Below are 72,089 nucleotides of genomic sequence, written 5' to 3'. Positions count from 1 at the left end.
GGGCAAGATGACTAAAACACCGTTCTCCAGCACTATGGAGAGAGCAACAGATTTGTTGGAAATCATACATACAGATGTATGTGGTCTGATGAATACTGAGGCTCGTGACGGATATTGTTATTTTCTCACCTTCACAGATGACTTAAGTAGATATGGGTATATCTACTTAATGAAACATAAGTCTGAAACATTTGAAAAGTTCAAAGAATTTCAGAGTGAAGTTGAAAATCATCGTAACAAGAAAATAAAGTTTCTACGATCTGATCGTGGAGGAGAATATTTGAGTTACGAGTTTGGTGTACATTTGAAACAATGCGGAATAGTTTCGCAACTCACGCCACCCGGAACACCACAGCGTAATGGTGTGTCCGAACGTTGTAATCGTACTTTACTAGATATGGTGCGATCCATGATGTCTCTTACTGATTTACCGCTATCGTTTTGGGGTTATTCTTTAGAGACGGCCGCATTCACGTTAAATAGGGCACCATCAAAATCCGTTGAGACGACGCCTTATGAACTATGGTTTGGCAAGAAACCAAAGTTGTCATTTCTTAAAGTTTGGGGCTGCGATGCTTATGTGAAAAAACTTCAACTGATAAGCTTGAACCCAAATCGGAGAAATGGGTCTTCATAGGATACCCAAAGGAGACTGTTGGGTACACCTTCTATCACAGATCCGAAGGCAAGATATTCGTTGCCAAGAATGGATCCTTTCTAGAGAAGGAGTTTCTCTCGAAAGAAGTGAGTGGGAGGAAAGTAGAACTTGATGAGGTAACTGTACCTGCTCCCTTATTGGAAAGTAGAACATCACAGAAACCTGTTTCTGCGACACCTACACCAATTAGTGAGGAAGCTAATGATAATGTTCACGAAACTTCAGAACAAGATACTACTGAACCTCGTAGATCAACCAGAGTAAGATCCGTGCCAGAGTGGTACGTAATCCTGTTCTGGAAATCATGCTACTAGATCATGATGAACCTACGAACTATGAAGAAGCGATGGTGAGCCCAGATTCTGCAAAATGGCTTGAAGCCATGAAATCTGAGATGGGATCCATGTATGAGAACAAAGTATGGACTTTGGTTGACTTGCCCGATGATCGGCAAGCAATTGAGAATAAATGGATCTTCAAGAAGAAGACTGACGCTGACGGTAATATTACTGTCTACAAAGCTCGACTTGTCGCAAAAGGTTTTCGACAAGTTCAAGGGGTTGACTACGATGAGACCTTCTCACCCATAGCAATGCTTAAGTCTGTCTGAATCATGTTAGCAATTGCCGCATTTTATGATTATGAAATTTGGCAGATGGATGTCAAAACTGCATTCCTGAATGGATTTCTGGAAGAAGAGTTGTATATGATGCAACCGGAAGGTTTTGTCGATCCAAAGGGAGCTAACAAAGTGTGCAAGCTCCAGCGATCCATTTATGGACTGGTGCAAGCCTCTCGGAGTTGGAATAAACGCTTTGATAGTGTGATCAAAGCATTTGGTTTTATACAGACTTTTGGAGAAGCCTGTATTTACAAGAAAGTGAGTGGGAGCTCTGTAGCATTTCTATTATATGTGGATGACATATTACTGATTGGAAATAATAAAGAATTTCTGGATAGCATAAAGGGATACTTGAATAAGAGTTTTTCAATGAAAGACCTCGGTGAAGCTGCTTACATATTAGGCATAAAGATCTATAGAGATAGATCAAGACGCTTAATTGGACTTTCACAAAGCACACACCTTGACAAGATTTTGAAGAAGTTCAAAATGGATCAAGCAAAGAAAGGGTTCTTGCCTGTGTTACAAGGTGTGAAGTTGAGTCAAACTCAATGCCCGACCACTGCAGAAGATAGAGAGAAAATGAAAGATGTTCCCTATGCTTCAGCCATAGGCTCTATAATGTATGCAATGCTGTGTACCAGACCTGATGTGTGCCTTGCTATAAGTTTAGCAGGGAGGTACCAAAGTAATCCAGGAGTGGATCACTGGACAGCGGTCAAGAACATCCTGAAATACCTGAAAAGGACTAAGGATATGTTTCTCGTATATGGAGGTGACAAAGAGCTCATCGTAAACGGTTACGTTGATGCAAGCTTTGACACTGATCCGGACGATTCTAAATCGCAAACCGGACACGTGTTTACATTAAACGGTGGAGCTGTCAGTTGGTGCAGTTCTAAACAAAGCGTCGTGGCGGGATCTACATGTGAAGCGGAGTACATAGCTGCTTCGGAAGCAGCAAATGAAGGAGTCTGGATGAAGGAGTTCATATCCGATCTAGGTGTCATACCTAGTGCATCGGGTCCAATGAAAATCTTTTGTGACAATACTGGTGCAATTGCCTTGGCAAAGGAATCCAGATTTCACAAGAGAACCAAACACATCAAGAGACGCTTCAATTCCATCCGGGATCTAGTCCAGGTGGGAGACATAGAGATTTGCAAGATACATACGGAGCTGAATGTAGCAGACCTGTTGACTAAGCCTCTTCCACGAGCAAAACATGATCAACACCAAAGCTCCATGGGTGTTAGAATCATTACTGTGTAATCAAGATTATTGACTCTAGTGCAAGTGGGAGACTGAAGGAAATATGCCCTAGAGGCAATAATAAAGTTATTATTTATTTCCTTATATCATGATAAAAGTTTATTATTCATGCTAGAATTGTATTAACCGGAAACATAATACATGTGTGAATACATAGACAAACTAAGTGTCACTAGTATGCCTCTACTTAACTAGCTCGTTAATCAAAGATGGTTATGTTTCCTAACCATGGACAAAGAATTGTCATTTGATTAAACGGGATCACATCATTAGTTGAATGATCTGATTGACATGACCCATTCCATTAGCTTAGCACCCGATCGTTTAGTATGTTGCTATTGCTTTTCTTCATGACTTATAAATGTTCCTATGACTATGAGATTATGTAACTCCCGTGTGCCAGAAGAACACTTTGTGTGCTACCAAACGTCACAACGTAACTGGGTGATTATAAAGGTGCTCTACAGGTGTCTCCAAAGGTACATGTTGGGTTGACGTATTTCGAGATTAGGATTTGTCACTCCGATCGTCAGAGAGGTATCTCTGGGCCCTCTCGGTAATGCACATCACTTAAGCCTTGCAAGCAATGTAACTAACGATTTAGTTGCGAGATGATGTATTACGGAACGAGTAAAGAGACTTGCCGGTAACGAGATTGAACTAGGTATTGGATACCGACGATCGAATCTCGGGCAAGTAACATACCGATGACAAAGGGAACAACGTATGTTGTTATGCAGTCTGACCGATAAAGATCTTCGTAGAATATGTAGGAGCCAATATGGGCATCCAGGTCCCGCTATTGGTTATTGACCAGAGACATGTCTCGGTCATGTCTACATTGTTCTCGAACCAGTACGGTCCGCACGCTTAAGGTTTCGATGACAGTTATATTATGAGTTTATACGTTTTGATGTACCAAAGTTTGTTCGGAGTCCCAGATGTGATCACGGACATGAAGAGGAGTCTCGAAATGGTCGAGACATAAATATTGATATATTGGAAGCCTATGTTTGGATATCGGAAGTGTTCCGGGTGAAATCGGGATTTTACCGGAGTACCGGGAGGTTACCGGAACCCCCCGGGAGCTATATGGGCCTTAGTGGGCCTTAGTGGAAAAGAGAAGAGGTGGCCTGAGATGGGCCGCGCGCCCCTCCCCTCCCTTGGTCCGAATAGGACAAGGAGAGGGGGCCGGCCCCCCTTTTCCTTTTCCCCCTTCCGCGAATCCTATTCCAACTAGGATTGGGGGGGGGGGATCCTACTCCCAGAGGGAGTAGGACTCCTCCTGGCGCGCCTCTCCTAGGCCGGCCACACCCCCCCCCCTTTGAGCCTTTATATACGGAGGCAGGGGCACCCCAGAGGAACACAAGTTGATCCACATGATCATATTCTTAGCCGTGTGCGGCGCCCCCTTCCACCATAGTCCTCGATAATATTGTAGCGGTGCTTAGGCGAAGCCCTGCGACAGTAGTACATCAAGATCGTCACCATGCCGTCGTGCTGACGGAACTCTTCCCCGACACTTTGCTGGATCGGAGTCCGGGGGTCGTCATCGAGCTAGACGTGTGCTAAAACTCGGAGGTGCCGTAGTTTCGGTGCTTGATCGGTCGGGCCGTGGAGACGTACAACTACATCAACCAAACGCTTCCGTTGTCGATCTACAAGGGTACGTAGATCACACTCTCCCCTCTCGTTGCTATGCATCACCATGATCTTGCGTGTGCGTAGGAAATTTTTTGAAATTACTACGTTCCCCAACACCAGCCTTCTTATCTACCATGCATTTGGGGTAATTCCTCTACCAGTGACCGTTCCCCTTACAATTGAAGCACTTAGTCTCGGGTTTGGGTTCAACTTTGGGTTCCTTCACTGGAGCAGCAACTGGTTTGCCATCCATGAAGTTTCCCTTCTAGCCCTTGCCCTTCTTGAAACCAGTGGTCTTGTTAAACCATCAACACTTGATGCTCCTTCTTGATTTCTACCTTTTGCGGTCTTAAGCACCGCGAACAGCTCCGGGATCAACTCCATCCCTTGCATGTCATAGTTCATCACGAAGATCTAGTAGCTTAGTGATAGTGTCTAGAGAACTCTATCAATCACTATCTTATCTGGAAGTTTAACTCCCACTTGATTTAAGTGATTGTAGCACCCAGACATTCTGAGCACATGCTCATTAGCTGAGCTATTCTCCTCCATCTTGTTGGCAAAAGAACTTGTCAGAGGTCTCACACCTCTCAACACGGGCATGAGCCTGAAATCCCAATTTCAGCTCTTGGAACATATGTTCTATGGCGTTCAAAACGTCATTGGAATCCCGATTCTAAGCCGTAAAGTATGGTGCACTAAACTATCATGTAGTCATCAGGATGTGTCTGTCAGGTGTTCACAACATCCACAGACGACGTTGTAGGGGTTTGCACATCGAGCGGTGCATCAAAGACGTAAGCCTTCTGTGTGGCAGTGAGGACACTCCTCGGACTACGGACCTAGTCCGCATCATTGCTTACAATATCTTTCAACTTAATCTTTCTCTAGGAACATATTGAAACAGGGAGCTACAACGTGAGCTATTTATCTACAACATATTTGCAAAGACAATTTAGACTATGTTCATGATAATTGAGTTCATCTAATCAAATTATTTAATGAACTCCCACTCAGATAGACATCCCTCTAGTCATCTAAGTGAAACATGATCCGAATCGACTAGGCCGTGTCTGATCATCACGTGAGACGGACTAGTCATCAACGGTGAACATCTCATGTTGATCGTATCTTCTATACGACTCATGTTCGACCTTTCGGTCTTCTGTGTTCCGAGGCCATGTCTGTACATGCTAGGCTCGTCAAGCCAACCTAAGTGTTTCGCATGTGTAAATCTGGCTTACACCCGTTGTATTCGAACATTAGAATCTATCACACCCGATCATCACGTGGTGCTTCGAAACAACGAACCTTCGCAATGGTGCACAGTTAGGGGGAACACTTTTCTTGAAATTTTAGTGAGGGATCATCTTATTTAAGCTACCGTCGTTCTAAGCAAATAAGATGTAAAACATGATAAACATCACATGCAATCAAATAGTGACATGATATGGCCAATATCATTTTGCTCCTTTTGATCTCCATCTTCGGGGCTCCATGATCATCGTTGTCATCGGCATGACATCATGATCTCCATCATCATGATCTCCATCATCGTGTCTTTTTGAAGTTGTCTCGTCATCTATTACTTCTACTACTATGGCTAATGCTTTAGCAATAAAGTAAAGTAATTACATGACGTTTAAGTTGACACGCAGGTCATAAATAAATTAAGACAACTCCTATGGCTCCTGCCGGTTGTCATACTCATCGACATGCAAGTCATGATTCCTATTACAAGAACATGATCAATCTCATACATCACATATATCATTCATCACATCCTTTTGGCCATATCACATCACAAGGCATATGCTGCAAAAACAAGTTAGACGTCCTCTAATTGTTGTTGCAAGTTTTTACGTGGCTGCTATAGGTTTCTAGCAAGAACGTTTCTTACCTACGCCAAAACCACAACGTGATATGCCAATTTCTATTTACCCTTCATAAGGACCCTTTTCATCGAATCCGATCCGACTAAAGTGGGAGAGATAGACACCCGCTAGCCACCTTATGCAACTAGTGCATTTCAGTCGGTGGAACCAGTCTCACGTAAGAGTACGTGTAAGGTCGGTTCGGGCCGCTTCATCCCACGATGCCGCTGAATCAAGATAAGACTAGTAACGGCAAGCAAATTGAAAAAATCGACGCCCACAACAACTTGTGTTCTACTCGTGCATAGAAACTATGCATAGATCTAGCTCATGATGCCACTGTTGGGGATCATAGCAGAAATTTAAAATTTTCTACGCATCACCAAGATCAATCTATGGAGTAATCTAGCAACGATGGGAAGGAGAGTGCATCTACATACCCTTGTAGATCGCTAAGCGGAAGCATTGCAAGAACGCGGATGAAGGAGTCGTACTCGTAGCGATTCAGATCGCGGTTGATTCCGATCTAAGCGTCGAACCATGGCGCCTCCGCGTTCAACACACGTGCAGCCCGGTGACGTCTCCTACGCCTTGATCCAGCAAGGGGAGAAGGAGAGGTTGGGGAAGATTCCATCCAGCAGCAGCACGACGGCATGGTGGTGAAGGAGGAGCGTGGCAATCCTGCAGGGCTTCGCCAAGCACCGCGGGAGAAGAGGAGGACTTGGGAGAGGGGGAGGGCTGCGCCAAAACTTGGGTGCGGCTGCCCTCCCACCCCCCACATATATATAGGGGCAAGGGAGAGGGGGCCGGCCCCCTCAGATCCAATCTGAGGAGGGGCGGCGGCCAGGGGGGTTGCCTTGCCCCCCAAGGCAAGGGGGGAGGCGCCCAGCCCACTAAGGGGCTGGTCCCTCTCCACATACAGCCCATAGGGCCCTCCGGGCAGGTGGACCCTCCCGGTGGACCCCTGGAACCCCTCTAGTGGTCCCGGTACAATACCGGTAACCCCCCGAATTATTCCGATGACCGTATGATGACTTCCCATATATAAATATTTACCTCCGGACCATTCCGGAACTCCTCGTGACGTCCGGGCTCTCATCCGGGACTCCGAACAACATTCGGTAACCGCGTACATGCTTTCCCTATAACCCTAGCGTCATCGAACCTTAAGTGTGTAGACCCTACGGGTTCGGGAGTCATGCAGACATGGCCGGGACATCTCTCCGGTCAATAACCAACAGCGGGATCTGGATACCCATGTTGGCTCCCACATGTTCCACGATGATCTCATCGGATGGACCACGATGTCAAGGATTCAATCAATCCCGTATACAATTCCCTTTGTCTAGTGGTACGATACTTGCCCGAGATTCGATCGCCGGTATCCCGATACCTTGTTCAATCTCGTTACCGGCAAGTCTCTTTACTCGTTCCGTAACACATCAACCTGTGATCAACTCCTTGGTCACATTGTGCACATTATGATGATGTCCTACCGAGTGGGCCCAGAGATACCTCTCCGTTTACACGGAGTGACAAATCCCAGTCTCGATTCGTGCCAACCCAACAGACACTTTCGGAGATACCTGTAGTGAACCTTTATAGCCACCCAGTTACGTTGTGATGTTTGGTACACCCAAAGCACTCCTACGGTATCCGGGAGTTGCACAATCGCATGGTCTAAGGAAATGATACTTGACATTAGAAAAGCTTTAGTATACGAACTACACGATCTTTGTGCTAGGCTTAGGATTGGGTCTTGTCCATCACATCATTCTCCTAATGATGTGATCCCGTTATCAACGACATCCAATGTCCATGGTCAGGAAAACGTAACCATCTATTGATCAACGAGCTAGTCAACTAGAGGTTTACTAGGGACATGGTGTTGTCTATGTATCCAGACATGTATCTGAGTTTCCTATCAATACAATTCTAGCATGGATAATAAACGCTTATCATGAACAATGAAATATAACAATAACCAATTTATTATTGCCTCTAGGGCATATTTCCAACAGCACGCCTCCTCAGTGAGATCAAGGTAGAAGTAGTGAGATCAGTGGTGCTCAATATGGACAACAAATCGGCAATGTCACTTTGCAAGAACCCTATTTTCCACGAGCGAAGCAAACACATTGATATCAAGTATCATTATATTAGGGAGTGTGTGGAAAATGGGAAGATACAGATCGAGTTCGTGAGAACTGAAGAGCAGATGGCTGACTTGCTTACCAAAGCACTTGGTCGTGGCAAACTCCAGAAGCAGCGAGCAAAGATCGGTATGGTGGAGATTACAAAGGTGCACAAGTCTTAGGGAGTGAATGTTGAATAATCCTTGTGCATTTTTTTCTTCTGTTTTTAGTCTTTTATCTCTGTTCTTTTCGCACTGTAGCTCATCATGCTGTTGTCGTTGACAGCTGCAGGTTAGTTCAGATTATTCAGTAGACAATTTTTTTTCCTTTTGATAAGAGTAGTTGTCCTGGTCATCGCCCAACGATCCAGGACCGATTCCTGTGGACACATGATGCCGCTCGTGGGATGGCGCGAGACTTACGGATCGTGGGGTTTCACCCTTTGCTTGTAATTCTGAATAAGAGAAGAGAAGAACAACGAAAAGTTGCAGACTGAACGCAACGCAAAAAACACTATGTGTCATTGTCTCTGTGAGTTCATCCATTATTCGCGTGTGTGATTCAGATCTTGTGATAACACTTTCGAATATATATATAAACATATTTTAGAATGTAGATTCACTCATTTTACTTCTTAGACTATGGGTGAATATGAAAATATTTTAGAAGGAGCAGAAAGCCAAGAGAAGGAGAACAATATAGAAAAGAATAAAACAAGATAGAATTTGTTAAAAAATGATCAAAATAAATGAACAATAAAACTATGCAAAAACATATAAAACTGAACAAAACACACACAGAGAAAAACATGAAAATGTACCCAACACATGGAAAATATTGAACTAAACAAAGGAACCGAACAGAAACAAAGAAAACGATCGAGCCTGAGAAAGTAGGCCGGACTAGAGAAGGCAAGTGGGGCTACATGTTGAGTCACTATTCGGTGGCCTACGCATAGAATTGAGATTTACATTACAGGAAGGGGCCGCAAAACCTATATCACGCTTACTGTGAGTGCTCCGTGCATCTCGCATGATGCTTTGTCCCCGCGCTGTAGCTACTGCGCCGAAGCATTTTCTTCTCTTTTTTTCGTTCGCTGGGTTCCTTCGTGGTTTTCTTCTGTTTTTTGTGTGTGAGAGTTTGTTCTTCGATTTCACTGTTGGGGTATGATTTTCTTTGTTTTTATGTTTTGCATTGTATTTGCTTTGTTTTTTCTTTCTTCATCGGTTTTCTTGTTTCCGTTCTCTTTCTTTTTTATTTTCTTTTCTTTCTTCCTTGATTTTTTGCACTACTTATTCCCTACACACTATACATTTTTATTATATATCAGGAATATTTTTAATACATGTTTAGATTTTTTGAAATATATGATAAAACATTTTGTTATATATGATCAACATTTTTAAGATTTATCTTTTGTGTTCAGTTTTTTAATGCACATTCTACACTTTTCGTATACACGGGGAACATTTTTTGTACATGTTTCACATTTTTTAAATAGATTTAACATTTCTTCAAATATTTGTGTTTGATGAGAACTTTTCACACACACACACACACACACACACACACACACACACACACACACATTGTACATTTGCAGTATATATCAGGAACTTTCAACTCAAAAAGTATATATCAGGGACATTTTGTATACATGGTAAAAATGTATGAATAACATTATTTTGATAGACAATCAACATTTTTTCGAAATTTATGTTTTTATGTTGAAACTTTCTAGTACACGTTCAATATTTTCGGTATACATCAGGAACATTTTTAATACATGTTTAACATTTTTTAAATAGATGATTAATATTGTTTTTCAAATGTTTGATTAGAGCATCTACAACCATACCTTGCAAATTCGGACCCCAAAAGCCAACGAAAAACACACTAAAAATCATTTCCACCTACGGCGTATATCTTGGCTCCTCGACGGTGTATTTCCAGGGGATCGCCGACCCGACAATTTTGGAAACATATGCGTGCAGAGAAGCTCTAGCCTTGGCGGAAGATTTGGCAGTTCAGAACGTCATGGTGGCCTCTGATTGTCAAGGAGTAGTTAATGACATCAACCATGGGATAGGTGGTCCGAATGCAGCAATCACACATGAAATCATAGCTCGTAGTTCTAGTTTTTTCCTCTTGTGTGTTCTTGCATGAGCGCAGGAACCATAATTCTAAGGCTCATAACCTCGCCAATTTTGCTTGTAATTTAGGTACCGGTAGACATGTTTGGTTGGGTAATCCTCATGATCCAAACCTTGTAGCTATGAACATTATTTTGAATCAATAAAATCAGTGAGGTTAATAAAAAAGCATACCACAATTACGAATTCTCAAATCAATATAATTACATGCATTTTGAACCTAATCTAAAAAGGAGCCCGTCTGACTCCGCCGTATCCATGTTCGATGGTTGGCTGCGCCTGACCAAATATTGGTCCGGTCGTCAGCAAGGTAGAGTATGGCATGGGCCCCACTCCGGCTCACGGGACTCGAGGCGCCGCTGTCTCCCATACCCTACTCTTTATCGTCGGAGCCCGTACCCTAAACGTCGCCGGTGGATGTGAGGTCGATGATGGATCCATCGTTGTCGGAGCCGGTCACGTCCACCACGACACGATTGTGGCGGCAGGAGTTGCCGGACACCATATGCTATACTGGAGGGTGTGCCTCCACCTCGCCAATGTCTGCCGCGGCCTCCCGCGCAAACCTTACACGGCGGACATGCTGCGTAGTTTTTGTGTCCAACGTGTAGTGGTCGGATTCGGCGCGCCAATGGAGGGGCTGCGGATCGACCATTGCGCTCGGATGCCAAATGAACCATACCGCCTCCTGTGAGGCAGCCAAACCAATGCCCTATGGCCATATCCATGCGCCATTTGGACGGATGCAATGGATTCTCGTTGGATCAAGTCTGAGCGCTGATGTCGGGCGAACTCCTCCTCGGAGCCACGTGGAACGAGCTTCAATTCAATAGATCGGGAGGTGCTGCTTCCCGCCATGCTGGAGAAGGCGGGAGATGGCCGAACAGAAACTTATGGGCGGAGGGGAGTGGACTGGAGCGAACTTGAGTGGAGTGGAATACGGTTAGGGTTTCGTTCGGAGTGTGGATAGGGTCCAATTTATGTGGGATCGGGTGGGCCAGAGTAGGTTGGATCTGACGTGGTGAGCGTGCCCGGGCGCGTCTGTGCATCCTATATCCACCACATATGGGCTGAATGGGAGTGTCGTTCAGTCCGGGTGTTTGGGCTGGATATGCTTTCTCCGGTAGGGTGACATTTTTTTTTGTCTGGACACTAATCGGGTAGCCCGCCCATGCGTTTGGGGGAAGGGTCCGGTTGTAAATGTTCTTTACATGTTTTGTATACATGATCAAATTTTTTTCATACTCATTCTACTTGTTTTGGAAACATTTTACTTTACACATTTAATATTTTACAAATTCTAGATTAACATTTTTGAAATGTTTTATGTAGAGTGCTTTTTAATATATATATATATATATATATATATATATTTATAATTTGAAAGTATAAACAAATGTGAAAATAGAAAGCAAAAGACAGAAAGCAAAAACGAGGCTGTGGCCACTCGTGATCTAGCCCGGGCCAGTCTCGCACTCCGTTGCACTAAGTCTCACGTCAAGCAAGACACTGAAGCACCGGCTATCTGCCACCCGCAGCGATCCCTACCATTGCTTATTCTTTATTTCATTTTTATGCACTTTTATTAATTTTTTCAATCATATTTTACATAAACTTTTGAAATATGTTAATCTTACATTCGAACTTTTTAATGTGTAAGAAAAGTGTTTTTTTACTTATACAAAAAGTACAATTTGAATAAATCAACGTAGAAAAATATTAATTACATGTAAGTAAAAATGTTAATCATGTATAACAAAAATGTTTATACATTGTAAAAAAATAATTTGGATAAAAATGTATGTTACATTGACAATTTTTTCCCAATTTTTAAAAAATGTGGCATGAACATTTTCCAAAAATGTTTGTACAATGTCAAAAAGGTTTACTCAGTTCAAAACAGTCAATTGTATTTGGGAAATGTTTAACATGTAGTATTTGATAAAAATCATGCATGTTTAAAAAAATTTAAATAATGTATTTCCAAATTGAAAAATTTATAATTTTTTTTGTTAGTATAAGAAACATGCACAACATGTATGAATAATAGGAGACATCAAAATATAAATTAATAGTGTCATTGAGAAAAGCGAAACTTGTGTAATAAATGTTCTAAACAGATACCACAACATTTACAGTACATATGGAAAATTTAGACATGTGTGCAAAAAAAGAAAACAAAAACCCAACAAGAAAACAAACAAAAAACGACAAAGAAACAAAAGAAATGCTAAAACTCGAAGAAGAAAAAATAAAAATAAGAATGAAAGAAAAGAGAGCAAAGTATAACAAATAAATAAAGAAACACCAAAACAATCAACAAGAAAAGAGAGAAAACGAAAGTAACAAGAATAAAGAAAAGCAAAAAAGTGTGAAAAACAAATAAAATAAAGGAAAAAACAAGATAAAACCAAACTACGCGCGTAAAAATGGATCAGCCTGCTATTGTCACCCATAGGCGATTCTTATTCGGACTCAGTTCAAGCGACATATTATTCTGGCGGACATAGGCCTGCTCCAGTGGGTGGACATGTTCTCCATTGGGCCACCCTATGTAATAACCCACTCTAATGAGCTAGCGCCAACTTTTATTTCTCCGTTTATTATTATTTGCGTCTGGATTATTTGGTTTTTATATTGTGGTTTTCCAAACAACAAACTTATTTATTTTCAAAAATTATAAATTTAATACTTTCTAAGAAAACGATTTTTATATTTTTTTTGAACATTTCTTATACTTGGATATTGTCTTTCAAAACCTCAGGAATATTTTCTGAAAATCTGAATACTTTTTCGAATTATGAATATTTTTAAGCGTGCAAACCTTATAAAATTTGAGACATTTTTCTTAATTTCAAACATTTTATACAGTTAAAATTGAAAACAAAAGGTAAAGACCTTCTACAATGTTCCCTAAATGGGCTGGCCCAGTCATAGGTTCGGTCGGCTATGTGCAACACATTGATAATTTACCGCAGCTAGCGGCAAGTAGGGAACTGCCATCATGAGACATTCTACTGTTAATAATGAAGCAAAATCAACCAGGTGTAAAGGGTGGATGGGTATCGCCCTAAGATTTTGGCCTAACATATATACCTCAATGGTAAACTAAACTTATATACATAGCACGAACCTCAAATTTTATATTTCGCTTACTGCAAGATAGAGCACCACAACGCCTCAAGAGTTTCTCGCTACCGCGTCCTACCCGACCGGCCCAATAAAGAATTTCCAGCGGTGCTATAACTAGCGGTTTTAGGAAGGATACAGTCTGGTTTTTTCCCTTCTTTTATGTTTTTTCTTTGAGGATTTCTATTTTCTTTATTTTTCAATATTCATTTTTTATTTTTTTTCTCCTTTTCATTTTCTACTTTTTTTAGTACACGTTGAGCATTTTTCTATGCAGGTTCAACTATTTTAGATAAACGTTGAAAATTTTGTGAAAACATGTTAAACATCTACAGTAATACATGTTGGATATTTAACAGATGCAGATTTAATCTTTTTTAAATATGGTGTGAACATTTTTGAAACACATGTTGAACATTTTCTGAAAATTTGATGATCATGTTTTAATATGGGCAAACATTTTTTAAAATTGCGAATATATTTTTAAATGTCACCAACATATTTTTTGAATGGTATGACACTTATTTTTCAAAATTACACAAATAAACTTTTACATTGCATGAACATATCTTTAAACAGGTGAACAATTTTCTAATTGCCATGATTGTTTTGCTTTGTATGAACTTTTTTGTATAAATTATGTGGACTAATTTTACATTTAGTGAACATTTATTTAAAACTTGTGTATTTTACACTAGGGAATAGAGATAATGTAATAGAAAAAAAAGTTGAGAAAAGAGAAGAAAAAATGAGCACTTGTTTTTGCATGTTGCTAGCTTTCTTTTTTTTTCTTATCGAAGTTAATCGCTATCTTTTCTAACCGAAGCATATCACTACCTTTTTTAGCATGTGACTACCTCAGAGGGGAGACGAGTGGACTTAGGTTGTGTTGCTTGCCTGGCCCAGTACATTCGCGATACAGGCGATGTGTCGTTAGAAATCGCTAGGAGCGAGAATTAGACACTCCCCACATGAACTTGGTTTGCTCCAAATAACAATTGGGGGAAATAACCCCAGCTACAGTCAAATAGTCATTCAGATTCTTTTTAGTCCACATATAAGTTTTGTCTAAAGTCAAATGCAGTAAAGTTTGACTAAGATTATATGAAAAAATATAGACATTCACAATATAAATTTGATATCATTAAATGCATCATTGAATTAACTTTCATATTGTATATCTCTAGTATTGTAGATTTTGATTGTTTTGTATGTAAATTTGCTACAAGTTTATGATGTGCATCATTGGCTTAAGACAAATCTGATATGCGATGTAAAATGAAAATGGAGGGAGATAGTTATGCTTGATTCCTAAGACCCTTATTAATCGCAGGACGGGATGACTCCTCGTTGGCGCGATGTGCATCGAAGCATGCACCTTCACCTTCACCTTCATTAGATACTCCGTCCGTCTATGTGCATAGGGCATTTAATGTGCTGCATCACGACCAACACGCGCTATGAAAGGCCAGCGCTATGCTCGAGGCTGTGGAAACAAGCCTATCACGTGACCTCAAAAAACACAATAAAAGCATTTAATTGTGCATGCCTGGGAATGAGAGGATTGACACGTGAATGCAGGGAAAAGTCCAAAACAAACCTTGAACTTGTTGACGAAAATTAAATTGAACCATAAACTTCCAATCCCTGAAATCAGCACACCAAACTCTCATATCATGGTATATTTTAAACCTTGAGAGCGTTCCCAAACAGGGCTTGTCGACGCGGTAGGTTGAATTCCGGGATTGTTGACTAAGGACGCGAATTGGCCAGCCCAACAGGCGTGAAGTGAGCTTTTTTTTCTTTTCCATTTTTAATCTATTTTTTCTGTCGGTTGTAGACATGACTGGGCCAGCCCATCACGTGCGAAATGAGTTTTGTTTTTCCCTTTTCATAACGTGCAACATAAAAATACACAGAAAATATAAAGTCCAGAGGAGTCAAACTTGTAACCTGCTGCTGCTGAACTCCTCACGCAAGCCGCTAGAACAACTAGATGTTACTGATTTAATGAGAGGCCTGAAACATTTAGCCACACACCACAAAATCGAATTAGAAAAAAAACATGTTTAAGGGCAAACAAATAAGAAAAATATAATTTTTTGTGAAATCTTTGAAAAAGAATTAATGTGTGGATGCTTTTTATAAAATGAACAACTTTTTAAAATAGATTAAAATTTGAAAAGTGAACACTTTTTGAAAGATAATCATTTTTGCAAAAATGGGAACAAATTTTGAAAGCAGACCAAAATTTCAAAGTTCAAACACTTTTTGAAAATTTTAAAAATGGGAGCATCTGTTGTAAAATGCTTCTAAACCTGAACATTTTAAATGAACAACTATTTGAAAACTTATTTTTGAAAAAGTGAGTACTTTTTGAAACATAAATGTTTTTTCAAACATTTTAAACCTGAACAAAATTTTCAAGTCCGAAACTTTCTGAATTGTTTTTAAAATGGCAGCAACATATTAAACAGTGTAAAAAATGATTGTATAGTTTTGTAAAGGAGTTATTGTCATTTTTTAGCATCCATGTTTATTGTAATTTAGAAAATGGTAAACATGTATTTGGCAAAACGTTACCGTGCATTAAAAAAATGTTGAAACATGTAGTTTGAAAAAAGTGCATAATGTATTTGAAAAGGTCAAAAATGTATCAAAAAATGTTCCATGTGTGTGTTAAAAATGTACTTTGTGTACTGAGAGAAATTAGACATGTGTAAAAAACAAAATTGGTTAAAACGGACGATGAAACAAAAAAACAATACGAAAAATGAAGAAAGAAACAAAAGAAAACTGAAAGTATAACTGAGATGGAAAAACCAAAGATAACTAGTGAGAAAATAATTATAATGAAGAAAAAAAAAAGGAAACCTATTGAAAGATAAAGAAAATCCAATGAAAAAAAAACCATAGCAGAGGGCGCGAGAGCGACTGCTCTAATTTGCCAAACCCGGTTTGATTTGCCACGCCAGCAAAATACTCTCAAGGTTCAAAATAGACCAGAATTAGAGAGTTTGGTGTACTGATTTCAGAGATTGAAAGCTCAGAGTTCGATTTAGCTTTCGTCTACGAGTCTAAGGTTTGTTTTGGGTTTTTTCCCGCGAATGCATGGAGAAGGGAGCACGAGGGATATTAGTTAGAATTACGACTTCGTCTTAAACAGTTTATCCATGCACACTGTACATGACTCGCGCGCATGCATCTTGATCTTCCTGTGTACGCCACATAGAACAAGAATTTAACTGTGAGCAGCACACTGGTCACCGTTGAGTCCGCGGAGATCGCCATTAAATCCGGTGTGCAGAGATTGCACATACATGCTCCGGAAGACACTGTATAAGTAGAGATGTTCCAAACTGACAAACCACAATCCACAGCCCCACCTGATCGACCTTGTAATCTCTGGCAGTTGGCGCAGGGAAGATGGCACTAGTAGCCCTCCTCGTCCTGGCAGCCTCGCTGGCCTGGCCGGCGTCGAGCCAGCCTCTGCCGGTGCTTGTTCCGGTGACCAAGGACCCCGCCACCTCCCTCTACACGCTCCCATTCCACAGCGGCGCCAACCTCGTCGTCGACATCGCCGGCCCGCTCGTCTGGTCCACGTGCCAGCCCGGCCATCTGCCGGCCAAGTTCCCCTGCACGTTCCCCACCTGCCGCCTCGCCAACGCCTACCCCGTCCCGGGCTGCCACGAGCCAGGCTGCGAGCAGGACAGGCGCAAGGACGGCACGTGCACGGCGTACACGAACAACCCGGTCACCGGCGTGTGCGCCTCCGGGAGCCTCGACCGTACCAGGTTCGTGGCCAACACCACCAACGGGAGTAACCCGGTGAGCCAGGTGAGCGTGAGGGCAGTGGCGGCGTGCGCGCCGGAGACGCTGCTGGCGTCCCTGCCGCGGGGCTCCACGGGCGTGGCCGGGCTCGCGGGCTCCGGCCTGGCGCTGCCGGCGCTCGTGGCGTCCGCGCAGAAGGTCGCCAATAAGTTCCTTCTCTGCCTCCCCCGCCTCGGCGAAGGCAACGGCGTGGCCATCTTCGGCGGCGGCCCGCTCCAGCTCACCGCGCAGCCGGGGGTGGACTACACACAGGAGCTGGTCTACACGCCGCTGGTCGCCAAGCAGGGCAACCCCGCGCACTACGTCTCGGTGGAGTCCATAGCCGTGGAGGGCGCCCGCGTGCCCGTCCCTGCGCGCGCGCTCGCCACCGGCGGCGTGGTACTCAGCACTAAGGTGCACTTCACCTTGCTCCGACGCGACGTGTACCGCCCGTTCGTGGACGCGTTCGCCAAGGCCCTGGTGCAGCAGGGTGCGCAGGGCGGCCCCGTGGCGCGCGCGGTGAATCCCGTGGCGCCGTTCGAGCTGTGCTACGACACGCGGTCGCTCGCCAACACGCGGACCGGGTACTGGGTGCCGCGCATCAGTCTGGCGCTCGAGGGCGGGGTGAACTACTCGATGAACGGCTTGCTCTCGATGGTGAATGTGCAGGGGGGCGCGGCGTGCCTTGCGTTCACGGAGATGAAGGGGGTGAAGGCCGGGGACGGCAGCGCGCCGGCGGTGATCATCGGAGGGTTCCAGATGGAGAACGTGGTGCTGGAGTTCGACATGGAGAAGAAGCGGCTCGGGTTCTTCAGGCTGCCGTTCTTCACGCGGTGTGGCCACTTCAACTTCACCCGGACCGGCTAGACTTTCTCTTCTAATGTGACTGATAAAATAAAATCTGTATCTCTAGCTAGTTCTCTACTGCTGAACTAGTAACTACGGGATATATGCTACATTTGTCGTGAGGTTCTATCTTGTCAAGACCCCCTTTTTCGTGCAAGTCCATTTGTCACGGTTAATTTCCTCGAACTTGTTTGTGTGTTGTTCAGACAAGTAACAGGTAGGAGAACTATTACTCTGCCGTGCCCTGTGTGCCATTGGGCACTTGACAAGTGGGCCAGGTTCTCAACGGACCCACATGTCAGTGAAAAAACGGTAGGGTGCCGAACGTTAGAGGATCCTCCTCCACTGCACGGTGTGTCACTGCAGAGGGTTCACATGTTTCAGCTCTTGTTCCATCTTGTACACCCGAGTTGCAAAAATGAAGTCTGCTTTGGTGACTTCTCTACGTGCTCGCATGTGCTGCGAAGTCTGTAGGGCACCAACATGATCTTGCGGCGACGCTCACCTGACAGTCGTGAGCGCCTCTCAGTTGCAAGGTGTTTTCATGGTTGGGGCTGAAGAATTGGTGATGGACCATCCGATCAATCGGCTCGTCGAGGACGCCCTCATCAGGTCACTTGTCCACTTTGCGATCAGGTTCCGGAAATGGTGGATCACCTATTAGTGGCATGCGCTAGTGGCATTCACCCTCCCAACCAGCGGATCAACTATTGACATAGTGCACCTCTTGCGAACCCGGGCCGCGTAAAAGAAAACATCTACCAACCATCACATGCCTCATAATTTGGGAACTGTGGAAGCACCGAAACACCATAATTTTCGACAACGCAAATCCCGCAGAACGGCTAGCTAGTCTTATATACTAGGATCTTGGAGGAAGGCAAGGCTTGCGGTTCATTAGGGCTTTTAAAGGGGACATGGAACCTTTCTTCCACATTTGTATATGTTATGTAGGCAGGATATGAATGTGTAGGCACCACATTTAATTGTGGAAGGCCTATTTGGTCGAGTTGTAACTCGGTGGATGGGTATCTTTAGCCTTTCTTCTATAAAGTTATAAAAAGTGCAGCTTCACTTTGTGTCAACAATAGGAAAATTGATCGATTGAAGGAAATGGGGGAGATATTGCAATTCCAAAACATGCACTCCCTCCATATTCTTATACAAGACCGCTGTGAAAAATATATTGTGCATCTATATAAGACCACCAACAGTAATCGAGGCAAAAGTTAATGATATTTCCTCGTTCTACCAACCTGTTTAATACCTGCATGCATGAGGTCATAATGACACTCAACTATTTCCTCACGCTCAACGTACACTCAGGTTACTATTTCTTTCTTACATGCATGCATCGCATTTATGATCCCATTAATGAAAATCAAAGCTAGCCTGCAAAGCTGACACTAAATTTTACCTATCTGAGTTTCTGGCCTTGTATATAAAAATGGAGGGAGTACTAGCAACTTATTATCTACTCCCTCTGTTTCTTTTAATTTCCATGTAATGTTTTGTCCTAAGTTAAACTTTATAAGGTTTAACAATTTTATATTTAAAAATGTGAACATCTACTCCCTCCGTTCCATATTAAGTGTCAGTTGTGTCACTGATTATATTTCCATATTAAGTTTTGTACCAAATCAACGATACTTAATATTGAACCGGGGAGTACAATACTTACTAAATACAATATGAAATTAAATTCCAGGATGAATTTAATGATACTAATTATATTTAGAGCTACCTATGCGTGCTTCCATGGTATATTAGTGAAGACGGGAAATCCCTTTTCCATATATTTAACCTTGTAAAAGCATTGACTAGACAATTATGTATGTCTAATTGCTGAAAGATCACTCACAAATAAAAAGTAATCGAGTCTTCTGTCATTACCGAAGAAGCAGACATTGCTATGAGAAACTTTAAGCAATCATTAGAAAAAATTGTAAAAACGAGTCAAAGATGGTGGAAACACTACTCGATGGGTGGTGCCAACAACATGTGGAGGCTGGAGAAACAGAACTGCAAAATGTATGAGCAATCAAGGAAGTAGTACACTTTCCATTTCTTCTTTAGTATTTGGTTAGGTTTTTTGGTGCCTGCAGACTAAGGCCAATATTTTTTTAAAAAGTGAAGCGCATAACGATATGTTTATTTTATTCAATGATTCTAAGCATAAGGATAAATATCAACTCAAGGAAATATCATATCTTTTATTATACTTATCAATCAAAATTAAAGTTATAGAATAAGCTAATGTGTGTTAAATAAGTAAACTTCAAGATATTATTGATCTGTTTTTATATTGATCATCCATGCAATGTTCTTCACACAACAAGTGTATCTGGTGGCTGTAGACAACAAATGTTCATTAAAAGTTTTCAACTACCATTTGAAAAACTATCCTGTGCAGATGCATGGGTTGATGACTAGTTTATCAAACACAAATTGACCCTAATCGAACACAACAATGCTTCAAATTCTTTCCATGCATTTTATGAGATAATAATAAAGTGTTGAAGGAATATTATCTATGTTTCCCATATGTGATGAGACCTATTACATGATATTAAGAATTTACGCTTAATTTTTCTATCAATATTTCACGTTGCCAAAAATGAAAATACAATCAATGTTTTTCATGAACTACTAAGTATAACTATGTATAATACTAGCCCGTGCAGATGCACAGGTTGATGACTAGTATAATAGAATAGCAAATTAATTGATCCGAAGAAAAATCAATTGCTTGAGGAATGAAAAATACATGTCTTGGTCTCAAAGCTCCGCAACACATTGGCAAGAAATTTATTGATCCGAGGAATAATCAATTGCTTGAGGAATAGCAAACCTGTTAAAAAGGTAAATTACAATAAAAACTTTAGGGAATTTTTTTAGAGTACGCCAATGGCGTACCATATTTTTATAGAAGGCAGAAATATGTACAAGAAGTTGAGTGTGATGCGAACATCACGCAAAGAAAGGGAAAAACCACCCACACCCACTCCAATTACAAAGCCTACTCTCTCACAAATCTATTTAACGCCCCAGCACCTAATCCGACATCTTTCCATTCTTTGATCTCAGATATGATATGGTTATGGAGCTCGTCCACCGTTTTCTGTTGGTTTACCCAGTTGAACACCCTAGCGTTTCTTTGCTTCCAGAGTGACCAAGCCACTGCAGTCACAACCGTGTCGAAGGCTCTCTTGTCAGCCCGAGTAAAACTTCGTCTTGCGAGTAGCCACCAGTCCATCAGGTTATCTTGTCCTTGGTGGTGAGCCACCTCCAAGTTGAGGCCAATGATGCATTTGTGCCACACTTGTCTAGCGTATGAGCATTGGATGTGAATGTGCTCCGCATTGTCTTCCTCTTGAAGGCACGTGTAGCAAGCCGACGGATGATCTTGCAGCCCATGTCTCGCTCGGCGATCTGATGTCCATATCCGGTGTTGGACGGTCAGCCAAGGATGAATCTTGCATTTCAAAAGCGCCCAACTCTTCCATATACAAGAATCATAAGGCACCCTCTCCAATCCTTGGCATAGCCTGTTATACACAGAGCGAGCCGTGTATTGCCCCGACGCATCCGCTGGCCATGTGAACTTATCCGGAGAGTTAGCATCCCGCGGGAAATCAGCGAGGGCATGGCAAAGGTGAAGAAACTGTATATGGCCAGTAAATGTGAGTTCACCCTCCACATCTTGAACCCAACTGTTGTCTTGCAAAGCATGCTGAACCGTTCGACGATTCCGTTTCCTCAAGTCCACCATGTCAAGAATGTGTGGTGCGATATCAACAATGGTCGCACCATTCAGCCATCTATCTCTCCAAAAAAGGGTTTTGGCACCGTCTCCCACCTCAATGTTGACCAAACTGTCAAAAACTTGTCTTTCCTCCTTATCCACTATCATATGCAAATTCTGCCATGGCCTGCCGGGGTCGGTTCTCCGAAGCCACTCCCATCTAACACGGAGTGCCAAAGCTTGTAACTGAAGGTTTTTGACACCAAACCCTCCGAAGAAAACCGGCCTGCAAATAGTATCCCAAGCCACTGGACACTTCCCTCCATTTACTTTCTCTTCCGCTGTCCAAAAAAAAGCTCTCATCCATTTATCCAATTCCTCAAACACCCACTTCGGGGCATCCATGACCATGAAGTGATGCACCTGAAGGAAATATGCCCTAGAGGCAATAATAAAGTTATTATTTATTTCCTTATATCATGATAAAAGTTTATTATTCATGCTAGAATTGTATTAACCGGAAACATAATACATGTGTGAATACATAGACAAACAGAGTGTCACTAGTATGCCTCTACTTGACTAGCTCGTTAATCAAAGATGGTTATGTTTCCTAACCATGGACAAAGAGTTGTCATTTGATTAACGGGATCACATCATTAGTTGAATGATCTGAATGACATGACCCATTCCATTAGCTTAGCACCCGATCATTTAGTATGTTGCTATTGCTTTCTTCATGACTTATACATGTTCCTATGACTATGAGATTATGTAACTCCCGTGTGCCGGAGGAACACTTTGTGTGCTACCAAACGTCACAACATAACTGGGTGATTATAAAGGTGCTCTACAGGTGTCTCCAAAGATACATGTTGGGTTGACGCATTTCGAGATTAGGATTTGTCACTCCGATCGTCGGAGAGGTATCTCTGGGCCCTCTCGGTAATGCACATCACTTAAGCCTTGCAAGAATTGCAACTAATGAGTTAGTTGCGGGATGATGTATTACGGAACGAGTAAAGAGACTTGCCGGTAACGAGATTGAACTAGGTATTGGATACCGACGATCGAATCTCGGGCAAGTAACATACCGATGACAAAGGGAACAACGTATGTTGTTATGCAGTCTGACCAATAAAAGATCTTCGTAGAATATGTAGGAACCAATATGAGCATCCAGGTTCCGCTATTGGTTATTGACCGGAGACGTGTCTCGGTCATGTCTACATTGTTCTCGAACCCGTAGGGTCCGCACGCTTAAGGTTATGATGACAGTTATATTATGAGTTTATGCATTTTGATGTTCCGAAGGTTGTTCGGAGTCCCGGATGAGATCACGGACATAACGAGGAGTCTCGAAATGGTCGAGACATAAAGATTGATATATTGGAAGCCTATATTTGGATATCGGAAGTGTTCCGGGTGAAATCGGGATTTTACCGGAGTACCGGGAGGTTACCGAAACCCCCCGGGAGCTATATGGGCCTTAGTGGGCCATAGTGGAAGAAGAGGAGAGGCAGCCAGGGCTGGGCCGCGCTCCCCTCCCCCCTAGTCCGAATAGGACAAGGAGAGAGGGGGTCGGCGCCCCCCTCCTTCTCTCTCCCTCTTTTCCCACCTCGCGAATCCTATTCCAACTAGGATTGGGGGAGAAGTCCTACTCCCGGAGGGAGTAGGACTCTTCCTGTCGCGCCCTATGATGGCCGGCCGGCCTCCCCCTCTTGAACCTTTATATACGGAGGCAGGGGCACCCCTAGAGACACAAGTTGATCCACGTGATCATATTCTTAGTCGTGTGCGGTGCCCCCTTCCACCATAGTCCTCGATAATATTGTAGCGGTGCTTAGGCGAAGCCCTGCGACAGTAGTACATCAAGATCGTCACCAAGCCATCGTGCTGATGGAACTCTTCCCCGACACTTTGCTGGATCGGAGTCCGGGGATCGTCATCGAGCTGAACGTGTGCTAGAACTCGGAGGTGCCATAGTTTCGGTGCTTGATCGGTCGGGCCGTGGAGACGTACGACTACATCAACCAAACGCTTCCGTTGTCGATCTACAAGGGTACATAGATCACACTCTCCCCTCTCGTTGCTATGCATCACCATGATCTTGCGTGTGCGTAGGATTTTTTTTGAAATTACTACGTTCCCCAACAGCACCGGCCTCGCCGACATGACCGACTGGACAAGGATCAGCCGACCCGGTTGCTGTATGAGGCCTCTCTGCCAGGTCGGCACGAGCTTTTTGGCCTGGTCCATGATCGGTTGCCATTCCCCTTTCGTTAACTACCGGATCACAAGCTTAGACCCAGGTACTTGCAAGGGAACTCACCAATATTATAATGCAGCATCGCCTCAACTCAGGCTTGATCAAGTTCACTACCACGGATGAGGATGGCCGACGACTTCTGATAGTTGACAGAGAGTCCGGATGCACCTCCAAAAACCTGCAGCGCGCTTCTGACAAAGCTGAGATCGCCTTTCGAGGGTCTAACTAAGATAGCCACATCATCCGCATAGAAAGATACTCTTTGCATGACCGTGATTCCACGAAAAGAGCTCAGCACTCCCTCCTCAACAGCAAAGGGGACACCGGGTCACCTTGTCTAAGCCCACACGCATGCACAATACTTCTCCCTGGTGTACCATTGACCACCACCTTTGTCGAGGCCGTTCTGAGAAGGATCGAGATCCAACCAATCCACTTCGTCCCAAACCCCTTTCTCCTCAAGACCTCAAAGAGGAAAGGCCAAGATAAAGAGTCAAATGCTCGTGAAATTTCTAGCTTGAGGAACACGCCTGGTTCTTTCCTGTCATGTATCTTCCTAGCCACTTGCCTCACAAGTAGAAAATTGTCATGCAAGTTCCTTCCCTATATAAGTGTCGATTGGTTCGCAGCAACCACTTCCTTCATCCTTTTTCTTGCCCTGAGCGCCAGCATCTTGGCGAACAGCTTGGCTGCGCTATGAGTTAAGATGATAGGTCGGAAATCGCCCACAACTTCCGCGTCCGGCCTCTTGGGAATGAGCACAATGTGCGCCCGGTTTAGCTTGCTGAATCCTTGACCATCACCCACATACAACTTCATCATAACAGCCATCACGTCGTGCTTGATGATGAGGCAGGCCCGCTGGTAGAAAGCGCCAATGAAACCATCCGGACCCGGAGCCCAGTCCGAGGGCAGCTCTTCTATTGTGTTCCAGACTTCATCCTCCGAGAAAATGCTCTCCAGCTCGTGCAAGTCGCAACCTTCCATGTCGAAAGTCTAGGTCGATACTTTCATCCCTAGCGCTCGCCATTCCCAGCAGTTCCTCATAGGCTTCCGTGGAAATTTCTGAAGGAAATATGCCCTAGAGGCAATAATAAAGTTATTATTTATTTCCTTATATCATGATAAATGTTTATTATTCATGCTAGAATTGTATTAACCGGAAACATAATACATGTGTGAATACATAGACAAACAGAGTGTCACTAGTATGCCTCTACTTGACTAGCTCGTTAATCAAAGATGGTTATGTTTCCTAACCATAGACAAAGAAGTTGTCATTTGATTAACGAGATCACATCATTAGTTGAATGATCTGATTGACATAACCCATTCCATTAGCTTAGCACCCGATCGTTTAGTATGTTGCTATTGCTTTCTTCATGACTTATACATGTTCCTATGACTATGAGATTATGCAACTCCCGTTTGCCGGAGGAACACTTTGTGTGCTACCAAACGTCACAACGTAACTGGGTGATTATAAAGGAGCTCTACAGGTGTCTCCAAAGGTACATGTTGGGTTGGCGTATTTCGAGATTAGGATTTGTCACTCCGATTGTCGGAGAGGTATCTCTGGGCCCTCTCGGCAATGCACATCACATAAGCCTTGCAAGCATTACAACTAATATGTTAGTTGTGAGATGATGTATTACGGAACGAGTAAAGAGACCTGCCGGTAACGAGATTGAACTAGGTATTGGATACCGACGATCGAATCTCGGGCAAGTAACATACCGATGACAAAGGGAACAACGTATGTTGTTATGCGGTCTGACCGATAAAGATCTTCGTAGAATATGTAGGAGCCAATATGGGCATCCAGGTCCCGCTATTGGTTATTGACCGGAGACGTGTCTCGGTCATGTCTACATTGTTCTCGAACCGTAGGGTCCGCACGCTTAAAGTTACAATGACAGTTATTATGAGTTTATGCATTTTTTATGTATGACGAGGAGTCTCGAAATGGTCGAGACATAAATATTGATATATTTGACGGCTATATTCGGACACCAAAATTGTTCCGGGTGATTTCGGAGAAAACCGGAGTGCCGGAGGGGTTACCGGACCCCCCCCCCCCGGGGAAGTATTGGGCCTTAGTGGGCCTAAGGGGAGAGAGAGGGCTGCAGCCTAGGAGGTGGCGCCTGTCGTGGTTCTAAGCCTGACAGTAGAGTGGGGGGTAGGTATGGAGAGGCAAGGTCCTAGCTATGGAGAGGTTGTAAACACAAGGGATGTACGAGTTCAGGCCCTTCTCGGAAGAAGTAAAAGCCCTACGTCTCGGAGCCCAGAGGCGGTCGAGTGGATTATGTGTATATGAGTTACAAGGTGCCGAACCCTTCTGCCTGTGGAGGGGGGTGGCTTATATAGAGTGCGCCAGGACCCCAGCCAGCCCACGTAGGAGAGGGTTTAAGGTGAGTTAAGTCCGGGGCGTTACTGGTAACGCCCCACATAAAGTATCTTTACTATCATAAAGTCTACTTAATTACAGGCCGTTGCAGTGCAGAGTGCCTCTTGACCTTCTGGTGGTCGAGTGAGTCTTCGTGGTCGAGTCCTTCAAGGCAGTCGAGTGTGTCTCTCGTTGGTCGACTGGAAGGTGACCTCTTCTAAGGGTGTCCTTGGGCAGGGTACTTAGATCAGGTCTGTGACCCTACCCTAGGTACATGACCCCATCATTAGCCCCCGAATGGATTGAGGCTTCGAGTGAGGAAGGAGTTGATGTTATTTCCGATTAACTTTTGCACACTGGTCGTGCGTTGTTCTGGACCAAAGAATCTCTTCGTTGATAGTGACCAACTTGTCTTCAGTCGACTCGATCCATTCTCTTCTTTCGTCGAGTGATCTTTTGGGCTTTGATGATTTCCGAGCGACGGATCGCAGGAAATCCCGCGTCTGACAGACCGGTCTGCCGTTCGCGGATTCCGCGGGATGCGAAATTTGGGGAAGCGCGCGAAACGGAGTGGACCGCGGCGTTCGGATGGGACGGGATATAGACGCCTCGATCCCCGCGCCGCTTTCTTCGCCACGTATCCCGCCTGCATAACTGTTCCTGGATATGATTAGATCGACCGGGCCCACCTGTCATCCACTCGGAAGGGACCTTATAAATGCGCCCGGCGAGGGTTTTTTGTACAGTGCCTCAACATTCTCTTTCTCTGCTCCCTTCGTCTCCGCCCGACGCGCTCGCTCTCGCCTCCGCCCAACCTCTCCTCGCGCGTCTCGCCGGCAACCATGGCCAAGGAGAAGACGGCGGCGCTGGAATGCGCGAAGAAGGCGTCGGCGACGGAGAAGGCGAAGGGGAGATCCACCAGCCGCGGAGGGTCTTCGTCTAGATCCCGCCTGCCGAAGGGCTGGGTCCAAGGAGATTGGATCCAGTCGACCATCATGGAGAAAGATCTCCTCGACATGGCCAACAAGGGCCTGATCCCCCATGGAGCTGCGAGACTTCCGGGGAAGGAGTGGCAGCCCCAGCCAGAAGAGGGTGAGTGCGTGCTCCTGGCCACCCATGTCGATCGTGGATTTTCTTTGCCGCCGAGTATTTTCTTCCGTGGTTTCTTGAACTTCTTTGGAGCGCAGCTCCACCACTTTACCCCAAATTCTATCGCCTATCTTGCCGCGTTCGTGTCCATGTGTGAGGGTTTTCTGGGCTGTCGACCGCACTGGGGCTTGTTCAAGCATATATTCACGTGTCGCTCTCAGACCGTGAAGAATGCGAGCCCAGGCGACGAAAGAACCCGAGTCGTCCAAATGTGTGGGGGCCTGGGGATCCAGGTGAGGAATAAGAGCACCTTCCCAGCCATGACTTTTCCCGAGTCAGTCAGAGGCTGGCAGTCGACCTGGTTCTACTGCCAGGATCAGTCGACGCCGGGGCAGTCGAGTGGACTCCCTCAGTTTACCATGGACCGAGTGAACAAGCCCTCCTCTCTGAAGTTGATTCCGGAGGAGAAAGCTGACGTGAAGATGTTGATGGAGCGCGTGGTACAGTTGGTTCGGGAGGGAGTGACGGGCATGGATCTCCTGGAGGTTTTCCTTAGGCGTCGTATCCAGCCCCTTCAGTTCCGGAGCCACTGCATGTGGTTGTACTGTGGGACTGAAGACGAGACTCGAGTCCATCCAGAAGCAGTCGACGATGTCACTCTGGAAAGATGGATGGCCGCCGTTACCGGAAACAAGGATAACCCACACGGAGCCAGAAGGATTCCTCCACTCGACCACAACAGTGATCCAAACAAGGTATGCGTGCTCTGCTCTCCACTGTGTTCTTGTCATATTCATTTCTGTTTATTCTGCCAATTGGTCGATTGATCCTTGTCTTGATGTCTATCAGGCCCTCACCGAGCTGTACTCGATGCCCAATGGAGCACAGGCTCCGACTGAGGAGGGTGAGGCGAGTGGGGGCGAGAGCCAGGAGGAGGAGGAATGGGACTCGGACGTTGCTGAGGATGAGGATGATGATGACGACGATGACGGTGATGAAGATGACGCTGAAGACAAGGAAGAAGAGGAGGAGGTCGTACCACCGCGCTCAGAAAGGCGGTCGAAGCTTGTCCACGACCCTTTGACTGAACGTGGCAAGGGGGTTGCGACCGTTGCACAGTCGACCAAGCGCCCTCGGCCCACCTCTCCGGCGCCGACTGAAAAGGCACCGAAGCAGCCCCGGGCGGCTCCGTCGAAGCCGACCAAGCTCCTGCCGAAGATGAAGGTGTCCATCCCCACCATATCAGGGTAATCATGCTGCTTAAGTCTTCTTATTTTGTGTGAACTTTGTCTCTGGTTGACGCTGAAGTTAGTCGACTGATTCTTTGGAGTTGCAGTGCTGCTACTTCTGAGACCTCAGCCCGGGCTGATGACCATGAGATGGAGGACGCAGCAACCTCAAAACCAGGTACTATACTCTTAACGCCGTTTTAGTCGACTGACTCATGATCTCTAATCCCGATTCTTCTCTGTAGCTCCACCAATGTTGTTATCACTCTCCCTGATGATGATGAGGATGAGGAACCGCTGAAGCGCAGAAGGAGTAGGAAAGCGTCTGCCAGCAGGGTGCCCCAGGATGTGACGGCGCCTGAGACTCTGATTGCGGAGGAGAGAACACCACTCGACACACTGTGTCCTTCGCAGATCCACTGACGAGTGCTCAGCAGCCCTCCCTCTTCACGACGCACCACGTCCCAGAGGACCAAGCTGGCGCCGCGAAGGAGGCGATACGCCAGGCAGGGATCATGATGGAGCAGTTAAGGACCATCCGGGATGCGAGCCAGGCAGCTTACGACGCCAGTTCCGCCCTTCAAAGCAATGTTCAGGTCAGTCGACCACCGCCTGTTCTGTTAGGATATGCTATCAAAAACTTTTCTTTCTAGAATTTATAGTAGTCACCCACTGGGTGTGTCGATTCAGACTCCGTGTTAGCGGGGGCACGCTGAGTGCACCCGCTGGGTGTAGTCCCCAAGGCTAAGGTCGACTGCTGGCAGTCGGCCTTAGGCTTTATAATTTCAGTCTTTACGTCATTCGACTATGTCGACTGGATTTCGCAAACTGGTCGACTGGTCGACTCTGTCTTCAATAGGATTAGTGGGGGCACGCTGAGTGCACCCACTGGGTGTAGTCTCCAAGGCTAAGGTCGACTGCTGGCAGTCGGCTTTAGGTTTATAATTTCAGTCTTTGCGTCATTCGACTATGTCGAATGGATTTCGCAAACCGGTGGGGGCACGCTGAGTGCACCCACTGGGTGTAGTCCCCGAGACTGTGGTCGACTGCTTGCAGTCGATTACAGTCTTAAAGAATACATCTCTCTCTCTTTTTTTTGAGGTCGACTGGTCGACTCTATCTTCGATAGGATTAGTGGGGGCACGCTGAGTGCACCCACTGGGTGTAGTCCCCGAGACTACGGTCGAATGCTTGTATTCGGCTGTAGTCTTAGAAACGTGTGATTTTTCCTTTTTCACTCGGAAGTGAATTATATTTGACATTTAGTCGATTGGTTCTTCGCAGAACTCCTGTGATCTTGTGGCTCGCTACTCTGAGCTGGAAAACAAGCACACTCAGCTCGAGCTGAACTTGAAGCTGGTTCAGGAGAAACTGACGAAGGCAAAGGAGGAGACCGAAGGTATGTTTGGTGAGACCTTGACGACTGCTTTTCCCTTTGTTTGTTTCAAAATCTGATCTTGCTGTAACTTGCAGGTAAGGTAAGGGAGGCCCAACAGAAGAAAGACCTTGAACTAGCTGAGAAGATCAAGCTTGCTGACGAGAAGTTAGCTTCAGTCACCAAGCTTGAACAAGACAATACCAATCTGAAAGCTGCTCTTGGGATCGCCAACAAGGAGGTCAGTCGACTGAAAACTGATAAAGCTGCCCTGACCGACCAAGTCAGTAAGTTGACTGGGAAGAAAAATGATCTGGAGGCCTTCCTGAGTGGTCTTGCCAAGAAGCTGTTTCTTATGCTTGAAGGTAAACCTCTATGCTAGGCAATTATTCCAATCGTGGTTTTCCATTCGACCATCACCTTGACTCGGTGATCGTCCTTGCAGAATTTTGTCAAAACTTTGAAGAAGAAACTAGCCGGCTGGAACCAAACCTCGACCCCGTCAATTCTCCGGTGAACGACGAAGTTGCCATGAATGTTTTCCGACTGGAGTCCCGTGTTGCAGCTGTCGTGGACTATCTTGCAAGGCTGAAGGTCGCCACATCTCGCATCGACTCGACGCTCTGGCCCGGGGAGACACTTCAGAATGACCTTGAGTCGCTGATGGCTCGCTTGAACACGATCCCTGGTCGAGTGCAGGAGTGGAAGAAGTCCTCGGCTCGGTGCGGTGCAGATGTTGCTCTGTGTCTGGCCCGAGTCCACTGCAAAGATGCGCGAGAAGAGAAGCTGGCGGCCCTCCGGGTGGCCAACACCAAGAAACACGACTTCAGGTCCTTTATGGAAACTTTCCTTGCGGCTGCCACTCGGATCGCAGACGGAATTGATCTTGATGAGTTTGTTGCACCTTCCAGCCCTCCGCAGGAGGGGTAAAAAACTTCTTCTAAGCTCGACGCTTTAAATTTGCCTCGGTATGCCGAGTGGAATTGTAACCGATAAACCTTAACGGGCTTAGCGCCTGAGCACTTTCGGTTCCTTTAGATATCGATTCGAACTTGAATTTGGTGCTTGAATATGATTGCTTTTGGCTCGAAATGTCTTTTGCAGGTTCAAAGCAGGGCGCCTTTATTGCAATCGACTTATTCCTTAGTCCACTTAGGCGAGCACTGGGCTGCGGCTAAGCCTCCGAGTGGAAGTCTGGCTTACCACTCGGTAGGATTTTTATAACTTAGGCGAGTACTTGGACTGCAGCTAAGACTCCGAGTGGAAGTCTGGCTTACCACTCGGTAGGATTTTTATAACTTAGGCGAGTGCTTGGACTGCAGCTAAGCCTCCGAGTGGAAGTCTGGCTTACCACTCGGTAGGATTTTTATAGCTTAGGCGAGTGCTTGGACTGCAGCTAAGCCTCCGAGTGGAAGTCTGGCTTACCACTCGGTAGGATTTTTATAACTTAGGCGAGTGCTTGGACTGCAGCTAAGCCTCCGAGTGGAAGTCTGGCTTACCACTCGGTAGGATTTTTATAACTTAGGCCGAGTACTTGTACTGCAGCTAAGCCTCCGAGTGGAAGTCTGGCTTACCACTCGGTAGGATTTTTATAACTTAGGGCGAGTACTTGTACTGTAGCTAAGCCTCCGAGTGGAAGTCTGGCTTACCACTCGGTAGGATTTTTATACTTAGGCGAGTACTTGGACTGCAGCTAAGCGCCCGAGTGAGAGGTTTGCTCTTCACTCGGAAGATTTTGATAACTTAGGCTAGCACTGGGCTGCAGCTAAGCCTCCGAGTGAGAGGTTTGCTCTTCACCTCGGTAGGATTTTCGATAACTTAGGCGAGTACTCGGACTGCGGCTAAGCCCCCGAGTGGGAAGTCTGGCTCTTACCACTCGGTAGGATTTTTATAACTTAGGCGAGTGCTTGGACTGCAGCTAAGCCTCCGAGTGGAAGTCTGGCTTACACTCGGTAGGTTTTTATAACTTAAGCGATACTTGTACTGCAGCTAAGCCTCCGAGTGGAAGTCTGGTTACCCTCGGTAGGATTTTTATAACTAGGCGAGTACTTGTACTGCAGCTAAGCCTCCGAGTGGAAGTCTGGCTTACCACTCGGTAGGATTTTTATAACTTAGGCGAGTACTTGGACTGCAGCTAAGCCCCCGAGTGAGAGGTTTGCTCTTCACTCGGAAGGATTTTGATAACTTAGGCTAGCACTGGGCTGCAGCTAAGCCTCCGAGTGAGAGGTTTGCTCTTCACTCGGTAGGATTTTCGATAACTTAGGCGAGTACTCGGACTGCGGCTAAGCCCCCGAGTGAGAGGTTTGCTCTTCACTCGGTAGGATTTTTGATTACTTAGGCGAGTACTCGGACTGCAGCTAAGCCCCTGAGTGAGAGGTTTGCTCTTCACTCGGTAGGATTTTTGATTACTTAGGCGAGTACTCGGACTGCAGCTAAGCCTCCGAGTGAGAGGTTTGCTCTTCACTCGGTAGGATTTTTATAACTTAGGCGAAACGGATTCGCAGCTAAGCCTCCGAGTGGGAGTCTGGCTCACCACTCGGTAGGATTTTTTACAAACTTAGGCGGAACGGATTCGCGGCTAAGTCACCCACTGAGGGGGAATTTTATTGGACAAAATAAAAAGTGACAAAAATTATGGAAGAACTATGACACTATTATTTTGAGGTCCATGAACTACAGAAGTACTTTATTGCAACTCATCCGAGTGATAAACCTTAAGTGTAAAATGGGCGGAGTAGTTCCGCGTTCCAAGCTCGGGGCTCGTCGATATTATGCTCGACGTTGTAAAGACGGTACGCCCCGTTGTGGAGAACCTTGGTGACGATGAAGGGACCTTCCCAAGAAGGAGCAAGCTTGTGTGGTTTGTGCTGATCCACTCGGAGAACCAAATCTCCTTCCTGGAAGGCTTGACCTCTCACATTTCTGGCGTGGAAACGACGCAAATCTTGTTGGTAGATGGTCGAACGGATCAGAGCCATCTCCCTTTCTTCCTCTAAAAGGTCGACTGCATCCTGCCGCACTTGTTCAGCTTCTGCTTCGTTGTAGATTTCAACTTGAGGAGCATTGTGGAGAAGATCACTCGGCAAGACTGCTTCAGCTCCGTAGACCAAGAAGAATGGAGTTCTTCCGGTCGACCGATTAGGTGTGGTCCATAGTCCCCAAAGCACTGAGGGAAGTTCGTTGACCCAAGCTCCAGCTGCATGCTTGAGATCACGCATCAGTCGGGGTTTCAATCCCTTGAGAATCAGGCCATTGGCTCGCTCTGCTTGTCCATTCGACTGCGGATGGGCGACTGAAGCGTAGTCGATCCGTGTGCCTTGAGAGTTACAGAAATCTCTGAATTCCTCCGAGTCAAAGTTCGACCCATTATCCGTAATGATGCTGTGCGGGACTCCATATCTGAATATTAGTTCCCTGATGAAACTAACAGCAGTACCGGCGTCAAGGTTCTTGATTGGTTTAGCCTCAATCCACTTGGTGAACTTGTCGACTGCCACCAGTACATGCGTGAAGCCACTTCGCCCTGTTCTCAAAGGACCGACCATGTCCAACCCCCATACTGCGAAAGGCCAGACGAGTGGAATGGTCTTCAGGGCTGATGCAGGCTTGTGCAACATATTCGAGTAAAACTGACATCCCTCGCACTTATCCACTATCTCCTTTGCCATCTCATTCGCCTTTGGCCAGTAAAATCCGGCTCGGTATGCTTTGGCCACGATGGTCCGAGAGGACGCGTGATGACCACAAGTCCCCGAGTGAATATCATTAAGGATGATTCGACCTTCTTCCGGCGTTATGCACTTCTGACCGACTCCAGTCGCGCTTTCTCTGTATAATTGTCCTTTGATTACGGTAAAGGCCTTAGATCGACGGACGATCTGTCGAGCCTCTTCCTCATCCTCCAGAAGCTCTTTTCTCAGGATATACGTGATATATGGAACTGTCCAGTCGGGAATGACCACCAAGACCTCCATGATCAAGTCGACCACCGCTGGGACTTCAACCTCAGTCGGATCTGTGGCACTCTTGGGCTGTGGAGCTTCTTCGGTGAAAGGATCTTCTTTGACTGACGGAGTGTGTATATGCTCCAAGAACACACCATTCGGAATGGCTTCTCTCTTGGATCCTATCTTTGCTAGATCATCGGCTGCTTGATTTTTCAGTCGGGGTATATGATGGAGCTCCAACCCCTCGAACTTCTTTTCCAGCTTCCTCACTGCACTGCAGTATCCAGTCATGGCTGGGCTTCTCACGTCCCACTCCTTCATCACTTGGTTGACCACTAAATCCGAGTCGCCATAGACCATCAGGCGACGAACGCCGAGTGAAATGGCCATGCGCAACCCATATAAGAGGGCCTCATATTTTGCCTCATTGTTGGAGGAATCAAAGTGAATCTGGAGCACATATCTAAGCTTATCTCCTCTGGGGGAAACCAGGACGACCCCAGCACCAGAACCATTCAACATCTTAGAGCCATCAAAGAACATGGTCCAATGCTCCGAGTGAACTTCAGTCGGCTGCTGCTGTTCAATCCACTCGGCGAGGAAATCTGCTATTGCCTGGGACTTAATGGCTTTCTTTGCCTCAAACTTGATATCAAGGGGAAGAAGTTCAATCGCCCATTTAGCCACTCGACCAGTTGCATCTCTGTTGTGCAAAATCTCTGATAGTGGAGCGTCGCTGATGACTGTGATGGAATGATCAGAGAAATAATGAGCAACCTTCTTTGTGGTCATGTATATTCCATACACAAGCTTCTGATAATGAGGATATCTCTGCTTGGATGGAGTCAAGACTTCAGACAAATAATACACTGGGCGCTGAACTTTGAGAGCTTTTCCTTCTTCTTCCCGCTCGACCGTAAGCACAGTACTGACGACTTGTCCTGTGGCTGCGATATAGAGCAACAGAGGCTCTTTGCTGATTGGAGCAGCAAGCACCGGCTGGGTGGAGAGCAGAGCTTTTAGCTCGGCAAACGCTGCATCAGCTTCTGGAGTCCACTCGAACTTGTCTGCCTTCTTCATCAGTCGGTAAAGAGGCAATGCCTTTTCACCGAGTCGTGAGATGAATCGACTTAATGCGGCCAAGCATCCAGTAAGCTTCTGGACATCGTGCACTCGCACAGGGCGTTTCATTCGGAGAATAGTGCCGATCTTCTCTGGATTAGCGTCGATTCCTCGTTCGGAAACGAGAAAACCGAGTAACTTGCCACCAGGAACTCCAAATGTGCACTTTGATGGATTGAGCTTGATATCATACCTTCTGAGGTTGGCAAATGTTTCGGCGAGATCAGCGAGCAGGTCGGAACCTTTTCGTGACTTGACAACGATATCATCCATATATGCTTCCACATTCCGACTGATTTGAGTGAGTAGACACTTCTGAATCATTCGCATAAATGTGGCTCCGGCATTCTTGAGGCCGAATGGCATGGTGATATAGCAGAAGCACCCGAATGGAGTGATGAAAGCTGTTTTTATCTCGTCGGGTCCGTACAGACGGATCTGGTGGTACCCGGAGTAGGCGTCTAGAAAAGACAGTCTCTCGCATCCCGCGGTCGAGTCAACAATTTGATCTATGCGAGGGAGAGGAAAATGATCTTTCGGGCAGGCCCGGTTGATGTGCTTGAAATCAATGCACATTCGGAGTGATTTGTCCTTCTTAGGAACCATGACGACATTAGCGAGCCACTCGGAGTGGTATATCTCTCGGATAAATCCTGCCGCCAACAGTCGAGCCACTTCCTCACCAATGGCTTTTCTCTTCTGGACGGCGGACCGCCGAAGATGCTCTTTGACTGGTTTTGCAGATGAGTCGACTCTTAGGCGATGCTCAGCCAGTCCCCTGGGAACACCTGGCATGTCAGCGGGCTTCCATGCAAAAATGTCCCAGTTCTCACGGAGGAACTGGATGAGCGCTTCTTCCTATTTCGGGTCGAGTGTTGTGGAGATGTGGGTCGGAGCTGCATCGGGGTCGGTCGGGTGAATGTGAACAGGCTTCGTCTCACCGGACGACTGAAATGCAGACTCTGTGGCGGGTTTCTTAGATCGCAGCAAATCACTCGGATCTGCATTTTGCTTGTACTCTTCGAATTCGACCGCTGTCACCTGGGAATCGGCAATCTTCGAGCCCTTCTGAAAGCACTCTTCTGCCTTTTTCCGATCACCGGTGACAGTGATCACTCCTTTGGGGCCGGGCATCTTCAATTTGAGGTACACGTAACATGGTCGAGCCATGAACCGTGCGTAAGCTGGTCTCCCCAAAATGGCATGATATGCACTCTGAAAATCCACGACCTCAAACGTCAACTTTTCTTTGCGAAAATGTTTCGAATCACCAAACACCACGTCCAGAGCTATTTGGCCGAGTGACTCGGCTTTCTTCCCTGGTATAACTCCATGAAAGCTCATGTTACTGGTGCTCAGTCGGGACATCGGAATGCCCATTCCTTTCAGTGTGTCTGCATACAACAAATTCAGCCCGCTTCCACCGTCCATCAGCACTTTTGTCAGTCGAGTGCCTTCGACAACTGGATCGACCACCAAAGCTTGCCTCCCAGGGGTGGCAATATGAGTCGGGTGATCAGATTGGTCGAATGTGATGGGTATTTGGGACCATTTCAGATAATTTGCTTTTGCTGGGGCAACCATGTTCACTTCTCGGTTAATGACTTTCAATCGACTCTTGCTTTCCACATCTGCAAAGATCATCAGAGTGGAGTTGATATGCGGATATCCTTCCTCACTGTCCTCCTTGTCTTCGGCCTTGTCCGACTCCTTCTCCTTGTCCTTAGAGTGTTTTCCCTGAAACTGCTGGATCAGGAGTCGACATTGGCGAGTGGTATGCTTCGGGTAGATGATATTCCCCTCTTCGTCTTTCTTCGTGTGGATGTGACAGGGCATATCCATCACGTCGTTCCCTTCTTTATCCTTCACCTTCTTAGGGTTCCAGGATCCTTTTGGTTTCCCTTTAAACTTTCCCTGAGTCATGGCCAGAGCCTCTCCAGGAGCTGCTGGTTCAGCCTTCCGCTTCTGTTTCCGACTGGTGTTTCCCTTTTTCGACTGGCTCGGCTTGTGCTTGCCACTTCGGAGTCGTTCTTCTTCTTCGCCGTTGGCGTACTTGGTAGCAATCTCCATCATCCGACTCAAGGTCATGTCACCGGTTCGACCAAACTTCAAGCTCAATTCTCTGTTCTTGACACCATCTTTAAAGGCGCAGACTGCCTGATGATCAGACACATTCTCCATAGTATGGTGCAAAGTGATCCATCTCTGAATATACTCTCTGAGAGTCTCATTGGTCTTCTGCACGCAGACTTGCAACTCCGTCAGTCCAGCCGGTCGTTTGCAAGTTCCTTCAAACATTCTGATGAACACTCGGGACAGATCTTCCCAAGTGTAAATGCTGCTAGGAGGTAATTGAGTCAACCATGCCCTGGCAGAACCTTCCAGCATGAGGGGCAAATGTTTCATGGCCACCTCGTCGTTCCCACCACCAATCTGAACCGCCACTCGGTAGTCCTCAAGCCAAGTTTCAGGCTTAGACTCACCAGTGAACTTGCTGACTCCTGTTGCCAACCTGAAATTGGGATGGATAACTGCGGCTCTGATAGCTCTGCTGAAACATTCAGGACCAGAAACATGCACTCGACTGCTTGTGGGCGCATCTCTGTCGAGTCCGCCTCGATGGGCTCTGTTCCGGTCGACCAAACCTTGCACGATAATGGATCACGCGTCGAAGCCTGGTTCTCTGGGGTCGACTGGAACTCTTCGCCCCGTACTGAACTGACGCCTGTCATCTTGCTGCCGAGGAGCGTAAGACCCACCCCTCGGAGGGGAATTGGGCACTCGATGCCTATCATCTCGGCCGAGTCGGTCACCATATTGGTCTCGCCGATTCTCGCGCCCTTCACGCCGCGGAGGCGATCTGGGACTGTGAGCCGACTGAACCGTATTCGCAGCGACGGATCGACTGTGAATTCTGTTGCGCGACTGCAACACGGCTGAATTCTGGTCTCCTGCTGCCCGGAGCAAATCCCTGATCTGCATCAAGCCTCTGCCAGCTTCCGACTGAGAGGGTTGGATGGACTCTGCTATACGGGTCGCAGCTGCTAAATTCTGGATTGGGGTTCGATATACCTGAGTCGGCGGGAAGAGTTGACTTCGACTGGTGTCGGGAATTCGTTGCCGCGCGCGCTCGTCGAGTGCTCGCTGAAGATTCTCCAGTCGAGTGCGTTCGGCCAAATTGGCCAAACGTGCCTCCTCCAAGGCGCGAGCCTCGGGGGTTTCTCCTGCGATGAGAGTACGTAGGGCATCCACGTTCCTGCGGCGAAGTTCCTCTCTTTGCAGAGAGTCGAGTGGCTCGGGCTGGTACTCTTCATGGTCCCGTGCGGGGTCGCCTCCGTCGCCTGCTCCACCATCACGGGCGAAGCCAGGGGGACTGCGGGGCTCGTCGACCATCAGAATTTCTGCCGCTGGATCACTGCTATCGCACTCGGATGCGGTCTCTACGGAACCAGTCGACAGATCGAACAGGCCGTAGAGAGATTCGTCGGGCTCGATTGCCGCAACTTGGGTGGTGGCCGTCTGGCGAGCCACCGCGTGCCTCACCCACCGCTGAATCCTCGACCGGCCCGAGCGCTTGCGCTGACGGGAGACCGGGAGGGTGGTCGATGGGGATGTCGACCGATACGGGGTCGACGGTTGCCGCAGTAAAATGCCGCGGACACATGCGCGAAAATGTGTCGCACCGCGGACGGGGAGCGCATCAACGTCGAGTGGAGCCTCCTGGAGCCAGGCGGAGTCGTCGACGGTGAAGATGAGAGCGCCGAGACGGATCTCTCGACCCTCTACCAAAACTCCAGCAGCCACCATGATGAAAGTACTCGGAAGAATCGCAACTTCTCCACAAAATTGCTAAAACACCTGCCCCACGGTGGGCGCCAACTGTCGTGGTTCTAAGCCTGACAGTAGAGTGGGGGGTAGGTATGGAGAGGCAAGGTCCTAGCTATGGAGAGGTTGTAAACACAAGGGATGTACGAGTTCAGGCCCTTCTCGGAAGAAGTAAAAGCCCTACGTCTCGGAGCCCAGAGGAGGTCGAGTGGATTATGTGTATATGAGTTACAAGGTGCCGAACCCTTCTGCCTGTGGAGGGGGGTGGCTTATATAGAGTGCGCCAGGACCCCAGCCAGCCCACGTAGGAGAGGGTTTAAGGTGAGTTAAGTCCGGGGCGTTACTGGTAACGCCCCACATAAAGTATCTTTACTATCATAAAGTCTACTTAATTACAGGCTGTTGCAGTGCAGAGTGCCTCTTGACCTTCTGGTGGTCGAGTGAGTCTTCGTGGTCGAGTCCTTCAAGGCAGTCGAGTGTGTCTCTCGTTGGTCGACTGGAAGGTGACCTCTTCTAAGGGTGTCCTTGGGCAGGGTACTTAGATCAGGTCTGTGACCCTACCCTAGGTACATGACCCCATCAGCGCCCCCCCCCCATGGGGAGTCCGAATTGGACTAGGAGGGGGGGCGCAGCCCCCCTTTCCCTTTCCCTCTCCCTCTCTTTCCTTCCCCCTCTCTTTTCCTAGTTGGACTAGGAAAGGGGAGTCCTACTCCCACTAGGAGAAGGACTCCCCCCTCCCTTGGTGCACCCCATAGGGCTGGCCGGCCTCCCCCTTGCTCCTTTATATACGGGGGCAGGGGGCACCCCTAGACACATGAGTTGATCCTCGTGATCGTTCCTTAGCCGTGTGCGGTGCCCCCCTCCACCATATTCCACCTCGGTCATATCGTTGCAGTGCTTAGGCGAAGCCCTGCGCCAGTTGAACATCATCATCGTCACCACGCCGTCGTGCTGACGGAACTCTTCCCCGACGCTTTGCTGGATCGGAGCCCGGGGAATGTCATCGAGCTGTACGTGTGCTAAGAACTCGGAGGTGCCGGAGTAACGGTGCTTGGATCGGTCGGATCGGGAAGACGTACGACTACTTCCTCTACGTTGTGTCAACGCTTCCGTTGTCGATCTACAAGGGTACGTAGATCATACTCTCCCCTCTCGTTGCTATGCATCACCATGATCTTGCGTGTGCGTAGGAATTTTTTTGAAATTACTACGTTCCCCGACAGTGGCATCCGAGCCTAGGTTTTATGGTTTGATGTTATTTGCACGAGTAGAACACAAGTGAGTTGTGGGCGATATAAGTCATACTGCTTACCAGCATGTCATACTTTGGTTCGGCGGTATTGTTGGACGAAGCGGCCCGGACCAACATTACGCGTACGCTTACGCGAGACCGGTTCTCCCGACGTGCTTTGCAAAGAGGTGGCTTGCGGGTGACAGTTTCTCCAACTTTAGTTGAACCGAGTGTGGCTAAGCCCGGTCCTTGCGAAGGTTAAAACAGCACCAACTTGACAAACTATCGTTGTGGTTTTGATGCGTTGGTAAGATTGGTTCTTGCTTAAACCCGTAGCAGCCACGTAAGACTTGCAACAACAAAGTAGAGGACGTCTAACTTGTTTTTGCAGGGCATGTTGTGATGTGATATGGTCAAGACATGATGCTAAATTTCATTGTATGAGAGGATCATGTTTTGTAACCGAGTTATCGGCAACTGGCAGGAGCCATATGGTTGTCGCTTTATTGTATGCAATGCAATCGCCCTGTAATGCTTTACTTTATCACTAAGCGGTAGCGATAGTCGTAGAAGCATAAGATTGGCGAGACGACAACGATGCTACAATGGAGATCAAGGTGTCACGCCGGTGACGATGGTGATCATGACAGTGCTTCGGAGATGGAGATCACAAGCACAAGATGATGATGGCCATATCATATCACTTATATTGATTGCATGTGATGTTCACATTTTTATGCATCTTATGTTGCTTTGATTGACGGTAGCATTATAAGATGATCTCTCACTAATTATCAAGAAGTGTTCTCCCTGAGTATGCACTGTTGCCAAAGTTCGTTGTGCCCACACACCACGTGATGATCGGGTGTGATAAGCTCTACGTCCATCTACAACGGGTGCAAGCCAGTTTTGCACACGTAGAATACTCGGGTTATACTTGACGAGCCTAGCATATGCAGATATGGCCTCGGAACACGGAGACCGAAAGGTCGAGCGTGAATCATATAGTAGATATGATCAACATAATGATGTTCACCATTGAAGACTAATCCATTTCACGTGATGATCGGTTATGGTTTAGTTGATTTGGATCATGTGATCACTTAGAAGATTAGAGGGATGTCTATCTAAGTGGGAGTTCTTAAGTAATATGATTAATTGAACTTAAATTTATCATGAACTTAGTCCCTGATAGTATCTTGCTTATTTATGTTGATTGTAGATAGATGGCCCGTGCTGTTGTTCCGTTGAATTTTAATGCGTTCCTTGAGAAAGCAAAGTTGAAAGATGATGGTAGCAATTACACGGACTGGGTCCGTACTTGAGGATTATCCTCATTGCTGCACAGAAGAATTACGTCCTGGAAGCACCACTGGGTGCCAGGCCTGCTGCTGGAGCAACACCAGATGTTATGAAGGTCTGGCAGAGCAAAGCTGATGACTACTCGATAGTTCAGTGTGCCATGCTTTACGGCTTAGAATCGGGACTTCAACGACGTTCTGAACGTCATGGAGCATATGAGATGTTCCAGGAGTTGAAGTTAATATTTCAAGCAAATGCCTGGATTGAGAGATATGAAGTCTCCAATAAGTTCTATAGCTGCAAGATGGAGGAGAACAGTTCTGTCAGTGAGCATATACTCAAAATGTCTGGGTATAATAGTCACTTGATTCAATTGGGAGTTAATCTTCCAGATGATTGCGTCATTGACAGAATTCTCCAATCACTGCCACCAAGCTACAAGAGCTTCGTGATGAACTATAATATGCAAGGGATGAATAAGACTATTCCCGAGCTCTTCGCAATGCTGAAAGCTGCGGAGGTAGAAATCAAGAAGGAGCATCAAGTGTTGATGGTCAACAAGACCACTAGTTTCAAGAAAAAGGGCAAAGGGAAAAGGAAGGGGAACTTCAAGAAGAACAGCAAGCAAGTTGCTGCTCAGGAGAAGAAACCTAAGTCTGGACCAAAGCCTGAAACTGAGTGCTTCTACTACAAGCAGACTGGTCACTGGAAGCGGAACTGCCCCAAGTATTTGGCGGATAAGAAGGATGGCAAGGTGAACAAAGGTATATGTGATATACATGTTATTGATGTGTACCTTACTAGAGCTCGCAGTAGCACCTGGGTATTTGATACTGGTTCTGTTGCTAATATTTGCAACTCGAAACAGGGACTATGGATTAAGCGAACACTGGCAAAGGACGAGGTGACGATGCGCGTGGGAAATGGTTCCAAAGTCGATGTTATCGCGGTCGGCACGCTACCTCTACATCTACCTTTGGGATTAGTATTAGACCTAAATAATTTTTATTTGGTGCCAGCGTTGAGCATGAACATTATATCTGGATCTTGTTTGATGCGAGACGGTTATTCATTTAAATCAGAGAATAATGGTTGTTCTATTTATATGAGTAATATCTTTTATGGTCATGCACCTTTGAAGAGTGGTCTATTTTTTGAATCTCGATAGTAGTGACACACATATTCATAATGTTGAAGCCAAAAGATGCAGAGTTGATAATGATAGTGCAACTTATTTGTGGCACTGCCGTTTAGGTCATATCGGTGTAAAGCGCATGAAGAAACTCCATACTGATGGACTTTTGGAACCACTTGATTATGAATCACTTGGTACTTGCGAACCGTGCCTCATGGGCAAGATGACTAAAACGCCGTTCTCCAGTACTATGGAGAGAGCAACAGATTTATTGGAAATCATACATACAGATGTATGTGGTCCAATGAACGTTGAAGCTCGTGGCGGATATCGTTATTTTCTCACCTTCACAGATGATTTAAGCAGATATGGGTATATCTACTTAATGAAACATAAGTCTGAAACATTTGAAAAGTTCGAAGAATTTCAGAGTGAAGTTGAAAATCATCGTAACAAGAAAATAAAGTTTCTACGATCTGATCGTGGAGGAGAATATTTGAGTTACGAGTTTGGTGTACATTTGAAACAATGCGAAATAGTTTCGCAACTCACGCCACCCGGAACACCACAGCGTAATGGTGTGTCCGAACGTCGTAATCGTACTTTACTAGATATGGTGCGATCTATGATGTCTCTTACTGATTTACCGCTATCGTTTTGGGGTTATGCTTTAGAGACGGCCGCATTCACGTTAAATAGGGCACCATCAAAATCCGTTGAGACGACGCCTTATGAACTATGGTTTGGGAAGAAACTAAAGTTGTTGTTTCTTAAAGTTTGGGGCTGCGATGCTTATGTGAAAAACCTTCAACCTGATAAGCTCGAACCCAAATCGGAGAAATGTGTCTTCATAGGATACCCAAAGGAGACTGTTGGGTACACCTTCTATCACAGATCTGAAGGCAAGATATTCGTTGCTAAAAATGGATCCTTTCTAGAGAAGGAGTTTCTCTCGAAAGAAGTGAGTGGAAGGAAAGTAGAACTTGACGAGGTAACTGTACCTACTCCCTTATTGGAAAGTAGTGCATCACAGAAAACTGTTTCAGTGACACCTACACCAGTTAGTGAGGAAGCTAATGATGATGATCATGAAACTTCAGAACAAGATACTACTGAACCTCGTAGATCAACCAGAGTGAGATCCGCACCAGAGTGTTACGGTAATCCTGTTCTGGAAGTCATGCTACTAGATCATGATGAACCTGCGAACTATGAAGAAGCGATGGTGAGCCCAGATTCCGCAAAATGGCTTGAAGCCATGAAATCTGAGATGGGATCCATGTATGAGAACAAAGTATGGACTTTGGTTGACTTGCCCGATGATCGGCAAGCAATTGAGAATAAATGGATCTTCAAGAAGAAAACTGACGCTGACGGTAATGTTACTGTCTACAAAGCTCGACTTGTCGCAAAAGGTTTTCGACAAGTTCAAGGGATTGACTACGATGAGACCTTCTCACCCGTAGCGATTCTTAAGTCTGTCCGAATCATGTTAGCAATTGCCGCATTTTATGATTATGAAATTTGGCAGATGGATGTCAAAACTGCATTCCTGAATGGACTTCTGGAAGAAGAGTTGTATATGATGCAACCAGAAGGTTTTGTCGATCCAAAGGGAGCTAACAAAGTGTGCAAGCTCCAGCGATCCATTTATGGACTGGTGCAAGCCTCTCGGAGTTGGAATAAACGCTTTCATAGTGTGATCAAAGCATTTGGTTTTATACAGACTTTTGGAGAAGCCTGTATTTACAAGAAAGTGAGTGGGAGCTCTGTAGCATTTCTATTATATGTGGATGACATATTACTGATTGGAAATAATAAAGAATTTCTGGATAGCATAAAGGGATACTTGAATAAGAGTTTTTCAATGAAAGACCTCGGTGAAGCTGCTTACATATTAGGCATTAAGATCTATAGAGATAGATCAAGACGCTTAATTGGACTTTCACAAAGCACACACCTTGACAAAATTTTGAAGAAGTTCAAAATGGATCAAGGAAAGAAAGGATTCTTGCCTGTGTTACAAGGTGTGAAGTTGAGTAAGACTCAATGCCCGACCACTGCAGAAGATAGAGAGAAAATGAAAGATGTTCCCTATGCTTCAGCCATAGGCTCTATAATGTATGCAATGCTGTGTACCAGACCTGATGTGTGCCTTGCTATAAGTTTAGCAGGGAGGTACCAAAGTAATCCAGGAGTGGATCACTGGACAGCGGTCAAAAACATCCTGAAGTACCTGAAAAGGACTAAGGATATGTTTCTCATATATGGAGGTGACAAAGAGCTCATCGTAAACGGTTACGTTGATGCAAGCTTTGACACTGATCCGGACGATTCTAAATCGCAAACCGGATACGTGTTTACATTAAACGGTGGAGCTGTCAGTTGGTGCAGTTCTAAACAAAGTGTCATGGAGGGATCTACATGTGAAGCGGAGTACATAGCTGCTTCGGAAGCAGCAAACGAAGGATTCTGGATGAAGGAGTTCATATCCGATCTAGGTGTCATACCTAGTGCATCGGGTCCAATAAAAATCTTTTGTGACAATACTAGTGCAATTGCCTTGGCAAAGGAATCCAGATTTCACAAAAGAACCAAACACATCAAGAGACGCTTCAATTCCATCCGGGATCTAGTCCAGGTGGGAGACATAGAGATTTGCAAGATACATACGGATCTGAATGTTGCAGACCCGTTGACTAAGCCTCTTCCACGAGCAAAACATGATCAGCACCAAAGCTCCATGGGTGTTAGAATCATTACTGTGTAATCTAGATTATTGACTCTAGTGCAAGTGGGAGACTGAAGGAAATATGCCCTAGAGGCAATAACAAAGTTATTATTTATTTCCTTATATCATGATAAATGTTTATTATTCATGCTAGAATTATATTAACCGGAAACATAATACATGTGTGAATACATGGACAACCAGAGTGTCACTAGTATGCCTCTACTTAACTAGCTCGTTAATCAAAGATGGTTATGTTTCCTAACCATAGACAAAGAAGTTGTCATTTGATTAATGAGATCACATCATTAGTTGAATGATCTGATTGACATGACCCATTCCATTAGCTTAGCACCCGATCGTTTAGTATGTTGCTATTGCTTTCTTCATGACTTATACATGTTCCTATGACTATGAGATTATGCAACTCCCGTTTGCCGGAGGAACACTTTGTGTGCTACCAAACGTCACAATGTAACTGGGTGATTATAAAGGAGCTCTACAGGTGTCTCCAAAGGTACATGTTGGGTTGGCGTATTTCGAGATTAGGATTTGTCACTCCGATTGTCGGAGAGGTATCTCTGGGCCCTCTCGGTAATGCACATCACATAAGCCTTGCAAGCATTACAACTAATATGTTAGTTGTGAGATGATGTATTACGGAATGAGTAAAGAGACTTGCCGGTAATGAGATTGAACTAGGTATTGAATACTGACGATCGAATCTCGGGCAAGTAACATACCGATGACAAAGGGAACAACGTATGTTGTTATGCAGTCTGACCGATAAAGATCTTCGTAGAATATGTAGGAGCCAATATGGGCATCCAGGTCCCGCTATTGGTTATTGACCGGAGACGTGTCTCGGTCATGTCTACATTGTTCTCGAACCGTAGGGTCCGCACGCTTAAAGTTACGATGACAGTTATTATGAGTTTATGCATTTTTGATGTACCGAAGTTTGTTCGGAGTCCCGGATGTGATCACGGACATGAGGAGGAGTCTCTAAATGGTCGAGACATAAAGATTGATATATTAGACGGCTATATTCGGACACCGGAATTGTTTCGGGTGATTTCGGAGAAAACCGGAGTGCCGGAGGGGTTACCGGAACCCCCCCTGGGAAGTATTGGGCGTTAGTGGGATTGAGGGGAGAGAGAGGGCTGCAACCTAGGAGGTGGCGCCCCCCCCATGGGGAGTCCGAATTGGACTAGGAGGGGGGCGCAGCCCCCCTTTCCCTCTCCCTCTCCCTCTCTTTCCTTCCCCCTCTCTTTTCCTAGTTGGACTAGGAAAGGGGAGTCCTACTCCCACTAGGAGAAGGACTCCCCCCTCCCTTGGCGCACCCCATAGGGTCGGCCGGCCTCCCCCTTGCTCCTTTATATACGGGGGCAGGGGGCACCCCTAGACACACGAGTTGATCCTCGTGATCGTTCCTTAGCTGTGTGCGGTGCCCCCCTCCACCATATTCCACCTCGGTCATATCGTTGCAGTGCTTAGGCGAAGCCCTGCGCCAGTTGAACATCATCATCGTCACCACGCCGTCGTGCTGACGGAACTCTTCCCCGACGCTTTGCTGGATCGGAGCCCGGGGAACGTCATCGAGTTGTACGTGTGCTAAGAACTCGGAGGTGCCGAAGTAACGGTGCTTGGATCGGTCGGATCGGGAAGACGTACGACTACTTTCTCTATGTTGTGTCAACGCTTCCGTTGTCGATCTACAAGGGTACGTAGATCATACTCTCCCCTCTTGTTGCTATGCATCACCATGATCTTGCGTGTGCGTAGGAAATTTTTTGAAAGTACTACGTTCCCCGACAATTTCTCCCTTGCGCTCCTGATCCGTGGCGATCTCCTCCCCTTTCTTCACCTTGAGAATAATTTTTTTGCTCTTCTCCCATTAGCCACAATCTGAAAGAGTTTTGTGTTGGCATCGCCCTCTTTCAGCCATCTAATCCTGGATCATTGTCGCGCGATAGTTCTCTCCAAGGAAGCAAGCCCCCAAACTGCAAGCTTAAGTGTACGCCGAAGCCACAATTCCTCAGGGGTGAGCGATCTGATCTCCTGGACTCTGTCCAGCCGGAATATCACGTAGTTAGCCACGACAATTTGTAGTTTGATATTTCCAACTTTGCGCTGCCCCCACGCTTGCAAGAACACCGCAGTGTTTCTAAGGAGCACGTCAAGCCTTTTAAAGGGATCAGTGATAGTGTCATCGCAAACCCAAGCCTCCTGTACCGCCTCTAGAAATCCATTCAGCTTCGTCCAAAAAATCTCAAACCGGAATCTCCTTTTAGGGCAAAATTGCGCACTTGTAGACAAGTGCAAGGGCGCATGATCAGATACATTTGTGGACAGAGCTTGCAACAGGCTGTCCGAGAATAGCAACTTCCAATCAACAGACACCAAGACTCTGTCGATTTTAGTCATTACCGGAGCATCCCTTTCATTACTCCAAGTGTAGTTACTGCCATGCATGTAGAGTTCTTTTAGTTCATGCTCATCCACAAAGTCCCTAAACTTCCTCATCATGGACCTATTGAGGTTGGCGTTATTCTTTTCCGAGGCACGTAGGATCATGTTAAAGTCCCCAAGAATCATCCATGGACCTTGACAAGCAGCCCTAGCAGCCCTCCTATTCTTAAGCTCCTCCAAAAAGTGTGTTTTGAGCTCATCTCCTTGAGGTCCATACACAACCGTGATCCACCAGGGCACACCCTCCTTATTGTGCACTAGTCCAGTGAGCGAGTTTTCATCTAGTGTAATGTTATCCACCTCCATCACCGTTTTGTCCCAAGCCAAAAGTATACCACCATGAGTATCATGCACCGGAAGGTAAGCGAAGCCGTCAAGCGACGGGCCAATGCATTGCATAGCTATGAAGGGATCAATTACATCAAGTTTAGTCTCTTGTAGGCATACAAGGTTTGCTTTCACCGAGGTCACAAACTCCCTAACAGCCTTCTTTCTAGCCGGGCTGTTTAGGCCCCTAACATTCCAACATAAAATGTGCAGGTTTAGATCCATGGAATGTACTTCCTCCGTCCGGAAATACTTGTCATCATAATGGATAAAAGGGAATGTATCTAGATGTATTTTAGTTCTAGATACATATCTTTTTATCCATTTTGATGACAAGTATTTTCGGACGGAGGGAGTAAGGTGCAGCCGACACCAAATGCACACCTAGTGCGCCACGACCGAGAGCCCCACATCCGAACACAGCTGGTTCCCCGATGGCACCTCCTTGCCAAATAGCGCCGCTATCACCCTGACATGTTGCGAGCGCAGGGGGAGTCGAATAGCTGTTGTAGTTCGTCTACTATTGCCTCATCCACCTCCAGGTCTTGTGGCGCCAATCCAAGCGCGTGCATGAGTACGTTCTCCGCCGGTAGTTCCTGCTTGCTTTCAGGTGCACGCTGCGTCGCACGTGTAGTACGTCGCGGCGTGAAGGGCTCCGCCTCGGGCCTGCGACCAGCTACTTTTGATGAACCGTTTGTAACAGCGACTTTGCTAGACGTACGGACTTATACATAGGTTTTATAGGTTGCTTAAAATTGATTGGCCGTGGATTGATTAAGACGCACGGGCCCACCGATGAAAATCAGTGGGGGCCAATTAAAAGAGCGCGCAGTCCTCAACCTGTAAGACTGCTCACAGTGGGGAGTAACATAGAGTAGTAACTTGCCGATGTTACTAGTCTATGTTACTGCCTTCATAACGGGTAGTAACATATTAGTGGTATCATGAAAAAGTTCATTTATTAGGCTATAGACTCATTATGCCTTGAAATGTGTGATGTTACAGTAACTACCTAAGTTACCATAAACCCGTCTCTCTTCATTAATTAGCCTCCATATAAGCATTTTTGTATTGAAATGTGTGATGTTACTAGTGAAGTTATTTCCATTGTGACTAGTCTAAAACCTGTATAATGTGTCTGTACGTGTAGCATTTTTTTGTAACAGATGGCATGCGCTTTTATTTTACTCGTACTAAACAAGATGGAACAGATGACCAGTGTTTCAGGCTACTACATAATCTACAGCATATGTTGGCTATGATCCAGTAATACACTTGTAGATAAACAGATTTATTATTACACGCAGAGGCAGCAAAGGTTTAGGCGCTTCGAGTGAAATTGAAGTGGCTGCACTGCATATAGTACGGCATCGTGCGCATCCCGAGCCGCTTCTTCTCCATGTCGAACTCCAGCACGATGTTCTCCATCTGGAGCCCTCCCACGATCACCGCCGGCGCCCTGCCGTCCCCGGCCTTCACCCCCTTCATCTCCACGAACGCAAGGCACGCCGTCCCCGGCTCGACGTCCACCATCGAGTTCACCCCAGGCATCCTCCAGCCCCTCCCGCCGTCGAGCGCCAGCGTGACGCTCGGCACCCAGTACCCGAACCTCGTGTTGCCCAGCGTCTGCGCGTCGTAGCACAGCTCGAACGGCGCCACGGGCCTCACCGCGCGCGCGACGGGCCCTCCCGGAGCAGCCTGTGCGGCCAGAGCCTTGACGAACGCGTCCACGAACGGGCGGTACACGTCGCGGCGGAGCAATGCGTGGGGCACCCTCGTGCTGAGCATCACGCCGCCCGTGGCGAGCGCACGCTCGGAGACGGGGACGCGGCTGTTGTCCATGCTGATGGACTTGACCGAGATGTAGTGCGCCGGGCTGCCCTGCTTGGCGACGAGCGGGGTGTAGTCCATCGACTGCGTGTAGTCCGACGGGTCCACCCAGAAGTGAAGCGGGCCGCCGCCGAAGATGGCCACGCCGTCGCCGTTGGCGCCGCCTCGGGGGAGGCAGAGGAGGAACTTATTCGCGACCTTCTGCGTGGACGCCACCTGCGCCGGAAGCGCCAGGCAGGAGCCTGCGAGCCCGGCCACGCCCGTGGAGCCCCGGGGCAGCGACGCCAGGAGCTTCCTCGGCGCGCACGCCGCCACGGCCCTGACGTTCACCTGGCTCACCGGGTTCCTCCCGTCGGTAGCGTTGGCGACAAACCTCGTGTGGACGAGGTTCCCGGCAGCGCACGCGCCGGTGACCGGGTTGTACGGGTACGCCGTGCACGTCTTGTCGTCGTGCCAATGGCGGCCGCAGCCGGGCGCGTGGCAGCCCGGGACGGGGTAGGCGTTGGCGAGGCGGCAGGTCGGGCTCTTGCACGGGAGCTCCGCCGGCAGGTTGCCACGCTGGCAGGTGAACCAGACGAGCGGGCCGGCGATGTCTAGGACGAGGTTGGCTCCGTCGTGGAAGGGGAGGGTGTAGAGGGAGGTGGCGAGATCCTTGGTGACCGGAGCGAGCACCGGAAGACGCTGGCACGACGCCGGCCACGCCAGTGCGACCAGCGAGGCGGCCAGGACGAGGAGGACTCGTGCCATCTTTCTTGCGCCAATGGCCAGTACTGAAGATCGATCGGGACTACGGATTGATTTGTCAGTGTGGAACTGATGACTGATTCGACGCGTGTGTGCGTCTCTTTTATACGCACCGTGTGGGTTCTGGTCTTAGCATCCGAACATGTGCCATCTCTGCACACCGGATTAAATGGCGACCACCGTCGACGGTGACCAGTGTGCTGCTCATAGTTAAATTGGTCTGGCGTGCGGCGGACGCACAGTGCCCAAATATAGCGTGCGTACACAGGAAGATGCATGCAATGTGCGTACGCAGAGCCGTAGACGCTCCATGGTATACATTCACCGAGGCTGTCCAGAATCGTAACGGGAGTATCACAGCTCGAAACTACTTTATGGACGACAGCTTGCTAGCCCACCCTTGCACGACGACTAGTCCAAGGGTGCTAATCCATGCATCAGACGTAATAAAAGGCTCAGCTCAGTCACCGTGCAGAAACCGTTCAAACAGTGTCATGTGTGTAGCATTGCTCATCAGACAGCTAGTATATATAGTGTATGCCAACTGATAATTTGATGAGATGCCAAAACGCCACTCCCGTTATCTAACATACTAATTTATTATGCATTATGAAGACAGACAGTATCATACATTAATATTATATGCATGATAGTTTATGATACTATCCACTACGGGCAGCTCAAGCCATCAATCAATCATCTTGAGACTCGGCTTGTTGCTGCATAGTGAGCCGTGTATAATAAAAAAATAAAATCAATTACATGGGCGATTGCACATTACCCTTTTTTAAAATCTAATTGCACTTTACCCTATACGGACCAGAGAGTATCCTGTCGAAATCGATGCACAAATAAAACTCCATGCAAATTACATTTGGAAGCGCAAAAAAGATCTAAAAACTAAAGTATGTTTCTTTTGCGAGGAAAAAAGTATGTTAATAGGGCATGCAAAATTCCGATTTCAGACACACAATCATTTGCGAGGCAAGATTTTATTTTGAGCACTTGCGTGTTTATTGAAAACCATCTTTTCAAGATTTATTTAAAAAACTTTAAAACAATGTTTTCATGCAGTTTTACCGTTATCCAGTGTAATTTGGTTTCCACGGGATATTCTATCTACACTGACATTACATGCACTCGCACACCGGTAATAGGAATACGTCTGATAATCACTGGTAGATGAGAAACCAATGATAAAATTTTAATTATCTCACTAACGATGATCCTTGAAAACCCATTACAAAACTAATAAGGTCCTTAGTGCAAAGTTAAGGTACAACTAAAGAGGAACCCCTAAAATAAACCATGAGTAGGATTCAATAATAATTAATTAGCACAACACTTTGGAAGAGTACATACCATAGACCTATAGATTAATTAGCGTCAAATTTGTATCCGCCCACAAGTGTCGCCAATATTTTTGATCATTGGTTAGATGGTATTTCAAATAGGTTGAAAACGCTAATAAAGGTGAGAGCGTATGCCTTACTATGGTCGCTTTGGCTATGTAGAAATGATTTGGTTTTCAATAATAAAAATGCTTCTCCTTTGCAGGTTATTTTCCGTTGTACGCACTCGCTTCATACGTGGTCTACGCTACAACGAGTGGAGTACCAACCGTTGTTCAAGGCGGTGTGTATGCGATTGGAGCAGGTGGCTACGGAGATTTTTACCCAACATGGATGGCAACATAACCTCCGGATCAGTCCACCACCCTTTCGACATAGGCATAGTGTCGGTCTATATGACTCTACTGTCGCCCATTTGTCGTTTTTTTCTTTCTTTCTATCAGACTTTAGGTGATTGGTTGTGTGCATCTTAGTTATGCATGTTGGGGAACGTAGCAGAAATTCAAAATTTTCCTACGTGTCACCAAGATCTATCTATGGAGAGACCAGCAACGAGGGGAAGGAGAGTGCATCTACATACCCTTGTAGATCGCTAAGCGGAAGCGTTCAAGAGAACGGGGTTGATGGAGTCGTACTCGTCGTGATCCAAATCACCGATGATCCTAGTGCTGAACGGACGGCATCTCCGTGTTCAACACACGTACAGCCCGGTGACGTCTCCTACGCCTTGATCCAGCAAGGGGAGAGGGAGAGGTTGAGGAAGACTCCATCCAGCAGCAGCACAACGGCGTGGTGGTGGTGGAGGAGCGTGGTGATCCAGCAGGGCTTCGCCAAGCACCGCGAGATATGAGGAGAAAGAGAGGAGTAGGGCTGCGCCAAGATAGAGAGGAACTCATGTGTTGTGGGCAGCCCAAACCTCAAGTATATATAGGGGAAGGGGAGGGGCTGCGCCCCCACCTAGGGTTCCCTCCCTAGGGGTGGCGGCAGCCCCCTAGATCCCATCTAGGGGCGGCCAAGGGGAGGGGAGAGGGGGAGGCGCACCAGGGTGGGCCTTAGGGCCCATCTGCCCTAGGGTTTGCCCCCCTTTCCCACTCCCTTGCGCCTTGGGCCTTGGTGGGGGGGGGGTGCACCAGCCCACCTGGGGCTGGTCCCCTCCCACATTTGGCCCATGCATCCCTCCGGGGCCTGTGGCCCCACTTAGTGGACCCCCGGGACCCTCCCGGTGGTCCCGGTACGTTACCGATAAAACCCGAAACTTTTCCGGTGACCAAAACAGGACTACCTATATATAAATCTTTACCTCCGGACCATTGCGGAACTCCTCGCGACGTCCAGGATCTCATCCGGGACTCCGAACAACATTCGGTAACCACATACAAACTTCCTTTATAACCCTAGCGTCATCGAACCTTAAGTGTGTAGACCCTACGGGTTCGGGAACCATGCAGACATGACCGAGACGTTCTCCAGTCAATAACCAACAGCGGGATCTGGATACCCATGTTGGCTCCCACATGCTCCACGATGATCTCATCGGATGAACCACGATGTCAAGGACTTAATCAATCCTGTATACAATTCCCTTTGTCTATCGGTACGATACTTGCCCGAGATTCGATCGTCGGTATCCCGATACCTTGTTCAATCTCGTTACCGGCAAGTCTCTTTACTCGTTCCGTAACACATCATCCCGTGATCAACTCCTTGGTCACATTGTGCACATTATGATGATGTCCTACCGAGTGGGCCCAGAGATACCTCTCCGTTTACACGGAGTGACAAATCTCAGTCTCGATTCGTGCCAACCCAACAGACACTTTCGGAGATACCTGTAGTGTACCTTTATAGCCACCCAGTTACATTGTGACGTTTGGCACACCCAAAGCACTCCTACGGTATCCGGGAGTTGCACAATCTCATGGTCTAAGGAAATGATACTTGACATTAGAAAAGCTTTAGCATATGAACTACATGATCTTTGTGCTAGGCTTAGGATTGGGTCTTGTCCATCACATCATTCTCCTAATGATGTGATCCCGTTACCAATGACATCCAATGTCCATGGTCAGGAAGCCGTAACCATCTATTGATCAACGAGCTAGTCAACTAGAGGCTTACTAGGGACATGGTGTTGTCTATGTATCCCCACATGTATCGGAGTTTCCTGTCAATACAATTCTAGCATGGACAATAAACGATTATCATGAACAAGGAAATATAATAATAACCAATGTATTATTGCCTCTAGGGCATATTTCCAACAGTCTCCCACTTGCACTAGAGTCAATAATCCAGTTCACATCGATATGTGATTAACTCTCAAGGTCACATCCCCATGTGACTAACACCCAAAGAGTCTACTAGAGTCAATAATCTAGTTCACATTACCAAGTGATTAACACTCGATGAGTTCTGGGTTTGATCATGTTATGCTTGTGAGAGATGTTATAGTCAACGGATCTGAACCTTTTAGATCCGTGTGTGCTTTACAAATCTCTATGTCATCTCCTAGATGCAGCTACTACGTTCTATTTGGAGCTATTCCAAATAACTGTTCTACTACACGAATCCAGTTTACTACTCAGAATAATCTGGATTAGTGTCAAAGTTTGCATCGGCGTAACCCTTTACGACGAACTCTTTTACCACCTCCATAATCGAGAAAATTCCTTAGTCCACTAGTTACTAAGGATAACTTTGACCGCTGTCCTGTGATCCATTCTTGGATCACTCTTGTACCCCTTGACTGACTTATGGCAAGGCACACTTCAGGTGCGGTACACAGCATAGCATACTGTAGAGAGCCTATGACAAAAGCATAGGGGACGACCTTCATCCTTCCTCTTTCTTCTGCCGTGGTCGAGCTTTAAGTCTTAACTTCATACCTTACAACTCAGGAAAGAACTCCTTCTTTGACTGATCCATCTTGAACACCTTCAAGATCATGTCAAGGTATGTGCTCATTTGAAAGTACCATTAAGCATTTTGATCTATCCTTATAGATCTTGACGCTCAATGTTCAAGTAGCTTAATCCAGGCTTTCCATTGAAAAACACTTTCCAAATAACCCTATATGCTTTCCAGAAATTCTACGTCATTTCTGATCAACTAATATGTCAACAACATATATTTATCAGAAATTCTATAGTGCTCCCACTCACTTCTTTGGAAATACAAGTTTCTCATAAACTTTGTATACACCCAAAACTTTGATCATCTTATCAAAGCATAAATTCCAACTCCGAGATGCTTACTCCAGTCCTTAGAAGGATTGCTGGAGCTTTGCATACTTGTTAGCATCTTTCAGGATTGACAAAACCTTTCGGTTGTATCACATACAACCTTTCCTCAAAAATCATCGAGGAAACAATGGTTTTTTGGCATCCTATCTACAAGATTTCATAAATAATGCAGTAATTGCTAATATAATTCCAACAGACTCTTAGCATCTCTACGAGTGAGAAAGTCTCATTGTGGTCAACCCCTTGAACTTGTCGGAAAACATCTTAACGACAAGTCGAGCTTTCTTAATGGTGATACTTGCCATCATTGTCCGTCTTCCTTTTAAAAATCCATCTGTACTCAATAGCCTTACGACTATCGAGTAGTTCTTCCAAAGTCTACACTTTGTTTTCATATATGGATCCTCTCTCGGATTATATGGCCTCGAGCCATTTTGGAATCCAGGCCCACCATCGCTTCTCCATAGCTCATAGGTTCATTGTTGTCTAGCAACATGACTTCCAAGACAGGATTACGTACCACTCTGAAGTAGTACGCATCCTTGTCATCCTACGAGGTTTAGTAGTGACTTGATCTAAAGTTTCATGATCACTATCATAAGCTTCCACTTCAATTGGTGTAGGTGCCACAGGAACAACTTCCTGTGCCCTGCCACACACTAGTTGAAGAGACGGTTCAATAACCTCATCAAGTCTCCACCATCCTCCCACTCAATTCTTTCGAAAGAAACTTTTCCTCGAGAAAGGACCGGATTCTAGAAACAATCCCTTATTGCTTTCGAAACTGAGACATGAGGTATACCCAATTGTCTTGGGTGTCCTATGAAGATGCATTTATCCGCTTTGGGTTCGAGCTTATCAGCCTGAAACTTTTCCACATAAGCGTCGCAGCCCCAAACTTTTAAGAAATGACAGCTTAGGTTTCTCTAAACCATAGTTCATACGGTGTCATCTCATCGGAATTACGTGGTGCCCTATTTAAAGTGAATGTGGTTGTCTCTAATGCCTAACCCATAAACTATCATGGTAATTCGATAAGAGACATCATGGTATGCATCATATCCAATAGGGTGCAGTTATGATGTTCGGACACACCATCACACTATGGTGTTCCGGGCTGTATTAGTTGTGAAACTATTTCCACAATGTCTTAATTCTGTGCCAAACTTGTAATTCAGATATTCATCTCTATGATCATATCATAGATATTTTATCCTCTTGTCACGACGATCTTTCAACTTCACCCTGAAATTACTTGAACCTTTCAATAATTCAGACACGTGATTCATCAAGTAAATATACTCAACATCTACTCAAATCATCTGTGAAGTAAGAACATAACGATATCCACTACATGCCTCAGCACTCATTGGACTGCACACATCAAAATGTATTACTTCCAACAAGTTGCTTTCTAGTTCCATTTTACTGAAAACGAGGCTTTCAGTCATCTTGCCCATGTGGTATGATTTGCATGTCTCAAGTGATTCAAAATCAAGTGAGTCCAAACGGTCCATTTGCATGGAGTTTCTTCATGCATATACACTAATAGACATGGTTCGCATGTCTCAAACTTTTCAAAACGAGTGAGCCCAAAGATCCATCAACATGGAGCTTCTTCATGCGTTTTATACCGATATGACTTATGTGGCAGTGCCACAAGTAGGTGGTACTATCATTACTATCTTATATCTTTTGGCATGAACATGTGTATCACTACGATCGAGATTCAATAAACCATTCATTTTAGGTGCAAGACCATTGAAGGTATTATTCAAATAAACAGAGTAACCATTATTCTCCTTAAATGAATAACCGTATTGTGATAGACATAATCCAATCATGTCTATGCTCAACGCAAACACCAATCTCGATGGTAGAGGGAGCGTGCGATGCTTGATCTCATCAAGCTTGGAAAAACTTCCAACACATATCGCCAGCTCACCTTTAGCTAGTCTCCGTTTACTCCGCAGCCTTTTATTTTGAGTTTACTAACATTTAGCAACCAAACCGGTATCTAATACCATGGTGCTACTAGGAGTAAAGTACACATTAACACAATGTATATCCAATATACTTCTATCGACCTTGCCAGCCTTGTCATCTACCAAGTATCTAGGGTAATTTTGCTCCAGTGGCTGTTCCCTTTATTACAGAAGCACTTAGTTTCGGGTTTGGGTTCAACCTTGGGTTTCTTCACTAGAGCAGCAGCTGATTTGCCGTTTCATGAAGTATCCCTTGCCCTTGCCCTTCTTGAAACTAGTGGTTTCACCAACCATCAACAATTGATGCTCCTTCTTGATTTCTACTTTTGTGGTGTCAAACATCGCGAATATCTCAAGGATCATCATATATGTCCCTGATATATTATAGTTCATCACGAAGCTCTAGCAGCTTGGTGGCAATGACTTCGGAGAAACATCATTGTCTCATCTGGAAGATCAACTCCCACTCGATTCAAATGATTGTTGTACTCAGACAATCTGAGCACAAGCTCAACAATTGAGCTTTTCTCCCTTAGTTTGCAGGCTAAGAAAATCGTCGGAGGTCTTATACCTCTTGACGTGGGCACGAGCCTGAAATCCCAATTTCAGCCCTCGAAACATCTCATATGTTTAGTGACGTTTTAAAACGTCTTCGGTGCCTCAACTCTAAACCGTTTAACTGAACTATCACGTAGTTATCAAAATGTGTATGTCAGATGTTCGCAACATCCACAGACGACGTTCGAGGTTCAGCACACTGAGCGGTGCATTAAGGACATAAGCCTTCTATGAAGCAATAAGGACAATCCTCAGTTTACGGACCTAGTCCGCATAATTTCTACTATCAACTTTCAACTAAATTTTCTCTAGGAACATGTCTAAACAGTAGAACTGAAGCACGACCTACGACATAATTTGCGAAGACCTTTTGACTATGTTCAGGATAATTAAGTTCATCTTATGAACTCCCACTCAGATAGACATCCCTCTAGTCATCTAAGTGATTACATGATCCGAGTCAACTAGGCCGTGTCCGATCATCACGTGAGACGGACTAGTCAACATCGGTGAACATCTTCATGTTGATCGTATCTACCATATGACTCATGCTCGATCTTTTGGTCTCTTGTGTTCCGAGGCCATGTCTGTACATGCTAGGCTCGTCAAGTCAACCTAAGTGTTTTGCATGTGTTCCGAGGCCATGTCTGTACATGCTAGGCTCGTCAACACCCGTTGTATTCGAACGTAAGAATCTATCACACCCGATCATCACGTGGTGCTTCGAAACGACGAACTTTCGCAACGGTGCACAGTTAGGGGGAACACTTTCTTGAAATTTTAATGAGGGATCATCTTATTTACTACCGTCGTTCTAAGCAAATAAGATGTATAAACATGATAAACATCACATGCAATCAAATAGTGACATGATATGGCCAATATCATATTGCTCCTTTTGATCTCCATCTTCGGGGCTCCATGATCATCATCGTCACCGGCATGACACCATGATCTCCATCATCATGATCTCCATCATCGTGTCTTCATGAAGTTGTCTCGCCAACTATTACTTCTACTACTACAACTAACGGTTAGCAATAAAGTAAAGTAATTACATGACGTTTATGTTGACACGCAGGTCATAAATAAATTAAGACAACTCCTATGGCTCCTGCCGGTTGTCATACTCATCGACATGCAAGTCATGATTCCTATTACAAGAACATGATCATCTCATACATCACGTATATCATTCATCACATCCTTTGGCCATATCACATCACATAGCATACCCTGCAAAAACAAGTTAGACGTCCTCTAATTGTTGTTTGCATGTTTTACGTGGCTGCTATGGGTTTCTAGCAAGAATGTTTCTTACCTACGCAAAACCACAACGTCATATGCCAATTGCTATTTACCCTTCATAACGACCCTTTTCATCGAATCCGATCCGACTAAAGTGGAAGAGACAGACACCTGCCAGCCACCTTATGCAACTAGTGCATGTTTGTCGGTGGAACCGGTCTCACGTAAGCGTACGTGTAAGGTTGGTCCGGGCCGCTTCATCCCACAATGCCGCCGAATCAAGATTGGACTAGTAACGGTAAGCATATTGAACAAAATCAAAGCCCACAACTACTTTGTGTTCAACTCATGCATAGAATCTATGCAATAGACCTAGCTCATGATGCCACCGTTGGGGAACGTAGCAGAAATTCAAAATTTTCCTACGTGTCACCAAGATCTATCTATGGAGAGACCAGCAACGAGGGGAAGGAGAGTGCATCTACATACCCTTGTAGATCACTAAGCAGAAGCGTTCAAGAGAACGGGGTTGATGGAGTCGTACTTATCGTGATCCAAATCACCGATGATCCTAGTGCTGAACGGACGGCACCTCCGTGTTCAACACATGTACAGCCCGGTGACGTCTCCTACGCCTTGATCCAGCAAGGGGGGAGGGAGAGGTTGAGGAAGACTCCATCCAGCAGTAGCACAACGGCGTGGTGGTGGTGGAGGAGCGTGGTGATCCAGCAGGGCTTCGCCAAGCACCGCGAGATATGAGGAGAAAGAGAGGGGTAGGGCTGCGCCAAGATAGAGAGGAACTCGTGTGTTGTGGGCAGCTCAAACCTCAAGTATATATAGGGGAAGGGGAGGGGCTGCGCCCCTACCTAGGGTTCCCTCCCTAGGGGTGGCGGCAGCCCCCTAGATCCCATCTAGGGGCGGCCAAGGGGAGGGGAGAGGGGGAGGCGCACCAGGGTGGGCCTTAGGGCCCATCTGCCCTAGGGTTTGCCCCCCTTTCCCACTCCCTTGCACCTTGGGCCTTGGTGCGGGGGGGGGGGGGGGCACCAGCCCATCTGGGGCTGGTCCCCTCCCACACATGGCCCATGCATCCCTCCGGGGCTTGTGGCCCCACTTAGTGGACCCACGGGACCCTCCCGGTGGTCCCGGTACGTTACCGATAAAATCCGAAACTTTTCCGGTGACCAAAACAGGACTTACTATATATAAATCTTTACCTCCGGACCATTCCGGAACTCCTCGTGACATCCGAGATCTCATCCAGGACTCCAAACAACATTCGTTAACCACATACAAACTTCCTTTATAACCCTAGCGTCATCGAACCTTAAGTGTGTAGACCCTCCGGGTTCGGGAACCATGCAGACATGACCGAGACGTTCTCCAGTCAATAACCAACAGCGGGATCTAGATACCCATGTTGGCTCCCACATGCTCCACGATGATCTCATCGGATGAACCACGATGTCAAGGACTTAATCAATCCCGTATGCAATTCCCTTTGTCTATCGGTACGATACTTGCCCGAGATTCGATCGTCGGTATCCCGATACCTTGTTCAATCTCGTTACCAGCAAGTCTCTTTACTCGTTCCGTAACACATCATCCCGTGATCAACTCCTTGATCACATTGTGTACATTATGATGATGTCCTACCGAGTGGGCCCAGAGATACCTCTCCGTTTATACGGAGTGACAAATCCCAGTCTCAATTCGTGCCAACCCAACAGACACTTTCGGAGATACCTGTAGTGTACCTTTATAGCCACCCAGTTACGTTGTGACGTTTGGCACACCCAAAGCACTCCTACGGTATCCGGGAGTTGCACAATCTCATGGTCTAAGGAAATGATACTTGACATTAGAAAAGCTTTAGCATACGAACTACATGATCTTTGTGCTAGGCTTAGGATTGGGTCTTGTCCATCACATCATTCTCCTAATGATGTGATCCCGTTATCAATGACATCCAATGTCCATGGTCAGGAAACCGTAACCATCTATTGATCAACGAGCTAGTCAACTAGTGGCTTACTAGGGACATGGTGTTGTCTATGTATCCACACATGTATCTGAGTTTCCTGTCAATACAATTCTAGCATGGACAATAAACAATTATCATGAACAAGGAAATATAATAATAACCAATTTATTATTGCCTCTAGGGCATATTTCCAACAATGCAGAGGTCTGGTGTTACTCATAATGCTTTGTATCCTCTTGATGCTACTTTCTGAGATAATAAAAGCCCCCTTTATCGGGAAAATATAAGACCACCACCAAATTCATAAGAGTTAACTTTGGATATTGAAATAAACATCCTAAAATGTGAGGCTTGGAGTCGTGAAACTTGCTCTCCAAAATTACAAAAGGGGGATACACAAGGCACGAGCAGAAAGGCTCAAGGGACATTACTTGGATATTTCTATGTTAGATTCATATCTAAATTTGCAATTATGGTTTAAGAATATGTTTAAAGTGCACCTTTGCGCAAATAGGTTCACATTTAATAATAAAACATGGAGAAAAGGCTACATCAACCGATAAATATGATATAAATAGGATTTAATAATTGAGATTTATCTGCGATTCTAGTGAAATGTTTGTGAAGTTGGTTGAAATATGACTTAAATAATTTATCTATTTATAAATTCATATTTTTTATTCATTTCTTTTTCAATGTTTTCAATTTAACTACTTCAAAACTGATTCATTTTTCTTCATTTATTTTCCATTCTTCCAAAAAATAAGGTTCGCAGCTAGAAGTGTTAAAATGTTCGCACATGTATTACTATTTTCATCACAATTTAGATCAATTCCAGAAAAAGTTTAACACATATTTTCATTACTTTTCTTAGTTACAAAAATATTAAGACATATTTAAGTTCATTTCGGTTTTCGGACAGTTTTCCTTCTAAAATTGTCATCTTTCTTCTTCTTAATGCAAAGGCAGAGCTCCTGCAGTTCCTCAAAAACAAACGTTCTAGTTCATTCAAATACGATTGAAACAATGAAATATAAACTATCATACATTTAACTTCTTCAAAAATTTCATTGCTTATGTTGCCCACATATTTGACTATTTCAATGAAATATTGATCAATTTCACACCAAAAAACGTTTGACATACATTTCACTTTTTTTATCTCGATCAAAAATTATTTATTAAATGTTTCAATTGATAGAGATGTGAATAAAATAATGAAATTTAAATTGGCCATACTGTTCATTTAAACCTTTTTGTTTTTCATTGGGTTTTCGTTGTTTTAAAACATTTCCCAACTATAGTTCATAAACATCAGTATGCCTTTCTTTCATTTCAATTGATTTTGAGAAACATTTAAAACATATTTATCTCAATTTTATAAAATATTGAAACACATCCCAGTTGTTTGAAATATAATTGAAAGGGTGAAGCCAAAAGTAGTCATAAATTTTTATTGATTTTTTATTCACTTTTCGTTGTTTCGAAAAAGTTTCCCAGTGTAGTTCCTAAATATTCACATGTCTTTCAATTATTTCATCTCTAGTTCAATTAATTCAGGAAACATTTAACACTTATTTCAATTATTTCACTCAACTTCAGAAAATATTTCACACATATTTCAGTTGATTGAAATACGATTTGAAAAACATAAAATTTAAACTAGTTTTAAATTCATACAAGATTGGTCTAGTTCTTTTTTTAAAGATATCAATCATCAAATTATCAAATGAAACAAAATACATGTGTTTTGTTTGGGGGGAAGGAGACTGAATCCAAGAGTCATGCATGGAGTGCTTGAGTGGGGCCTAATATTGGAAAAGAGAAATTAATACATGCAGGAATAATAGTGAGGCATCGACACACGTGATTAGGAACGAATGCACTTGTCTCACCTGATTGTTTTGCATAGATCCACTAGTAGGATTGCTTCGTGCAATGGTTGATAATGTGTATTGCCGTCCCAATCGGTAGATTGGTCAGAGAGAGCCCGGGCGTCCCAAGGGTGATCTAACATGACATGGAAATTGTTGAGTCCTGAATATAGAATACTCTTATGCAATTTCAATTTCCTCATCGGTTTTTGTGTAATATAAGTTGATACATATTTTGTGTATTTTGTGTATCCAACAAGTATCAACTTTGGCTATAAACTTTTGTATAAATTTTTATAGAAGATGCTATGAAGTTTTTGTTCGAAAGAATTATGGGATATTGATTTTGAATAACATAACACATATGTCCATGAATTAGTTATTAATTAGATGTAGAACTTGCATATGTAGTCATACCAGGTGTCCCGGCGAAGAAACTAGAGGAAGATTGCGGCTTTGGCGGCACAAGTGATGGCACGTGGTGTATCATCTAGGGGCCGCGGGCCATGCAAAAATTGACCAACGATTCACATCAGCGATGAAGGAGTGGGGCCGTCAGAGCGTCCCTAATGTGAGATTTTTGCGGTACGTGTGAATTCTCTCCCTCTCCCTCCCTCTCCCTCTCTCTCTCTCAGGTGCAATCTACGTCATGTGTGTGTTACGGGTGTCCATGACTCCGCGGTGACTCATGGTGGTTGGTTGTCTGCTTTCTGCAGGTACAATTATCAATTGTGTGTCTTTGTCCACATCAAGATTGTAATACCCAAAAATTTAACCATGATTTATTAATTAAAATTTTGCCAGGAAATTAAAATTTTATTTTCCGGTTTTATTCTTTAATTTTCAGATCACTCTGTCCCTCTGAAATTTTGAGTTTTTCCTTCTAGGTGGAAACCTTTCAGAAATATTGTTGGACTTGTATATCTTTCCAAGACCATTTCTTTTTATTAGTGGAATTATTTCTACAATTATTTTTCCTGAACTTTATTTCTTTAAAAATGATTTTTCATAAGTTTTAGGGTTCCATTTGCACTACAACCCTTTCAAATACTTCTTTAAAATCCCCACCAAAATTTGGGGATGTCATGTGATGTTCCCACATCACTTTTATGCAAAACTCTCTTTTAGTCATTTGGAAATTTTGAGCCCTACCCCAAGTTTTCAAATCTGGTCCAGTTTGTAATTTGCACTACAACATATTTAAATATTTCTTTATAAATTCCACCAAAGTCGGGAGATGTTAGTAGTAGTGTGTAATTCAACTTTATGCAAAAACCCATTGGTGTTCTTTGAAACATTTGAGCAAATCATCCTCTTTTGCTCTCTGGTCCAGTTTGAACAAGTTTCTGGTCTTGCCAAACTAACCTTGCCACCATCACCTACACCTAAAGAGACTCTGATCTGGAGATTTTGGCCACCAGAAGAGATGCCTAGATGCCCATGGCATTCTGTCGAGCACCTTGTGTGCATGGCCAGTTTTGGGCATAGTTTTAGTCTACATTGTGGACTTGATCCCCTGATCCAGCAGCCATGTCCACTAATCTCCTAGCCGACTCTAACCTAGACCTGTCAATCCTCAGCCACATCCAAGCCTCCTGGCATGCGTTAGCATTTCGTCGAGCACCTTGCGTGCGTGCTCTGGGCGCGCCCAGAGCGCACGTTTTGCAGGCCCGCACGCAACCGAGCCGCCGCAGCCTGCCCCTGGCCTTTGCTCGCCCGCAGGGCCGCGCCCCATTCTCATCCGCTCATCAGAGCCATCCAAGCCACCCCTGGAACCCCGCAGCGCCACCGTCAGGTCGGCCATGGCAGCTAGCAGACGATGGCAGCAGGCTCCTGCCATGGACGGCACCGCCCCGACCACCCTCACCCACCAGCTGCGCCTGGAACAACTCAAGCTCATCCTCTCGCCCTGCCAGACCCCGCCAGCCATCGCCACGCCCCCTGGCTACAGAACGGCAGTTCGCCATTCCTATCCACTGCCGCCGTTGGAACCGACCTTGATCGCCTATAAAAGGAGCCCCCGAGCTCGTCCAGACCCTGAGGCGACCTCAGACCATCCCCCTAGTGCTCCCATAGCCAACAATCGATGGAGGGAGGCCGTCTTCCCCATCTCCGGTCAGTTCAGCCGCCGCCACGTTCTGGTCCCATTCGTCGCGAGCAGGGCCTCCACGTTCTGACTCCCCTAGACCTTGCGGAGCTAACCCACCTCTCAAACCAGATCGGGAGCCACCGTAGCTCGAGACCCCATTCCACCAGAAGCCACCGTCCGCCGTGGAGCTCGCCGTCGGCAACCCCCTTTGTCCCCACGACCCTCTCGACCACTGGGAGGACTGCACTGGACTGGCGGATCCATCCCTGCCCTCGGAATCCCATGGGAAGCCACCGTTCGTCGGCAGCAATCGTCGGAGCTTCTCCTCTGCTCGGCCAGAGGAGAAAGAAGGCGCGGGCGACTGGTCAAACCTGACCAGTGGGCTCGATGGACCCACTGTCAGTGACCCAGCGACGACCCGTGCTGGCTTTAGTGGAAGCGTAAAACCCAGACTACGTTTCCTCCTGTTCGAAAATGTATTACTCCCCGAACCGTTTTCTTTTTCTGATTTTTATTAAAAACAGACTTTGACTAAACTTTGACTGGCTATAACTTTTAAAATACAAGTCTAATTGATTTGATTCTTTTTCTGTTGTTTCTCAAATTTTGTCTAGTTTATTTTCATATTTATTTGAAAATTGTCCAAACAACTTTTTTGTACTGTTTTGAAACTATGTGTTAATTTAAATTTTCTTAAAATAGGATTTTGAAGAAGGAAGCAACTTTCAAAAAGTGCACCCCCACTTGCATACTCTTGAAGGCAAGCATTCTGAACCCTGGCATAATATTGTTGTGTGTTGTTTGATGCGGTTACAACACCACCTTGACACGGATTATTCGTTATTTTATGTGATGACATGATCATACTCATGAGTACATATTGATGATTCTGTGCTGTTGGAATTTGATATGTTTGTGATAGTAATCACCCTCGTATGCCTTTCATGCCTACCAGAAGGAATCCGGGAAAGCCTCTGTCTTGGGTAGACACGAGCGTGTCTCTAGTTCTTCGTCGAGACGGTTGTGTCCGGTAAGGCATGGTGAGGTATGATGAGTGGTGATTCTGTCTGATTGGTGTGAAATATATTTCTTATGCTAATCATGCAGGAAATGCTATAACCTCCTGAGTCGACCATAGATCGAGTCTTGTTCCAGTAACCCCCATACTTGTTTCATACTACCACTTGTCCCTACCATAGGTAGGGTACGGTTCAGTAAGTTGTCAACCCCCTCCTAGCACACACCATACAGAGAGGCCATGGTGGAAGATACCGGCTGCATCCGGTAGACATGCCACCTGGTCCGGGGGCATGGGTGTTTCCGGTTGGAGCCGAGGGGGTAGCTCCCCTAGTTTGCGCGTGTTACAAATTTTGTGAGTCCATGCTAGTCGAGGTTGTAGCCTCCCCACTTAGAGTTTCGCTTAACGGGTGTCGTGGGTGATTCCAGACACCGGTAAGTTAGGCTAGTGTGTGCGGTCAGGTGTGTTTTCAATTAAAAGATCGAAGACAGAATTAGTCCTGATGGACTATAGGAATCTGTTACTCGTGGGTAAAGAGTACACCCTCTGCAGAGATTATATCTATTCGAATAGCTGTGTCCATGGTTAAGGACTACTGTCTGGGATGGGTCAAGTGTCGGTCTTAGTGTCGGTCTTCGAAGGAAAAATTGCTAAACCAGAACATGGATCATGACTTCCGACTCATGATGATTATGATTACTATTATTATGGACTAACCATTTACATGATTTGAATTATTGAGTATCCCTGGGACGGTTCTACCTACTAGATATTCACTGTGATTATTCTTTTATAAGCCCTTTATGTGGTGTCGCACAGACGCCCGATTGTGGCACGCTTGTTATTTCTTTTATTTATAAGCCCTTTATGTGGTGTCGCTCAGACGCCCGACTGAGGCATGCTTTATATTATTATCCTTTCGAGGTGTCGCTTCAGACACCCGATCGGTGCATTCTATTTCTACTCCCTTATTGCATATTATGTTGTATATGAATAACCTGCTTGCGTGCATCATGGATTTTTATTTTGTGACTGACATTGTGATCATAAAATATTTCAGAGCAAGATTATCATTTATTATATTATACCTGCATTCATAATGTTTGCGAGTACATTCAAAGTACTCACTGGCTTGTCCCTGGCTATTGTCTTGGCCAGATTTCTTGCATGGAGAGGAGTGTTGCGATGACAGCTCCGGAACCTACGCAATGGTGATAGCAGCCTCGCGAAGATAGGAGTTATCCAGGTCAGCTATTCCTGTGGGAAATTGAGTCCCATAGACACTGATGTACCACAAACCGCTTCCTCCATCAGCCCCTAGAAACCTTGTGTTGTACTCATAGGCCAGCATGGTCTTGTACTACATATTTTGTATTTTGCTTGGAATTTCTGTATCAAGTTGGTGCCTCATCAGCTAACAATAATCCTGGGGCTGGTGAGCACAAGGACCAATTTTTTTGGGAAAATGATATCCTGAAAAACCCGGTCCTGACAACCTTGGTATCGGAGCCAGGCTGACCATTGGCTAAACCTATCTTGGCCAGGTCAATAAACCTGGGTTAATCAACCCACCAGACCTTAACCTAACCCCGACCAAGCTTCTCGTGTAAGATAGCCACACAGTGACCCCAACACCTTTTGGCAGTCGGTGCCCAACCTATCAGCTTAGCCTGTCGATCACGCGCCAGTGACCGACACCTAAATTGTCTCTTTCGCAAGCGTGCAAAGGAAGACTCCGTTCCCTTGTTCTATAAAAAGGGCACGCTAGCCCCAACCCAGCACAGCACAGCCTCTATGCCAAAACCAAGCCAAAATGCATGGCCCCATTGTTCACAATGAAACCACAGCAACCAACCTTGGAGGTTTTGTGACCATGCTAGCAAACCTCACCCGCTGTGCCTTTGCTTTAGAAGAGCCCCCAGAATATGTTGTGTACCAAGGGCCCATGAGCGATGAGAGACGTCAATTTAGGGCCACTGTGCACGTCTATGGTAGGGGTCTATCGCCAGAACGCCCCTACAGGTTCACCGGAAGGACAACTTCCTTTGAGCCACAAGCCATCCAACTAGCTGCTCGAGAGGCTATAATTCAACTCCGGCACTTGACGCCCGGAGTTAACTGTCGCTCGTTCTACTACTACCCCAGCCGTAACGGGTACGGTAGGCCACCCCAGGTTGCCAACGGAGATCACAAGGCGGATCCTGCATTGTTGCATCTGGTGCGCTATGTAAGTGCACTAGAGGAACTGTTCGATCAAATCACCCTTGATCTGATCGCAACTCGTGGAGAACTGGTTCACCGAGCCCCGGCAAGAGGAGAAGATGAGCCCGACGCCGACAACCCAGTCGTGCTGTTTGGACAACCAATCGATTCCTTGAGGCCTGCCCCAGCCATCGACCAAAATGCTTTGGTGTCCCGAGAAGTGCTTCGTCGCCTTTTGGGAACACGCTCCAACGAGATTGTGGCCAACAACCCCCGCGATGGTCATCATCGCTACCCCGACCCTGCAGCCCCTCAACTCCATCCAGCTAACCCCGACGGAGAAACCCGTGGAGAAGCCTCGACGTCCACAAGGCACACCCTCTTAGATATAAACGAGGTAGACTAAGTCACTCGAGTAGTACCGAGTCTTAGTATGTCCACGCCCTGTAATTATGTGATCTTTGTATCGCCATAATTAAATGTTATCTGTTTGTGCGCCCCTATTTTTAATAGTAGCCATGCATAAGTATGTTGGTGTACTGTTACATTTTTAGTTCCGGACGTAGCCACCAAAAACCACCCCCGACGACACCCACAGTAATACATCACTTTTGTGAGATATGTGTATCTGTGGCATTGACCGCGACCCTTTAGAGCAGAATCGACAAACTAGTTGCCCCTCACCGTGATAGATGACCCAGCCTCGATGCTATATAAAAGGCCACCTCGTGACCTTGCCAAGTACCCCTCACCTTGTACACAACCCTCACAACCATTTCTTTGCCATGCCGAGTCCTAGTATTTATCTGAGAACTCCAGATGCAACCCCAGGTAGTTTTGTTAAAATATTGTGGGACTTTACCTGCAGTACCATGAGTTCTACCCATCCACCCCAGTACGAGTTGCTCAAATCGAGAATCACCCCTTCCACCTCGAAATATTGGGCAGTGGTGCACATTCCTCCCGCAAACCCAAACCAAGACCCAACTGAAGTCTCCTTTGTGGGAAAATCTATGCCGACTCCGCAAATGGCCATAGAAGCTGCTGCGTACGAAGCGCTTGCTCGCCTTCGATTCGCGGTACCCTATGCCAGCGAACGAGGGTATTGTTACTTCCCGAGTCGTGCAACACCCGGAGAAGTAGCATCTTTTCCCGGTGGACGAATCGAGAGAGACCCAGTACTGGCCAACCTTGCCCAGTATGTCATCGCTCAAGAGCGTTTGACTGAACGAGTACTGGGTTATCTCCAGAGCCTCGCTGATTTAAATCCTCAGATAGCTATTGGCAGACCACTGAGGCCCGACCAGGAGAGACGCATTCATCGACTAGTCAATCCGCTTCCCCCGATAGAAGAAGAGTGTGCCCCAGTACCAAAGACATTTTCTCAGGACCCTGTCTATTTGCCGTTTTCATTGTAGACGTCACTGCTATGTTTATTGTCCCAGCATTTATTTATGTGTCGCAACTTATGCGTGGTATCCTAAATTCGTGCGATGAATTAGATATTTGGTTTCAATTAATGAGAGTAGATTTTACTGCTGTTAATTTTATTAACTGATTTCACTCTCGGTAAATTCTGAAGTGAGATTTTTTCCCTGAGTTGTTGCAGCGTATATCTCTTCACGACATAGATTTTTATTCACGCAGCACCACGACAGCAGACTCACAACGACAACCACTCGACCACGTGCACTAATTGGAAATCCACGTGCACCTAACTGATCACCCCCTAGCACACCACAGTCTCTGAAGGAAAGATTTGTGCGTAATTATTCAGGTGCAAGTTGCCTCCAGCACACTGACAACAGTTAGCACCCGACACCGCACTTAATCCTCATGATCACCGCCACCTCAGAGAGCTAACACTCGAGCAGCAGCACCACGATGATCATCGAGGATCATCATGCACAAGAGCACGGAGAACCCCAGCAATGCCGCCAACCCTCCGCACATCAGAATCATGTACCAGCCCGGCATCACCTCCGCCATTAGAGCCTCGTCTCGAGCTCCTGCAAACATAAATGGAGGAGAAGGAAGGAGAAGGAGAAGCGAGGCTAGGTGTAAGGAAGAAGAAAGGAACACCTCGGTCATTTTATAGCTCGAGATCTATGTACGGTGGGCGAAGTCCACCAGCGCCGCTCGTCGCTCGATCGCCGGTGTTCGGAGGCGAATCCGCAAGCAGTGCCGACAGCGCACTGGCCCGCGAGGTGAGTGCACGCTGCACCGGCAGCTAGCGCGCCGCGCACTACCGCAGTACGGTCTAGATGCCCTACGCGCTAGAAGTCGCCGGTGGAGAAAGCGCGGGAAAGCACGCGAGAGAGAGGAAGAAGGGAGAGCCAGAGGTAGAAGAAGAGACTGACAGTGGGCCCCGGGTCCATCTGTCAGCCAGAGAGAGCACTGTGCTCTCGGGTACGACCAGCGTATTTTAGAAATTTAGAAATTTATTCTAAATTTACTGTAACCAAAAGTAGAAATTTCTCATTTTCCCCAACCATAGATTTTTCCATGCAGCGCCAGTATTCCACACTGTAGTTTTACACCACTTAATTGTCCATTCACTGTAGCCACATTTTATTACATGGGTAGGATGGTTATTTTTGTGATATTACTTTCAGATAGTAGGAGTAATTCTTTTCAAAACAGCCCTTAGCAAATCTCGAGGACGAGATTTTTCTTAAGGGGGGGTAGTGTTGTAACACCCCAAAAAATTAACCATGATTTATTAATTAAAATTTTGCTAGGAAATTAAATTTTTATTTTCTGTTTTTATCTTTGAATTTTTAGATCACTCTGTCCCTCTGAAATTTTGAGTTTTTCCTTCTAGGTGGAAACCTTTCAGAAATATTGTTGGACTTGTATATCTTTCCAAGACCATTTCTTTTTATCAGTGGAATTATTTCGACAATTATTTTTCTTGAGCTTTATTTCCTAAAAAATGATTTTTCATAAGTTTTAGGGTTCCATTTGCACTACAACCCTTTCAAATACTTCTTTAAAATCCCCACCAAAATTTGGGGATGTCATGTGATGTTCCCACATCACTTTTATGCAAAAATCTCTTTTAGTCATTTGGAAATTTTGAGCCCCACCCCAAGTTTTCAAATCTGGTCCAGTTTGTAATTTGCACTACAACCTATTTAAATATTTCTTTATAAGTTCCACCAAAGTTGGGAGATGTTAGTAGTAGTGTATAATTCAACTTTATGCAAAAACCCATTGGTGTTCTTTGAAAAATTTGAGCAAATCATCCTCTTTTGCTCTCTGGTCCAGTTGGGTATTTTCTACTCCAACCATATTTTATCTTGCCCTATTACCCATGATTTTTCTCCTGCTCATAGACCACTCTACCAAACCCTTAAGTCCAGGAGATTGGACCAATTGGAGTATTTTTGGTCCATGCAATAATGCCTTTCATTTTTTGTCTAGAACTGAAATTTGCAAAACTTGCACTAACAAGTTTCTGGTCTTGCCAAACTAACCTTCACTAGTAGAAAAGGGGGCAACGGTCCAGGCCGGGCCAGCCCATTAGTCCCGGTTCAGTCCAGAACCAGGACCAATGGGGGCATTGGACCCGGTTCGTGAGCCCAGGGGGGCCGGCCGGGCCACATGGGCCATTGGTCCCGGTTGGTGAGACGAAC

At 45.8% G+C, this 72,089-nt stretch overlaps 2 protein-coding genes across 2 annotated transcripts; one reads left to right on the top strand and one right to left on the bottom strand.

Annotated features, from left to right (window-relative positions):
- Window positions 1–16,877: 16,877 nt before the first annotated feature.
- On the top strand, window positions 16,878–18,237 carry LOC123059277 (chitinase CLP-like). Its single transcript, XM_044481879.1, has one exon. It carries the CDS (start codon window positions 16,914–16,916, stop codon window positions 18,162–18,164), a length of 1,251 nt encoding a protein of 416 aa, XP_044337814.1. The 5' UTR covers window positions 16,878–16,913; the 3' UTR covers window positions 18,165–18,237.
- Window positions 18,238–49,647: 31,410 nt separating this feature from the next.
- Window positions 49,648–50,905, bottom strand: LOC123059276 (chitinase CLP-like). Its single transcript, XM_044481878.1, has one exon. It carries the CDS (start codon window positions 50,903–50,905, stop codon window positions 49,649–49,651), a length of 1,257 nt encoding a protein of 418 aa, XP_044337813.1. The 3' UTR covers window position 49,648.
- Window positions 50,906–72,089: the final 21,184 nt, after the last annotated feature.

This window comes from Triticum aestivum, chromosome 3A (genome assembly GCF_018294505.1).
Source record: "Triticum aestivum cultivar Chinese Spring chromosome 3A, IWGSC CS RefSeq v2.1, whole genome shotgun sequence".
Lineage (NCBI taxonomy): Eukaryota > Viridiplantae > Streptophyta > Magnoliopsida > Poales > Poaceae > Triticum > Triticum aestivum.
The sequence above is the reverse complement of the archived record's forward strand: the minus strand, read 5'-3'. Positions and strand labels throughout refer to the sequence as shown.

Coding starts and splice junctions, on each gene's coding strand:
- LOC123059277 (XM_044481879.1), top strand. CDS start 16,914: ATGGCACTAGTAGCCCTCCTCGTCCTGGCAGCCTCGCTGGCCTGGCCG.
- LOC123059276 (XM_044481878.1), bottom strand. CDS start 50,905: ATGGCACGAGTCCTCCTCGTCCTGGCCGCCTCGCTGGTCGCACTGGCG.